The sequence below is a fragment of the Haliotis cracherodii genome, unplaced genomic scaffold (assembly GCF_022045235.1).
Source record: "Haliotis cracherodii isolate W230 unplaced genomic scaffold, xgHalCrac1.p SCAF_16, whole genome shotgun sequence".
Classification (NCBI taxonomy): domain Eukaryota; kingdom Metazoa; phylum Mollusca; class Gastropoda; order Lepetellida; family Haliotidae; genus Haliotis; species Haliotis cracherodii.
Window position 1 is genome coordinate 15,912,425 of NW_027266271.1, and position 58,565 is coordinate 15,970,989.

Here is a 58,565-nt window from a genome sequence, read left to right on the forward strand (position 1 = left end):
AGTTGTATCAAGTGTCAGTTTCTCTAATTCTCCCTCTCGCAACAGTCAGTTTCTCTCACTAACACCGACAATCAGTTTCACTGTTTCTCACTCACTCACTCACTAACTCTATCATAAGTTACAAAAGTCCAATTTCTATGTAAAGTCTCTTGCGTAATTACACCTAATATAACACTTTTTATAGTTGCAATGATGAGAACGAGGAAGCAACAATGTTGCCATGACGACGTTACATTACATGACGGGACTGGGATTGCATAAAAGTTTTATGATGTGACATGAGCTGTGATATAGTTCAATATTAAGAGTGTAAATCTATCTATGAGAATGGTTTTGAAAATAGATGTAGACTAAGATAAAATGTGCATAGTACAGGATTTAGATGTGAGCCCTCATCTCTCAATTATTTAACAAATATTAATATGGATATATTCATCCGATAAACCTAGAAAAGATCACTGCATTAGCATGGAATTTGCCATTGTACGATCTATAGCAATTTGTCAATGAATTAGTCAAAGAAGTGATTTGTCTTCGGTTAAGAAAGAAATTGCATTAATGAAACGTGTTAAATAGTGGATAGGCGTGTTGATATTCACGAACACTTGGTACCATGACTATTTGATAATGATTCATTACCACCTGCTTATAATATAGTTGGAATCGTAAAACGGGTCATTATGGAAATGTTTTTTTTGTCGCTTTTATTTACACACGAAAGCCTGCTTCCTCATATTTAGTGTTGACGTAAAGTGTACGTGTTTACTCTGAGGCCAGACGTCCTTGAAACGGGACCATCTCCCTGCTCGCACCGTTACGTCTCCAATGTGGACAGGGACCCTTCCTCTGTTTGGGCAGGACACATTTCTACGGCGCTGATCTAATCACAACCGTTACCTAATTTGATTGGTAATCAATGTGACGGTTTGTAATTAACATTTTGGGCGAAGTCTTTTCAAATTAAAGAAAACGTCTTAACAAGCGCTGCCGCTTTAATTGATCAATGAGGCTGGTACTGCCCTTTGTCAATGAGGAGTCCCTCAAAATCCACACTAGATTTCCTTCTATTGCGGATTTCACACTTTTTTGTAATGGCTTCTAAAGCATTTCTTGAATACGTCGTAATATAATAAACTCGCACTGGAAGAATGCTGCAACGTGTTGTTGACGTGAGTGCGTTTGTATCTCCCGTGTTGTCATCGAGCGTGGTCGTACAGGAAGACAGGAAGTGTGTGCAGGTTTATTGCGATATCCTGACTCAGTGACAATAGGATAACGATTTAACAGTTTGAACGTTAAAGTTCATACATGTAGAATATTACACACACAACTGGGGGATATAATGTTTTTGAGATTTTCAGCGAATTAAAAGGTAAACAATGGCAGGTTAAACCAATATCCTTCAATTTTCGTATTAATAATTCTCAGCCTTCATTTTCAAAAATAGTAATACTTCAGTAAATAAAAATAAATTCGTGAATTTCTTTAGGGAATTGATATAGATTAATTAACATAATATTATATTATTTTTCAAAAAGTGAAACCTCTCAAAATTGAGTATCAATTTATATTATTTGTTCTAAATAATTATGTTTCATATGTATGAATATTTAGAGTGGCGGTGGTGTAGGCTGGTGGGTAAAGCTGCAGCTCGTCACGCCGTCGGCCATGGTATGTTCCCCACATTATGTGAAGTCCATTTCTGGTGTTCACCGTGGTGTCATTCCTGGAGAAAAGTGCGTAAAACCTCACTCATTCACTGAAACATGGTTCTAAAAAAGTCGTATTTAACAAAAAAACTTTCTGTAAACACACATATTTAAGGAGGAGTATTTTCTATAGAAGGACGTTAAAGGCCCATAGTGCCGCGGCCTTCAACCACATGTACTTGTTTCATTGTCACCGTGAAAAAATGAAACCCCGAAAGGTTGAAAATAGCTCAGGCTTAGTCTACATGTACTACAAGTACCGTAACATCCAGTATTTTGATTCGGTCGAAATGAAAACGCTTTCTTACCATTATTAATTGTACTTTGCAGTGATATTGATGGAACAGTACTAAACTCGCGTAAAAAACACATGAAAACATATGTCCTGTCAAACGAAAGGCAATCTACCTGGAGAGAGAGAGAGAGAGAGAGAGAGAGAGAGAGAGAGAGAGAGAGAGAGAGAGAGAGAGAGAGAGAGAGAGAGAGAGAGAGAGAGAGAGAGAGAATGAATATGGGCGTAAAAAGAGAATAGTATTTATGTCTTTATTTTCAATTTCTCAATTAAAGCGACAAAACCATTTCCATATTCATAAGAAATCTATGCTAAATGCCGAGTCCATTGTACGATTCCGACCACTTCATCAGCATGTGTTTATGAATCAAATACTGATGAGACAAAGTGGTCACGAAATGTGAGTGTATCCTGCCAAGCATGTAGCACCTCGTCCAAAACACATGCAAAGGCAATATCGACATATATTTCTTAAGTTTGACATCAGTCACAAACACATGCAAAACACGCATTTGAGTTCCTGGATATTCATTAGACAAAATGATGCCCTTCATTAATAAATTAAATGTATTGTTTAGATATTAAAATCTGATTGTACCATAATACCACAATAATGCGTCATTTTCCAAAACTATAATCCAATTTTGTAAGAAGTAAATATAAGCAATTCACACATATAACTTGATTCTTATTGCAAATTAAATTCCTACCCTTAGTAAGTTTAAAAAGTTTGCCTAGAACTAAAATCTCATGTTCCCCAAACCCAAGCGACCCATGGCAAGAATTCATGGTAGCTAGATATGATGAGAATGCTGAACACGTCGCATGGTGCCATTTGGTAACGTTCTCTGAATGTCCGCGGCAATCTACATGCACATGTGTGATAATTCTAGCTTTTATTTAATGAATTCGTCGTTGTTCAAACGTCATAATGTTAGCGTCACAATAAAGAAAAATCTTTCGAACCTAAGATTTCTGCAAAACGCGAAATGTTTGATGGACATTTCCCAGACATCTAAAATATTGGTGTACTGTTTTGATATTTGCGCATTTCGAAATGATATAACGGATCCAGGTTCTCATCATTGCCAGTCGAGGCAAATTATTTAAATGCACCAGAACCGATGTCTGTAGTATCTTGCATCACATGCCGGATACCTTCAACACACGCTGCTCCAAGCAGCATGTCATTCCCAAAATGAGATCGTTCTCCAAATATACTAAGTTTGTTTGTTTGTTTATTGTTTAACATAGCACTCATCACTATTCCAGCTCTATGACGATAATACACTAAGTAAAAGTGTAACTTGTCTAATTGTCTGCGTATGCCCAGGTAGTTTTCCACATAAACACATACTTCATACCTGGCATCCTAACCGTCACCAGTGTTTGTCATCAGGCCTTGAACTTCAGTACATTGGAATAATTCCATTTGAAAAGATAACGTTTGGTTAATTGTGTAAAGCTACCCAGTGTTGACTCTGCAGTTCAAGAAAAGAAACGGAAAGGTTTTTACACAGAAATGACATCTATAGAATGTATTTAACTCTTATTATGTGTTGTCTTGTTGTTCGTACGAATCTAGGCATCTGAATAAGGGAACCTACTCGTCAAATGTCGCGACGTGAATATCTTACCGCTGAGTACGTCCACAACAAAGCAAATAGCTAAACATAAGTCACATACCCAGTAAACATTTCAACCGAATTAATTTACTGAAAAACTAATAGAAACTATTCAACAAATGAAACGAATATCGAAGAAAATATAAACAAATAAAAGCAAATTCATATTTATACTCCGACAATTAAAAAGTATATTGTTTTGAAATTCTTAAATTTGTATTGCATGAAATGTTTTTAATGTAATACTGATACAATAGGCTAACCTTATTATACTATCTTATTTACATTAGGGGCGGTCGGGTAGCCTAGTGGTTATAGCGTTCGCTCGTCACGCCGAAGACCCGGGTTCGATTCCCGACATTGGTACAATGTTTGAAGCCCATTTCTGGTGTCCCCCGCCGCGATATTGCTGGAATATTGCTAAAAGCGGCGTAAAACCATACACACTCACTCATTCAATATTGACATTACATATTTCAGCTTGGGTAATTCTGAAGAAATTTGCCATTCCATTTTCTGTTTGACACAGTTATTTCGTACCATATTTAAGTTATAGGCTACAATAAAAAACTTTTAAAAATTCGAGTAGATGTACATGTACTAACCGCCATTGCCTAAACTCACGGAAATCATGATTCACTGAATTTATTTAAACTATTATCAAGTCAAAATATTCCTCAATATGTACGTACTATCTTTTAAAGCCTTAAATCACGTTTACGCAAATGTATCGATGTTTCACACATGTTATAAAGTACAGGATATCTATGTAGATTTTGCCCATTTGTATATTGGCAGTATGAAAAACCTTGACTTCTAACACTAGCTGGTGCAAATACCAGTCTCAGGTGACAAACACACATACACAGGCATTCTGTGTAAACGCCACAAAATCCATGCCGAGCATTGTGTGCAAATGTTCGCGGCTACTTCTTCAAATGCAATGTCAGTTATGGAATGATAAGCCCCTGTTGACTTGTCCTGTTAATGCGGTCAGAACACTGACCAACACACGGCAAAGGACGGCTCTGGAACGTAGGGGACATGTGTTAGACGTAGCCTCATCACTATTGGATAGTGATTCATAAACACATGATTGTGATACGTGTCTGTTTTTCGAAAGGACATAACCATGTTGTTTTCATGATTTGTGACCAGTATTCTAGAGCAAGAAGAAACTCTTTTCCCAAGCATCTCGTTACCCCTCCCTCTATTGAGAATTTTATAAGACATATGTCAGCTGAAAACGAACAAATTATAAAAAGCTTAGGTAAATTTCTCTTTCAAGTCATGAACTTTCGAACGGAAACACAGAGGAGTTGAACTGTAAATCATTAATAAATCTAATAAATCATATAAAATATGAATGAAGACAATTGGAACCGGTGTAACAGGCTGACCCCCCCCCCCCCCCCCCCCCCCATTAAATAATGGTTTAAATGAGATTAAAATGAAAAAAAGGTGTGAGTCAAGTCGGTGAGAAGCCTATTAAATGTATATGATTGTGGTCTGTTTTGATGAAGGAATGATACCGCTAATTAATCTCTCTGTGAAATAATGATATTCTGAACAAATCAAATGCAGATCAACAACACCGGCTTCCTCTTCGTTTCTCTATCCTCCTTGTTCAAGGTGGTTGAAAAATGCAACTGTTGTGATAAAAAGTGTTTCCTTCAAACGACAACAATAAGATTAATAATAATGATAATAATTATATTAATTATACAGATTATAATGCAGCAAAGAGGGTATAGGTGATCCTGGCACCTTCGGGTCTGGTTAGGCTTATCATTAGCTCAGGGCCGTTGCCCCTTCTACACGCAGCCCAGACAGCTCAGTTATACTTAAAGGGCGTGGTTTGATTAGCGTGGAGGGGCTTCATGATAGAATTGTATTGTACACTTTTCAACCCATTTTTATTTGTCTGATGCTCCTCTTGTGAAGCATGTCAAGACTTAAAGGAAAACAAGGCATTCAACAGGTTTCTTAAACGAGCGAAGGAAGTTGGACATAATCTCAATGTCAATGTTGATTTTGTTGATTGTTCCATCCATGGTACGACCTAGAATAAGTAGAGGTCGTCATGGAAAATGATAAATATAGCATGCTTTAGAATAGGCCCGTACACAGCCTCAGACCTATCCAGGCCAACACCTGATATTGTCCTTTTCTTATAAATCCAATGAAATCATAGTACCAAGTTGTCCGTTTCCCAACTGTTCTCGGTGCCTTAGGTTTGGTACCTCCCGATCCGTTGACTGACATTAAGAGAGAGTGGCCGGGTTTGCCGCCAGGAATACAACCCTTCTGACAATCTGGGTAATGCAGAAAGCTGCAGTGTTGGGGAGTCTTCAAATTCTCACAAAAGTTCTGGGTGGGTTTGACAAGGCAGTGCTTCCTGGGTGACTGTACCAGGATCACCTAAACCCTCTTTGCTTCATTTCTATATAAATTTCTGTACATAATAATGATGATGATGATGATGATGATGATGATGGTGATGATGATGATGATCATCATCATCACACATTGTACCCATGTCGGGAATCGAACCCTGGTCTTCGGCGTGACGAGCGAACGTTTTAACCACTAGGCTACCCGACCGCCCCTACGATGATTATAATAGACCGTAACCTGTGTTACTGTCCTGGTGCAACCATACTCATTGTTATTGAAAGAGGACACATCAAAATACTTATTTAACACCTTGAAAATCAACATATGTTTTTCTATTCCCTTAAAATCACCAGTTCTAAGTCAAACGGTGTGAACGCTGCTTTGGAAGCTTGAGCCAAGTGTCAGGTGAGCCAATTGTCACGTAAACCAATCCCCGTGTCGAAACCACGGATCAATCATGAAATTAAACACAACAGTTTTGTTTTCCGTCTCACTGAGCATCAATATGAAATACCATATCTGCTAACACAACTCTCAATATCCAATATTCCAAACATTTACACGAAAGGCTATTTTTGTCGTGCAATGTAGATGAACGCGTGTAAACATTAGTTGTGTGAATGGAGTCAATTGAAGGGTTTATTCAACAATTATGCTGAGTTATTTCATAATATAACATTTGCGAAAGTTATATTTGTGAGAAATATTATTATTTGTTCAAACTATGTATTTAAGTTCACAAAGGCAACAGGACAGAGGATCTCTTTAAAACGAGCACTTTTTATGGGATGACAATCAGCAGATGGAATCAGGAGACGATACCTTCCGTGCTTTCACAAACAGTATTGCAACACTGATTCCGGTTCTGAAATTGATTAAGTATTCAGTCAAAACAGTTTACATAAATCTCTTTAATTGAAACAATTAGTTTGTAAGTTTCATACGTTCACTTTTTCGCGAACACCTGGTGTCATCACTATTTGATAGTGGTCCTTAAACACGTGGTTAGGATACAGTCGGAGTCTTACATTGGACTTTTGGTAAATATATCTTATGATAAACGGCGTGGGTTTTGTCGCTTTAATTTCTAATAAACAGGTACGTCTGATTTCTCCAGAATTCTGTTCGTATCAATATCTGAATTATTCTACTTTATCTGTACCTTTTATTTCATGCAATATTTAATTTGATTTGAGTTGGATAGTATTAATTTTTTTCAAACGCTCACGAAGATGTAGATGTAAACATAACAATCGTTATCCTCATTGACTGACAGTCACAAAAACTGGACATCACAAGGCAAAAAAGTAAATGATCCAAAACCAAATATTTCTTAAAGATCCGTAGAAATGGTCATATCGTCAACTATTCGAAAGCTGTGTTACCCAAGTCAAACCTTGCAACCAGGCGACAGCGCAACTATCACTGTACTTAGCATTGCGAAAATGTGACAGAGAACGATAGATCCATCAATAGTGCTTGAATAGTAAGCTCGACATGTGGAACGGTGCAAACACACTAAAACGTAGTATCAGTAGTAGTAGTAATGGTAGTAGTAGTAGTAGTAGTAGTAGCAGCAGCAGCAGTAGTAATGGTAGTAGTAGTAGCAGCAGCAGTAGTAGAAGTTCTTATAGTAGTAGTAGTAACAGCAGCAGTAGTAGAAGTAATGGTAGTAGTAGTAGCAGCAGCAGTCGTAGTAGTGGTGGTGGTGTTAGTAGCAGTAGTAGTACATGTATTAGTAGTGCTAGTAGTAGTGTAACTATGAGTTTGACTTAAGGTAGAGGTATCGGGCGGTCATAATATCTGGCAAAGTAGCGAGACCTTTACATTGCATTTCTCCATCTGGGGCATTACAAAAAAACCCCAAAACAACAACAAAAACAAGAGCAATGGTTTATTTTTAAAATAATGGTGTTGTTCTGGTAGCCACCAAACCAAGATGGTGCACTTGGACATACTGAGCAGCCATTTCCACCATCCAGTCCTCACTGTGTGTGCGTGTGCGTGTGCGTGTGCGTGTGCGTGTGCGTGTGCGTGTTTGTGTGTGTGTGTGTGTGTCAATCAGGAATATTAAAAATCTTTTTCCGTCTCTTTGCTACCAGTATATGTTATAATGAAATGAAAACGTCATTCTTATTTCCCCATTGATTTTGTCGTGTTTTCAAATAATGAAGAAATGTCGAAGATGAAATATTCATACGAATTTTTAATTTGACAGGATATATATGTTTGTTTAATAAATGACTAGACTATATGCATACACATCGAAGCAAAAACAGCATATAAAGGCCGTTCTTCTGCAAAACAAATATGTATTGTGGAATATTTAAAGTTTTTTTAAAAGCTCAAATTGCAAATTTACCTGATGACAATACAGAAGATAAAAAGTCAGATTTCACGGCCATGTTTGGGGAAGATATTTTGACTGGAGGTGTGTGTATTTTGTGTTTTGGGGCAGTTTGTTTTCACCTCTCATGATCCGAATGCCACGTAAACATACTTTTGTGTGCAAAACGTCGCCTTTGGTTTAGAAAGGTAAAAAAACGTATGTTTTATTTGTCTACAGCTGAACAAGCATATAAAATTAAATCATAAACAAACCTTGATAGATAATGGTGTGTTTTTATTTCGAAACTAATCCGGTGAAGGAAGACGCTTTATTTTCTAGGCAACCTTTAAACTATCCCGAAATGACCTGAAGAACCAAACTGTGTGTAAACCTTTCTCTTGAAGTCATCAACTTTATTATATTATAGTGAAGTACTTTTATATAAAAATTCATGATGAAATGTCAAATTGAATACAAAACGGCATGCCGTTCTTGCATCCTTTGGTTTGAAAGGATTCCATAGAGCTTTATATTGAGTCTCTTCCGACATCGCAGTAGCATACTAGACAATCAGCAAAATGTAGGACTGCAAGATCGCCAAGGTCAGCTACATAAAGAACATTCATTGTCAGTGTCACACTACCTCAGCAGAGGAAGGGCTAAAGGGCGAGGACCATGTACAAGAAGATTAACTCGCGTTAGTAGAAAATGCTTCTGGTTTACCGCTTCTTTGAGTAAATCTTCAGATTACTTCACGAGTACATGTGCACTCAGGAGTGACACAATTGCTTCATCAAATATTATCGGCATGAGCTCCAGAATTGAGACAAGATTTTGATAATGAATGAAATAATTGACGCACGAACCAGTTCTTGACGCACGAAACACACGCATGGCGACTTCTTAACCTACGAAACAATTCGAAACAAAGTTATTTGGTCCAAAATCGTGCCAAGAACTACTGGATTAAAACTGCTGTTGTATGAGGAGTGGTTGCGGATGTTTATGCATCTTGTAGTGAATTTATTCCATGCGATTATTATCGAGGACAGAGTTAATTTCTTATTGCCTTTTTCGCACAGATAATCGAGTCTGAGTAATCTCTGACATTATATTATAGTATCATCAGTGTAGGATGATATACTGATTTATTCTTGCTCAGTGGTTTTAACGTCCATGAGATATTATTGATTAATTGCACATGGAACGTTTGGAACTCGCTGTACTTTTCCTTCTGCAGCTTATGCTGTGAACGGGAATTTGTAACAATAAATCTGTAGTTGGCTAGACATGATCAAAGGAATATTTTAATCTGGACTACAATCTGTTTAATGATGAACATTCCCCAGTGGTGAGAGGTAGAATGTTCAAAAGGAAATATGATGTGAAGGAGAAACGTAAGTAACGAAAGTAACGAGTTTTAAACTGTTGGCTGATCGTAGCGATGTTCGTGGAATGCATTTGGCTCGGAAAGCAACACACATTTGAAATAAAGTGTATTGTAAAACTAAACTTTTAGATCAGAATATTCACTCATTTATTCAGTCAGAAAATGTAATTCTTTCTTCAAATGTCATATTATGAAGTCATTGATGATACATCAATTTTAACCATATGGTTCACAGTATTATGTAATTGCTTTTCCTATTTTGTCAATGAAAAATAAATATCTGTTACCATATTTGCAATCCTGGACCTTGAATAATATGGGCATTATGTTTTGCTATCAGGTTACAGATATAAACCCTGCATCAAATAAAATATTAACGGATGAGTGTATTCAGCATAAATTCTCAGACACTACATTTTCATTGTGCACGCATTCTATTAACCGCCAAGTCTGAGGACAAAATGCTTTCTTAAAGCAACCGTGAAGGAATTCTGTCAATATATTGTCCAAACGAAGTGGCACATTCAGAATGAATATCAATTTGATGAACCAACGCAAAGTCACCTTTTTTAACTATAACAGGGTCTTATTCACAAGGTTCATCATAACTATCCCCCAAATACATAGATGTACGTGCGAAATAAAAACTAAACAAACACAAACGGCAGGCTTAGTCTTGTGCAAGTCATAGAAATGAACGTTCTTTTTTTGCTTCTTAGATATGAGTAAAGAAGTGATGGTTGATTTCTGTTTATCATTTGAAATTGTCATCTTGGACTCAGTAGACAGGGCTTAGGTTATGCCATCTGAGTTTTGTCTGGCCCTAGAATTCACACCCATTATAAACGAACCTTGATAGATAATGGTGTATTTTTATTCCGGTAAAGGAAGACGCTTTAATTTATTTCTAGGCAACCTTTAATTATCCCTAAATGACATGAAGAAAAAAAATTGCGTAAACCTTTCTCTGGAAATCATAAACTTTATTTTATTAAAGTAAAGTACTTTATGATAAAATTTAGGTGTAGGTTAAGTTCAAATGTTAAAATGTCAAATTGAACACAAAATGGATTTCCCACTCGTTATCCTTAAACAAACATGATATATAAACAAAACGCAGTTAAATAATGTATTTGTGTGTGTGTCTATGACATCATGTTTAGTGAACAATACACAGACCTATTGCAATGTATATTCTATTAGGTAATAATATACTCGTCAGGAACATGTTAATCTAAATTGCGGAACAAGCTTAAGATTGTACATAAAACAGCTGAAATACACGTAGTTAATTGATTGACATAAACTACATTTTACGATATTAACTTCTTGTTCAACACCAAACGTTTTATCTCGCGGATAACAAAGAGAGACCATTTACTATGAATACGGAACCTGCATTTTGAAAACCGCGTTCAAACATATGGTAAAAGTTATCAGCTTACTATATTTGATATCATCAAACAAGTGAAAATATTTATGTATCACAGAAGAATTTGTTTAATTATGCATCTGTTCCGCCACGAAAAAAAATGTTTCTTGTCAACTAGAATTTAAGGTCATCCTTCTGGATGGCATACTTGGAATGTGAATTCTGTCCTCTGTTTTCTTTACAAATATGGTCCGGAATATTTATTTCATTGGTTCCTATTGTGTACTATATTGAGTGGCAGGTGCACATTGAAAACATTACACGATTTCACAAAAACTAAAACCTAAGACCAAACGTTAATGTTTTTAGAAGCTTTTGTTTGTATTACACGGCACATCCGTACGCATTTATTTTACCATTTTGAAATTAAACTCAGCTCAAGGTTACACTGATATCCATAAAGGGAATATTACATCTATACAAAAATATAACAGATCCAATTTTCTCATTTATACTACTGTGTGAATTCGAGAGACACATTATAAGTTGTATCATTTGGATATCTCGCATATGTCATATATATAAATACATGTAATTATTTCTCAGGGGGAACATGGTAAAGTGTTCATATGTAAAATATTAATCCAACCATAGATAAATATTGATATACAACACGATATATACACACACACACAAACACACACACACACACACACACACACACACACACACACACACACACACACACACACACACACACACACACACACACACACACACACACACACACAGAGTATATACTGTTTATTCAATATAAGATACAATTGTTAAATCAATATATTGCGATACGTACCCGACAAAAATCAATCATCACCGAAGTGCAATTCAGATTAAACATTATCTATTTATGGCAGAGGTTTGTACATTATTCTGGAATATTTACAGTTCCATGAGCATTGAGTACTATTGTATGGTTTCAATGCTTTTTTTCTAATTTCTCGTAAAACTGTGAAGTGACTCGCAACTTTAACGTTAAAGAAAGGTCACGTTGTAGACGATCTGGGTGACGTTTCTGACGTTCCGGAGACTGCTGGATATTTAACTTGTAGTTGAGCAGACACCTCCAAGCAGGGCTTAGACAATAAGGTGTTGTTCTCGTAGTGCGATAATGACCAGAAGAGCTATTTCACCTTGACACTTACAACTGTGCACGTGCTGTTGAACGCCAGATTTAACGCCAGAGGCGTTTGAATAGCGGATGCTACATTGACGAACAAGTAGAAACATTCTTGTTGTAAGTTGAATGTTTCATCCGAGGTGTCCTTACACTGCTGTATTTAGATGACGCATTTGAATCATTCTGAAGGTAAAAATAAATGTATTTTAAGAAAACTGCTTGTTATCTCAAAAATCCTGGCAATAATGATGCTCTATTTTGATTCGCTTACAATCCTGAAATTGTTACGTGGAACACACATGGACAGGATATTTTGGGGTTATTGTTTTTCATAACAGAGCAGGTAAGTCAACATGTTTCTTGACATGTTAGTCATGGATAACGGGCACCTGTCATAACGAACACCGGGTGTCATCTCTGTGTATTTATCGACCATGGGATCCAGATACTTTGAAAGACATTCATATAAATATACACCATCTTCATTTTAGTCAACTCATTTCAACAAACATTTGGTATGTCATAAAATCTCCCGGGTGATAGATATCGGCATTACCCCTTAATTGTTTAGAGGGGCGGTAGGGTAGCCTAGTGGTTAAAGCGTTGGCTTGTCACGCCAAAGACCCGGGTTCGATTCCCGACATGGGTACAATGTGTGAAGCCCATTTATGATGTCCATTGCTAAAAGCGGCGTAAAACCATACTCACTCACTCACTCATTGTTTAGAGTTACATGATTCAAATAAGAGTTAGTAAGTGAGTGACTAACTCCCCTCAGAACAGTACTTCACCAAAATTACTATGTGCCACTTTGATGTTCGAGGAAAGACTGGAAAGATGCAGGCCTTGATATATACAACTTTGATGAGATATGGTGCTGATGAACATAATCGGGGCAAATCCGGGATTCATAGCTTTCTGGCACTACTGGGACAGCGAAGTGCGACTTCTTTGACGACAGATCTATCCATGCATCCATCTCAAATAAGGAAAGGTGAGAATATAAAAATATAGATACGAACTTGTGTGGTAACAATTACAGATAACAGTTGCCATGTTGAATTCGGTAAATTCAAAACGTCAACGCCAGGGAATATCAGTCCCAATTATCTGTCGAACCAGATTCCATAGGGTGTAAAAGTCACCCTATAGTGTTGAGAATTTTATGAATTGATCAATACAAAGCAGTGATGACACCAGGCGTTCAAGGGTTAATTATACAGATGTTTTTTCATTACAAAAGTAGGTGTTTGTAAAGTAAACCATATATACATAGCTATTCGTCCACTTTCACGCTATCATGTGTAGCTATTACGTTTTGTATACTATTGAGTTCATGTGCCTTTAACAACGCCACTATTGAACCTTTTCTTTGCTGCCACAAAATTCAATGATAACAGTATAAACGTTCTTTGCATGAGATATAAAACAACTATCAACAACGTGAAGAAACCATAAAAATCGTTTATGCTTACCTTATTTATATGCATATATACACTCGAATGGTGCTGTTGCACCAGGAATACACAGAGAGACACTATTAAATCTCGAATTTGTCCAAGGAATTGACGTTAAAGAAATATATTTATTCCTTAGCATCATGCTTTGCTTGTATAAATATAGAAACATGCCTCTGTGTACTAGGTTGGGTTAGAATAGAATAGAATGTTTGGACACCTATGCATGTGTGTTTGTTTACGGAAATTCAATCAGAAACAAATATCTAACGCCTGAAGTGGTGATCACTCCCACCTGCTTAATTTGTGAGTCAGATACCAAAAAATCCCCCACCCCCCGGCCAAAAAATAAATAAGAGCTAAATTTAAACGAAGGTAACGATTATGTCGTAAAAATACGTACATAAAGTATGACTACCGCAGAAACAGCAAAAGGAATTTCAATACGCATTTAAATATAACCTTGCCCTTACAGAACTAAATCAATTGTCATTAATCATTATTTACAAAAATACAAAGTGTTTGTACTAATCCCCATGGTGATCGTTCAGAATCTCATTCTCGCTTCATGGAGGCCGCTTTTATGTACATTCGCTATAGAATCATAACTGGTCAGTAAATATAAAAAACAATGGGTCAGTCTTTCAGAACATGCCTCATCTTGAAGGTCACACTGGAGGTCATTGAGAGAGACCGTGAACTTTCTGTTCACCTTTGTCGTCAGATTCACAATGAGCTGTCGACAAATGGCGATACAGGGATTAATGTATAAATAGAACATTACATGCGGGTTGAAAACATTATGGAATATTAGAATGCGATACTTTGATATGGGAATACATGTACATAGTAAGACTTTGGTGTAGGATTCACATTGGTAGTCTTTGAAGTGTGGTAGTAACATGGCCTTTTGTTACTAACTTTGAATGCTGTCTGAGTTGGTTCATAAGGATTATTAGCCGAATGTGTTTTCGTATCGTAAATTATTCGTGGTTATTCGATGGTGATGGATTTAATACGGGTATCATAGTTGTGTTTTTGACCTTAAACTGGCAGTATTTTGGTGACTGTTTTCAGCCTAGTAACGTTTTGATTACGTTTGTATTTTCAAGTGTATACTTTCTTTTGCACTGCAGTTTGTATAATAAAATTGAACTATGCGAGTTATGGACCTTAAACTTGCAGTGTTTTTAGCCTAGTGACGTTTTATTAACATTTGTAATTTTGGGGGTCCAATCTAATTTTCAAGTGCATACTTTCTTTAGCCCGGCAGTTCATATCATCAAAGTATTCTATTTTAGTTAATAATCTGAGTATATCATGTAATAATTTAAACATTTATCATCTGGGATAATATTCGAGTGTTTCATCTACAAAAAGCAAATCCAAATAAGAAATATGTGTATACCTTTTACTTATAATAACAATATTTGCTATCCCTTAAGATCGATGTATATATATTGTATACATTTAAAGAATTAACTTCAGTGAAGGGAACGCGATTTTTTTAATTTTGGTTTTAAAAATCAAAATTGAAATGGCTTTGGGGAGAAAAAACACCAACATGCAACAACTATTTATTTAAATTTCTGTCACAGTTTTCCTAAATTTGAAAACGTCTTAACCCCCAAATCCAAAAGCTTTAATCTTCATCTCTCTGTGTTACTAACATTGTTGTTTCACTGTTGCTCTGAACATTACGTGAGGCACGTCTACATTCTTAATATTCTTTATTATAGCTGGGATCATTGCGATCTTATCGTTGCCAAAGCTGCTGCATATTCATACCTTTCTGGGCGTGGGTTATCAGAGGAACGTTGCTTTAGCGAGAAATGCACGGTGATCTTTCCAAGAATGCAGTGTATCTTGTAATCCATCACGTAATCAGTGGCTTGACCTGCCTTGGGTAAATACGATGCTTGTAGGTACCGAAATAATAGATTTCCTTCTCACTGTTACGGGTGTGTTTTTGAGCGTACAGAAGAAGCCACTTCCTGAAACTGTCAATACGAGTGCTCCATGGCCCTGTTTAAACACTATGAGGGATAATTAACATTGATGAATAAGCGGTGAAAGAAAGCGGATTAAACATAAGATGAATTTGACGTAGTTGAAGAAAACAACATTTTTGATTGGGCTTTCGAGAAGCAAATAACAGAATCAAGGCATTATGTTTTTTTTGGGTTTATTTACTTCGGTGGGGGGTTAGTTTGTACAGATGAACCGTCAATACGTGACGTATTCAAACATTTACCAATTAAGATGCAATCACAACTATTTTATTGCTCAATGTCACCGTATTCTTGAGATATTTGCAGCCTTTCGGTAATACAGCACGCCAGGTTGCCTCACTGTGAATCCGTATGACCAAAACAGCAAGTTCATCCTAAACATGGTGCCGAATACCATCTAATACCAGTTAATCTTCAGTCCCATAAATGGACTGTCGTCCTTCGCATAGTCAATTGTCAATAATGATTATTCAAAATAAATTATGATTTCATGATATTCTTAACAGCAGCAATTTCTGACAGGAACACACTCTGATGATAAGTGTCAGATATGAATACAATGTTCAATCATTAAAAATTTAAAAACACACTTAGCAAGGATAAATTATAAGATTTTTAAATCTAAAAAAAGTCTTTGATTGTGTTGATAGATTGGAGTAATTGTATTTATTGCTTAAATATGGCATTGATGGGAAGCTTAATCGTTTATTACTCAATATTTACCAAAAAAATGTAAAAGCATCTGTACGAGTTAACAGGTATTTAACATATTTACAACAGAAATAGGCGTTAGACAAGGCTGGATATTGTCACATGTTCTGTTCCTACTCTACTGTATACTGAAGAATTAGTTCAAGAGGAATCTTTAATGACGACATGCTTCATGATCTATCAACACTGTTGTTTGCCTACGATGTCGCGATGATTTCTGACTCTGTCATCTTATATTATTACAGAAGAAATTAATGTCCAATGTGATTATTGCTCCAAATGGGGTTAAAAAACGGCGGAAATATATCAAGAACTGCAAAATGGACCATTGATTCCAGCGGCATAGAGATAATTTCATGCTACAAATATTTAAGTATTCTTTTCATGAAGAAATAATTTTCACACGGGCATGTGAGACACTAGCTATGCGGAGGAAGCCTTGCGGCTTATAAAGCAATCTATCAGAAACCGTGAAGACTTGCAACTTGATTCAGCATTTGAATTATTTGATGGGAAAATCCAGCCAATCCTATCATATGGTCTGGGATATGATTTTCATTATTCTCTAGAAAAAGTTCATACTACATTTATGCAAAATATTAGTTATAAGTCTTCGAACAAAGTTATATTAGCACAATGTGGTCGTTTCACTCCACGGATTCATGCCTTTTCTAGAGTTGTAACTTACTTGATAAGAGATATCACATAACCTTCTACAAGATATAAGAAACGATGTTAGAAATGAGATAATGTTGGAAATATTAATTGGGTTTTATTTGTGTGAACTACCTTATTTCAGTCAGGTTTTGGACATGTCTGCCAGGATTCCTTGAAAGAATGATCTACTCTGGTGTCTCTTTAAACAGAGATGTAAAGAACTATGCCACTAAGTATGGAACAACAATATTAGAGTCTTTGCCGTACATTAACAAAATTTCGATGACTTTGCATATCAGAGCTGCCAGATTTTCCCAAACAGCTGAAACAGAACATACTACATACTACATACTGCAACAAATGCTTACAGAAGACAAATATCACGTTTAATGATATTCACGAAATACAGCAATATAAGAACGAAATATTTACCCCAGTACTTTGTAATGAGGACCTCATATAAAAATAATTCTAAACCAAACAAAGACTGATGATGATAATCTTCTCTTTAGGCTTTCTCTGTCATTGTATCATATATTTCGCAAAAGAACAGTCTTTTGGGAACTAATGTTTTGTTTTTGTTACTTGTCCAGCATATATAAAGGTGCGCTTATTGTAACATTTACGCCTTATTTTGAACTTGATGTACTAATTATATTTTGGCCACATGTACGAATAAACTCTCTTTCTCTCTTTTTCCCTCCTCCTCCTCTCTATCTCTCTCTCTTTCTCTCACTCTCTCTTCCCCCCTCCCCTCCCTCTCTCTTTTTCGAACATAACATATATATTTCAATACGCATTATTGTTATTTCTCATATGATGAACCTAAATGGAATATTTATTGGGACCACAGGGCTAACATGCTTGACATCCGTTCAATAGAGATGCTAAATTGTGTAACCTTTCTTGTATAAAAAAATCACATTTGCAATAATCGAAAAACATTAGGCGAGTCCAAAACATGTTTTAAGTTGCTTTGACCAAAAGACTGCTTTGTTATTTACAGAATCTGTTTGTTATCCATGTTGATCACTTCCCCTTGCCATATCATGGTAATCAGTTAAACAGTTTAAAAAGGTTTTGCTCTGGCTTAGCCGAACTATTTCCACAATTTACAACTTTCACTGTCCTTTTCTCGAGAAGGGTGTGTTCACTTTCTCCTTCGTTTGATGTCAAGTAGCTTGGTATTTAAAGCAGGTGCTGTTATGTCATGGTCGGCCGGCGTATTCAGGTCATATCCGGATTTTTCTAGTATCTGCCATAATCTGCCTTGTCTGAACCATTCTTGCATCTGTGATCTTTGATACAGAAAATAGGCTTATGGCGCCGATCTACCTTCATCAAATGGTTGACACAATGATGTCAAAACAAACGAACAAACAACATGTTCTCATGCCCTTATTTCGAATACAATCATGGATGTAGCAAATGCATGTTATGACAAGACGGGACAGCTAACGCTTGATATTGGTATGCATGAGCGTCAACCATTTTAGCTGAATATGATCATATAAACTTATCCATTTCTTCAAATAATATTTTAAATAGACAATGAAGGTATACATATTTAAACTGTGCGCATAAGTCTGGCATGAAATAGTTTTGCAAACATGTCGATTTATTCACCTACAGGCATATACAATTTTGTTTTTCTATTATATTTTTCATGTAAATAAGGAGATATCGGAATTTGAAAGTCGTTCAGATTGTCGATTGTCAAGTGTCTCTTAAAACTGGATGACGGGATGACATACTGTATATAAAAAACAGTCATGAAAACACGTCTGGAAAAAGATTCATCTTCAGGATAACAGATTATTTTGATGAATAGTCAACATCTAGCCGGAGCAGACATGGTGTAATCTCGGTGTAGTGCCATATTCAACAAATGAATTTTTGGAATAACAAATTTCTGGAAATAATTAAGCCATGAACCATTATTTTGAAAGGTCCCCTTGACATCACTTATAATTGTCGTTTACTTATATTTGGTTGCTGAAAGACATACTGTTCCGGTGCTGTGTACCGTTTGGAGTGTAAATAATACAGTAAAAGCAACAAACCCTATCCATATTCATAAGAAATCTGTCAAAAACAGAGTCGATTGTACGATTCCGACTATATCATTAGCATGTGTTTATGAATCACTATCAAATGGTGATGTTACCAGGATCTCGCCACAAGGTCAGCGTATCCATCCCCACCGGTGGCACTAGAAACAAACACACGTATAGGCAAGTCAACTGTTCACCTGAAAAACACGAGAACATATGGGATAAGTCAAAATAGGGAATACTAATCTAACAGAGGTTTAACAGAGTTGCAGAAACTGTTCTTTCCAGAGAGTTTAACGTTTATCTAGTTCCATTTTGAATCTGGAATGAGGACTTTAGGGATTCTTCAAGAATACTTGAACAAGAATATCACTTTCATGTAAATCGGGCAAGTGAGTTGAGTTTACCACCGTTTTGCAAGTATTTCGGTAATATTACGGAGATTCGGCTTGATGTGGAAGGTAAACCTGAGTTGATACAGGTCTTGGGAGTTTATCATTAAGTGAAACCCACGAGCAAGGTATTGTGCTTACAACCCAAGAAACATTACCAGACGGAATCTTGGATTCAAACCCAAGATCATAGGTTTCTGGCACATCTAATGGGCGCATCTCTGCACAGCGAATTGCGGCGCCAACGACAATTGGGCCACACACACGGCCTGTTGAGCATCGAGCATATAACACCCCTTTGTTACTGGCAACATACTTATTGTAGTGTCCATTCAGTTCTAAAATAACAAATTGTAGATAGATAGATAGATAGATAGATAGATAGATAGATAGACTGAGAACGGTAGATGCAGAATGAAGTTTCTTGACAAAGATCGATGAATACGTTTATAAAAATGTCATTTCTAAATCATTGAATATGTCAAACGTTGACATTTCCTTCAAGAATATATTACACCACAATACCCAAATTCTTATGCAAAGACCGAAGAGTCAGTGGATACGATTTAAGGTAATGTGCGGACAATACGTGACGTCATCAAAATGGGTAACTGCACACCAGCTGTTGTGACCTGCTTTAGCATTCCCTTTAACAAGCAAGGAAGGAAGAGGTTTTGTCTGTGTTTGCCATCACTGGGCGGTTGTGGACCCCCGTATCAAGTTTATTGCTAAATGTCGTGATTTTGTGTGATGGATCAATGAGCAAAGAGGGACGGATACACACTGTTGCAATAACACACATCACTCGGGACTGGGCACAGCTGATATCAGAGTGTCACCGTGCTCCAATACATTGATAGAATTTTTTTCTAGGATTGGCTTGAGATTTTGACACCCCGCTAATATCCCATGTTGCGGCGTGAAAAACGTTTTGACGGGAGAAAAAAGGCTATGACACAACACCGTTAGATGAGTGGATGTTTTGATTGTGGACATTGAGCATTCTCCATAAAACAGTTTGGTTTGTTAGACTCTTATCACATTAACTGAGTTTGACTTTAGCGATAGCTAAATCCTTTTTCAGAGGGAAATGATATGAGAAGCAAGTTTGAACAAAAAACTCATGAGGGTGTCCTCTTTGGAGTGACGTTACCTGTTACGTCCACAGGGGTCAGTGATAGCAGAGGGAATGGTTGTATAGGGAGAAAGCATACACTCGATGATATGCCATGTCTGTTTTGTAGCTCATGGAGGCTTAAAGTATCTGAACATCAACTGACCATCGTATTTGTTGTTTTCCTTGAATTGTGGTTACTCTTTTCATGACTATTTGCTACAAGAAGACTTTTGTATATATATTATATTGTACGTAAAACAAAATTAATTATGGTTTCAAAAGGGTGTTCTTTCGTTGATGCAATAAGTAATAATTATCCTGAAACAAACACGCGCACACACGCACGCACACACACGCACACACACACCATTCTTTATTTAAGTTGCAAGATATAACGACATATTAACATGTTAACGACAAAGATGACAATGATATTACAATTTTTTGGCGATAGTGTATTTCAGACTCAGCCTGATCATGTTTTCTTTGAGTGAATAATCAATTGAAAGTACATTTCCTTTAGTTATTTACCCTGTGGTGGAATGTAGAAGACTAAACAACGTATTTATATTTATCGGGCAAATTATTTGGACAGTTCAGCTTAACATACTTCACAACCAAATCTACTCATAGTCCCTCTTCTTCCTCCAAGTTGCCAACCACAGTCCACAACATTGCGGTTCTAAGAAAACTGGTCAATACCTAACACGTTCATAACAAACGTAGCCCAGCCTGTTAATTACTCCGGGCTTTTTACAGTGTTATAAATTTTAACAAAATATTCACGAAACGCTAACACAAGCACGCCTACAAAGCCAATTGCTCTGATTACTCCGAAAATACAGTAGCGTTGTGTCTGTAATCATTGTCTTTCAAGGAGGGGTCTTCCACTCTGGCCCGGCAAGTGACCGCTAACACGGAAGTGGGCCTCTTGTGGTCATCTTTGGACAAGTCGAGAGGGTCAACATGGCGTATTTGAGCGGGGAGTCGTGGTCAGTGAAACCACGTTTGACTGCTTTGACTAGCAGCTACACGACACTGACCAAATACTGAATCCGACGTGAATGTGTGACGTTCATACCTATATATTAGTTTGCCCTAGTAAGCTCAATCAACCCTTTGGAAATCGGTCTTTGTTTTCGGTGATGTAGAGTTGGACTGGAATGAAGACGAGCTTCTTCGAAGATATGATTGTATACCAATGTAAGAGAAAGGGGTATTTTGAACCAGGAAGAATAGAATGGATAGCATAAACTGGCCTTGCAATATTTGTTTGCTTTGGACTATTCTTGGTTGTATCCGGTCTCTTTCCCAACTTAAGTTGACAAGGTGTACCATTTTATAGGATATAGAGTCTGTCGGGTACCATTGATTTTACAACGAGTTGTAACTCTCTGAAGATAAATGGTATATGCCGGGCTTGTGTGCATTAATCTCTTTCTTAACAAACCTCATGAATTGCACTATTTAGTATCGAATCGCATATTTTGCATGATGCATATTTTGTGGTACAGTGATACATAAGACAGCGATCACGAGCGACGTCATCCGTCTTATTGCCAATGCCTAGTGTGACATTCCACTAAAAAGGTTTCGACCATATATGTGGCTTATCAGGGCGACACTAATAATGAAACCTAGAAAAGATTCAAGAGCATTTACTGAACACATGCCTTAGGGTTTCGACATAGACGTAGTTGAATTCAACTGAAGCACGAAACTTATCAATAAATTACAATCAGGAAAGTAGTCCGTCATAATCTGACCTTAGGTCATCACCATGGAGCAGCCTATCACAGACCTTGAATTCGATCTCACACATATGTTGATATCAGGTTTTTATAAAATGGGTTTCTCGAGTGTGTAAGAAGATGAATATACCAAGGGCCCTTATATATATATATATATATTGATGTAAGAACAATATACATCCAATTACTGGGAGTATTGTATAACACTGGACAACAATGGACAAAACACGTAGGCTTGTAACAAAGATATATGAATAAGGCAATGACTTGCATATGGTAGTGAGGTGAAATGGGGTTAAACGTCGAGTCCAAGATTATTGCACTTGTATAGCGACGTGCATGCACATGTGTGTGTTGTTGCTCGTACTAGTCCGGACTAATGCCGATTTTATAGTGCTAGCCCACTGAGATACCATGCCGCAGTTTAACATGAATACCCCACTCAGACACAGTTTACTCCGAGCCGACCAGTCCTTGCTTTAGCCCCTAAATGCCGAGTGCCAGAAAGGATGACAACAGCAGCAGCAGCAGCAGCAGCAGCAGCAACAACAACAACAACCATCTTTTAACGTCTTTTAACGTCTTTTGGTATAACGCGACCGGGGATCCTTCCGCTCTCCGGGCGGACGCTCTATCACTAGAGCACTGAGTCGGTCACTTGCATATGGACGATAACGTATGACATTCATTCTTTCGAGTTATACCTACGTTTTAATGCATCTACACACACCCTGATTGAAACGTTTTTATCACTTGATTTTAATTATTGAATTATTTTACCGTGCTCCGAATGTCATATACCACTTTGCCTCAAAATGGGAACGTTCACAGTTGAAACATTAATATTTTATTTTGCAGTGTTAAAAATTAACTCCAATTTTATCCCAGACACTTCTTTCATTATAAACCCAGTCACATTGACGTTTGTATACTTGGAAGCATAAATGTGAATGTGTCTCTAAATAAATATTAGTATAATTTCAAATGCCCCTAATTAAAAACTAAGATGAACGTATTATTTGAACAAAAAAAAAATAAATGCAAAATTGTGATAGTTACATCTTAGTTCAGAATGGTACATGCAAAACCAATATGTAATTTTTCAATTGTATATCACACTTTGTATGATGACAAAATCGATTCCTATTTCGAGTAGCACTACAATATGGATGTACTATTGATGCTAAAACCACACACACTCCACCACATGCTAACCGAGGAAAGTTACAAGGGTTACATGTTACATCATACGATGCCCGTGTATTTCCACTGTCAATAATTCTTCAATTTAAACACTTAGAATTTAGCGATATTTCGGAACAATTGTACTTTTATATGTTTACTGTCTCAATATATTTTTTGCACCTTCGCAAATGCTTTCTAAGGAGATAAATATGTCTCCTGGAAGACAAAAGTTTATGATAATAGGTTTAACTTAGGTTGTCCTTTAACATGTTTACTGTCTCAAACCATGTGTCTTGTAGACAATATTTCATAAGTGAAATTACAAGAAAATCAATTTGAATCAATGTGCAATATTTCCAATTTCCTATTGCTTTCGTTAGGCTGTAATAAGTAAACGTCTCACAGTTATTTAAGTGTCAACATACATTTTATAACTCATGGACATATTTGTTGTTTTGTACAAACAGGAAGGTGTTACATGTGTCAGTTTGTTGAAAGGTACCTTCCGGTAATGATCAAAAGTTCAAAGACCAACATAGGTTGGCCGGTGCTGACGCACTTGAATTTTAATCTGGTCGTGATCCACTTCAAACACAAATCTTTTATCTGTTCATATCTTGAAATGTAGAAACTACTCATTTCATAAATCATATCGCAAATAGATACACAAGGCGAACGCAAGAGTTTGGGACAAATCTTCAGAAATCGGCAGCAGGTCAGGGCGACTTCCGGATGCAAACATTTGAGCTTCCGCATATGTGCTGGTGACCGCAAGTGAGGGATTACTTTGGTTGACAAACGCTTAGAGTCGTAAGCGTTAACGTCGCGACATTTGTACTACATGACAGAATAAGAAGATATTTGGGCATATTAAACGAACCATATGTGATATTTTCTGATAATTGACGACTGAAATTACAATTTTTGGTAATGCTTATTCAAGGGGTTGAATATGTCTCGTGTATAGGACAAAAGTATATGATAATATGTAGACCTGTAGAAAAACTGTGAAACAACCAGGGCTGATCTAAGAGGCACTTCGTGATTTAAGAAACATTGATGGAACGTTGTAGGACAACAATTGTTTTGGAAGTGAATCCTGAGAAAAATCTATTGCCATAGATTTTTTACAGAAAAAATCGTTATGAGGAAATCCAAATATATGTGTGGGCCGTTCCCTTTAAAATTTTACAGTCGCAGGAACTCCTTTTCATATACGGAAGACAAAAAAGTAACAACACTTCACAAAATTCGTCAGATAATTTTTTTCTTCTTTTATGATGCACCTGAAGCTTTCTTCCATGGATTAAACAAAATGCGCGTTTAAACAGATTTCTTCAGTGCATTACACGTTGTCTGATAGGAAGACGGTATTTAACAGTTTGCTGATTATTTAATGGCAATATTGTATGCGCCCGTTATTGTTTCAGTATAATGCAGGTTTGTTCCCCCTGAAACAAGCAGGAAGCTGAAGACACATGGAAAATTGACAAAAGGTCTCAATCTTACCCTTTGGAAAGAAACCGAAGTATTTAGATAATTTCAGGTTGAGAGAGATCAGATTAAGGTGCTCTGGAGCACTTATAAGGGAGAATAAAAAAACAACAACGAAAGAATATTTTCTTTTCAAAACAAAATGAATTGTGATTTATGTGCAGGTTGATGTGTTGGTTGTAGAATGCATTCAACAGCAGCAACAGGTACAATTTAAGATGCAACAGATTTAAGTCTTGCCGCAATGCCATGAGACATGGAGGAAGTATTAAATATTATATCAGTGGTATAGAATATGGAGGAACGTATATAATACAAAACGCTTAAGCCAGAGAATAATCAGTCTCGATTGTCTACCAAAACAAAATCCAGTGGGCGTACAAAGAATAATAATGATAAAAACTATATACATGGATCACTGAAAATCAGAATAAGAATAAATACAGATTATATACATTACTGAATCGACTGAGGAGTGCAGTTTGCTTCGAGAACAAAATAATTTGTTCATGCTTCACTTTATTCACACTATATATATATGCCCCAGGTTCTATAAAGAATAAGTTTGTTGATGTGTAAGCTCTGAGAAGAGCTCTTCACATATGTGGAATATACATAATATTATGTTATTTCATTGACATTTCCTGATATCCACAACGTTTAAGAACGTGTTTACCCTTTTCGCGAACACCCTCTCAGGTGTCGTCACCGATTTTCAGTAATCCATGCATATACTTTTCAACGCTATTTCTCCTTATACGCACAATGGAATGTTTCGTTGAACAATCGGTTATTCCCTGACGTTGGCGTTTAATATTTAATTGGAACTAAGAAATGTGTATCACGATGTCTTGCGAGAATCACGTATCCCTATGAACACAAGAATGTATGTATACAACAGCGCCAAACCCTTTCTATAATGATATTAATTGGTATCATTCCATGTCTTACAACTTGCGTGGTGCAAAGGAGATAAGACACTTAATGGTTACTCGTGCCATGTCTGGGGTACCTTCACTTCCACTTGTCCTTTGGGGCTATCAATATACCTAGTCACTTGAGGAATGCTTACATGGATTTGCATAGGGGTTGTGGCAGGAAGAGGTCAGTCTGTTCGCATGGCCTCTGGAGACACGAACCAAACAAGCCACAGCTCAACTAATAAAGTTTTTATGTACACCATTTGAAAAGAGGATTCGCCTGGTACACAGAGAGGAAGGACATTTTAAAAAAAAAGTGGCTTTGGGATACCTCAGGTAGCAAAAGCACTTTTTGTGATGCCCATGACCGTTTTCCCAAACAATTAGCAAATATGTTTTAGAAATAAATTGGCGACGTTATCTTAAGAAGCGTGCTGGGTGTCTGTATAACAGACATGTTTTTCATGGTAGGCTTCACATCATGTGTGAACCTAGCCGTACTTCCTGGTCGTTTTTTCTTCAACAGATGTTGTAATAATTTAGACAAATGTCTACATCACAGATATCAGAATCAACATTAATAAATGGTCCCAACAGTAAAATACACACGCTATGGAAATAGGTGTTTCTCCTACGTAGCAGTAGTTGAATGTAACAAGATACCGCAAAATGTATCTTCTTTATTCAAAATTTTAAACTCTTCTCAAAAGCTATCTCTTCCGCAAGGGCTATTTAGCATCTGTCTAGATTGTGTCAGAAAGGAATACCCGGAAGATGCTTCTTATCGGTATTACATAAACCAACTATCTGTGTAAATTAAAAAAACAATACCAACTCCACTTTACCCTTTTTAACACTTAGTTTTTAGCATGTTATAGATCATTGAGATAAGCGCTTGACAAATGGATTATTATTATGATTATTATCACATACCATAAAAAACAAATGAGGGCTAAAAGGTATATAATTAATAGAAATATAAAACTCTCAGGAACCACTATCACTGAAGAAAGTGAGAAATTGTAGCTAATAAGATAAAGGTTGTATGTAACGTATATACATTTTAAAATTCTTTACTCATATTGTTTTATATTAATGTCAAGGTGACCCTTAAAACGGTCACGTAAAATATAACACGTCAACACCAGAAACATATTTCCAACCATTCTTTTGTATCTTTACCTGATTCGAAATTTTAATTTCTACATTAAGATGAAAATCGTTAACAACGACGTTAATACGGATGTTTGAGTCTTTTCTAAATACTATTTGACAGAACATCTTTTGGGGCGTTAACGGAAGCAAGCTGGGATCTCTTACCAAATTACCCAGAATTCTGCTTAATCGGCGACTCTTTGGTATGCTTGCGTAACACATAGCACAAACGGTTGCTGTTCCCTGTTTCAAATCTTGCATCAGACAAAACATGCGGATCTGGGAAAAGGAATTTCTGTTTTGCAATGATTACCGAAGCAAATCAATTGCGTTAACGTGCTTTCCTGGTACGGGTGAGAGGTTTACAATCCATTTCGGTCAGTGCAGGACGGTTTATCCAACAGTACATATCAACTTGGTATGTCATGAGCAAACAGGATGCAAAATTGCAGCGAAACAGACTGGATGCCTGATATAAGCTATTCATCGTACTTATGTTGATGATTCTACATGTATAGGGCTTTCGATCAATTTTCAAAGGAATATCCCTTCGTATATATTTATTCTTTTTGAAAACACAAGCATTCATGTACACCCCCTTTTGCGTTCTCTTAAGGAAGGAAGTTTACAGTTTGACAGTGTGATACTTCCTTTCATATATGTTTGAAATGGCAGAGAATCAAGAATACCTACAGTACTGTTGTCACGAGCATTAAAGCGAAACACGGTCAGTGCGCGAGGCCTTGTGTTCTTATTGTGGTCTGCTAATGCTTGTTTTGGTTTGTGGTCAGTCGTTGTGACCCACATTTATGATCCTTTATTGGGATGTTGATCCTTTGATCTGTAGAATTTGGAATGAGCACTTCCATTTGTCATATTGTCGAGTCGTTATTTATTGTTTGTACGCTCTTCTTTATTGTAGTAACTGAGTGAGTGAGTGAGTGAGTATGGTTTTACATCGCTTTTAGCAATATTCCAGCAATATCACGTCGGGGGACACAAGAAATGGGCTTCACACATTGTACCCAATGTCGGGAATCGAACCCGGGTCTTTAGCGTGATGAGCTAACGCTTTAACCACCAGGCTACCAGACCGCCCCTTGTAGTAACTGATGTTATTGAATCAATTTTAGTCCTGTTTGATGATGGTATTCTTAATAATCATAATGTATCCGACTATAATGTATAAGGAGAAATCTTTGAAATATACGATTCGCTTATTTCCACATAGTTTGAAACATGACGAGATATTATGAACGAAGATGATTATATCCGGGACCTTAATAGTGATGAGAACACCGTTGCCTCAGTGATATGCATACTCTTTATCATTAAAAAAACATTGCAGACAGAACGGAAGCGAACAATCTCTGAACACCTACAAGCTTGAATAGTTGTAGTATTACAATAAAAACACCGGATGTTTGCGAATAACACTTTTTTATTTTTGATATGATATATTTCCCGTATATTATGATATACAATGAAAACCGATTATTGTACGCTTCCGGTTTAACGAATTATTGTTGTTTAGTAGAAATGTCCTTTTAGTTCCTGAGAGTAACCTTCGGCAAGTTCGATTATCAGTTTCAATGTTGTATGGTACAAAATGACGATAATTGATTGTAAATGTTAGGTGTTTTAGGCAAGTGTGTCACAAGCTATCTATAAAAGATACGACGTATTTTACGGGACCAGATTTTCTTGTGAGTTGGTTTGAACGTTGGGTATATTATGAAACGACGTTTTCATCCGGGAGTTTCAGGACCAGTGTGGTTCGGAGTATGTAGAAACGGCACAGAAGACAACATTTTATATACAGGTTAACGGAATTTATCAATGACATAGTTCACCAAAATGAACAAACAGCGACATCATCGAATGTTGCCCGTCGCCGAGCACATCCAGATGCGCTGCATGCACTTTTACAATTTGACGTGGACTTTTTATATTTGTTCGTGTGATGCAACTGTCATTTTCGTGGGTACATTGTCAGTCTGTCAACCAACATGGAAATACACACAGCGTTTCTTTTGAGAAGTACTTTAGAGGATTACAACACATAAAAAACAACAGAATGTTTAAAAAATGATTTTTAGGAGGGCAACTTTGAAACGCGCCAACATGTTTTCATCCTGGTTCGGTTTCTAAGGAGGAAGTGACTATCAACATTACAACTTGAATAATTTAACAAGAAATACTTGCCAAAATAAATATGATGCGAGAAATAGCAATTACATTCATTTCGAAACAAGACAATAATTACTCTTCAATTAATGTATATGTAATGGTTAGGAAGACATTAACATTACTTCCAAAGTTGAGCCTCTATTTTGTGTATCATTTGAAGATATCAAAATGGAAATTTAAAATGATAATTCTTTACAATACTAAAATTTATCATGTCTAAACAAGAAGCAACTGTAGCCAACAAACAGTGGCAAGAGCCGTGTTAGAAAAGTAAACGTCGAAATTCGTAAGAATTACTAACGAAAATATAGTATAAGGACTTCCCAATCCTCCATCAATCAACGAAAATACAGAATTTACAAACTCTGTGACATCGACACTTAAATGTATATCGGCATCTTTCCTCGAATTCAACAAATAGCTGATGGTTGTGACACAATACCTGTTTGACTGTTGTCCAGTGCACCAAAAAACCACCGGCTCCATTGATTTGAACCTGATCTGACCACAGACGTGTTCCAGCGGCTTACAGCAAGTCTCAATAATAAACAAGATAAACCCATAAGCCAACTGTGTTTACCCAGATGATTGGCGAGAGGGAGTGGTTCAACAATCATGGTCCGCAAATTTACTTTATTCATGTCGTGGTTGTCATAAATTTGCATGCATTTCCCTGACCAACGTCTGGACCGAGTTTCAGGCAATATGAGGTTTCAACTGAGGATTAAAAAAGCCTTGTCTGCGATTTGGGATAAATCTGAACAAAGCAACAGAATCAAAGGATCGGTGCGGTGCAACATCGCTTTATGAGACCCACTTCCTTCATGAAATATGACGAATATGCTTTGCTGTAAAGAGCGTGCGTGTGTTCTGGTAGTTGGATGAGGGATTTGCGACAGAAATCTGATCTCTTAGTTTTGGATATATATATGAAAAAAATAGTTGGCTCCTTATCATGTAAATGGGAAGGGACGGATTTCGGGATTTAAAACGATTTCTTTAAAAATGACAATCAAGAGATTTTGGCAGCGCCCATGTCTTCAGAAAGGGGCAACACATTCCAGAATCAGAACATCTACAATTTGTCAACTTGAAAAATACATAAATTTAAAATGCAAGAAACAAAAGTTCAAAGTTGAGGTGTATAAATTACTCATCAAGTATGACGAATATATATATAACAACAACAACCCTAATACAGTAATATTGTCCTGCTTATTAGTCAGATGATTAGAAAGTGCCACCAAAAATAATTTCCGGGTTAACTGAAATTGCCAGGCAGTGACGTCATCAAACAGGCTTCACATATATTCACACACATCTATCAACTGTGACAATTACAAATTGTCAGCTCCAAATTGACATGGACTGTCAGCTCCACACATACATCAAATCGACCGAATCTGTTGAATTCAACAGTTGTATGCCGCCTTGTAGAAACGTGTATTGGCTTTGGCTAATTGTGCAACTGTTTATTGTTGGTCGCCTTCTTATGTTGACAAGTCTTTTGCTTTCTGATGTCTTGTTCTACTTGAAGAGTCCAAAGGACGCTCCGTTGTGATTACTATTCCCTTACATTTTCAAGGTCGCCTCTAAGGTACAAATTGTTCATCTCTGTGTGTCACACTTATGAAAATAGGAACTGAATTTCCAAAAATGTTCCAGTTGTCGTAAACATTTGCAAATATTCCCGGCACGGCTGATGATTTTCTTCCAAATTGCGTTTACATATTGATATTTGTGACCCTGAGTTATGCGTACATACCATACCGGTCCCTACACCACATTATATTCATTGTCCCTGTCATTGTCAAACAATTAAAACTAACAGAAAAATAACAAGCGTCAGACTGGGATCCAGTTATTCGGTTGAAATCTTTTACTTGATAAATGTTATGAGTGTAAATAAGAGAAACTATTCTGGACATAAATTCATACCTTTTAGAAACAATGTGATGCACAGATTGTGTTATTCATCTGTGATTGGCTTATTGACTTTTTTGACGCATTTTACGATTATTTTAGTGTAATTACGTTCTTGCAAAACAAGCAGATGAAGAAGTTTAAACGATAAACGATTGTTAGATTATTTCGAAAACATGGTTTTATTCAAATGGTTTTACGTGTACTTTATATTACTAATAGGGATACAGATACAATAAAACAAAATAACACAATGTTTTAAGCCTACATCTTAAGTCTACATCTTAATATGCATGAAACTGGGGCCTACTCTGTTTTATACATGAAGATTTGTTCTAAGACATTAAGGGAATGCAAGTATACCGGTTTGACTATTTGAAATCTTTTATTTTACAAAAGGACAGTCCAATCCCGGTGTCATTTTGTGTTGAGAAACGTCAGGTGACGACTTAATGAAACCAAATTAGAAATGCACCACAGAGATTTGTACATTTTTCCGTTGACTGATCAAGGGACGCATGAATAGAAAATGATGCATGTATCTTCTCTGAAGGCGGTAATCTGTAATTGTTATGATATAATATAAATTCATAATGATTGTTTAATAAATAACAGCACATCCAAACACTGCATTTGTCAAATGGAAGTTAAGGAATATGATAATATGAATAATGCATTTATTGATTCTAATTCATAATAGTTGTCACTACTTTCAACCTGCAAACCTATGCAGCTTCATTGAAATTGAAAAAAGTGTTCATTTGTCAGAAATCATTATCATGTCCTGATAGCAATTATCATACATTACACCCAAATATTGTGATAAATGGTTTCACTAGAAGGTTAAGACATAAACAGTTATATGTATACCAACACAAGGAAGTAAAACAGTCTTCCTCTCTAATCATACTATCGTCATCGTGAAATATGTAATCAGGAAATTCTGAAATCACTGCAAGACCCGCCTGTTGATTAATTAAACAAAAAACATTGACATGCAGCGCCTAAACTTCCAGGGATACTTCAAAAGAATTCAAATCGTCGAAAATGCATCCTATGTCTACAAATATTAGATAAAAAAGCATAAAGTTCACTTTTTTCTTATTACATAAATTTACAAAGATTGTATGGTGTTGAACTATATCATGAAATCAAGGTCGTGCTCTGGCTGAACGATGGAAGCCGTAGGACATGCCTAGTGCTGGCTGGAAACAAAGCACGGCTCACAGGGCCCTGTTTACATAGACCTGTTTAGTCAGATGAAGAAACAAATAAAGCCTCAAACACTGGCTTCTAACGGACAGGGAACCGTCGTTTTTTTATAGGGATAGTGTAATTACCAGCGAGAAGCAGGTATAAAAGGGGCACGGCTTCAGTGGAAGTTACATTTCAGAGTGAGATCTTGGGATAGAGACATTAAGAGCTCTGCGAACTCACTTGACTCGAGGCTTTGGAAATATGGTATACCCTGCCGCTACTAGAAAGGTAGGAAACGTTTTATATGGACTTGGTCTACAAGACATTTCAGGTTTATTGTTCTTGGAACGTGGACTTCAGTTGTTTCAAAATAATTTTAGTTCTTTATTCTGTTGAGATTTTGATAAAATGTTAAACCCTAGTAAGGGAAATGAATGTTGTTATGAAATAATACAACATATTAATGTCATATCTAGTTTTGCTTATTTCACAGTATCGTTCATATTCTAGTCTGCTCTTTGCAGATTAAGACTGTAATTTAATCTGATCACATATTTTGCACAACTCTAAGAGTTTGAATGAGGCTGCCTGTCTAGTGTTAACTAGTGTAAAGGATTATAAACTGCATTCTATTTTATATATGATCCTACTTGTCTTTCATAAGTATTTCTTAGCTTTGGAATGAGTCTGCCTGCCTAGTGTTAACTAGCTTTGAGAGTTAAATACTGCACGCTTCCATATTTCATTATCCTGTTTGTTTTTCATAATTATTATGACTCCGACGGTTGCATCCATATTTAGAATTTCTGGTAATAACGGGCTCATGATTCAATTATAGATGATTGTTTATGGTACTTATATGATATATATTGACTTATATGATATATACTTCTGCAGGGATCCATATTGCATATATGGTTTGATATATACGCATATCAATACTGACTTTCGCACTTTAATGACATTAAGATCTGAAAATTAAGAAATTGCTATATCCAACATTGACGTATGGAATCCTTCACATGTTCCTATGCATAATTAGATGCTATTGTACTTTGATGCTATTGTATGCAACCAGGGAAGCATAAAATTTCATCGTATGATGATATTTAATAGTCTTGGAAATTACACCTCTGGATCGTTAAATGCAAAGTAACGCAGTGTCCGAAAAGTATTTTTATGAATAGTTGGGTCAAAATCTAGGACGTGGACCGAAGTACAGTTTGAGGCTGAATAGAAACCCATTAACTTAGATTTAGGTACTGTTTATATTCATTAAAGGACAAAATATTTCTATAACTCATCACTGATTCAGTTACAAATGTACAGACTTAGAGTTCGAGATTACAGTTGGAAGATTTTAAGAAATACGAGAGGTACACTATTTTAGAAATAGTTGATTTACGTTCGAAGCAGTTTCATGACAGGAAAAGGCCACATGAATAAGCATATTGGCCTCTTTGAAATGTCAGGACGCATTTGAAAACTATATGTTAAACGGTTACTTTCAATTACATGAAGAACGAAATGCATATGGGATAGCATATAGACGTCGATCAATCTAGGGCTGTGGACTATCACAGTTGTTTCAGTTTCAGTTAGCAGGCTGGACGGCATGATATCTTAACGTAGATTGAGCATGCAGTCAGTGAGTCAGAGCTGCCGTTTACCTCATTCTGCCATAAGAAACTGTTGCATGGATCTGCTTGTCTTACTCACTCAAAAGTTTAAAGTATTTATCAAAGAAATTTGTTTTTACTAACATTTCACGTGAGGACATATCAAGCATTGGCCAAATAACCTCAGTACCACAAGCGCTATTGTTTTGTCAATGTATAGTTGACTGGAACACAGATTAGAGAACAACAATATCGAAAAAATGCAACAGGGAATAGTTTGTAAAATTCAATTGTTTTTTGTGTGTATAAGCTGATTGAAACACAGCTAATATCTGCATATTTCCATATGTATATTTTCAAATAAAAGACACGAACAAGCAGTAATATTCTTATATAACTGACGTTTTGTCTGGCTCGGTACTTTCTAAATTCCTTGATATATACTTAGATCAGGTTTCATGTTAGTGCACCTCAGTTGATTTTCTCCTTTTATTGTATGAGAAGAACACTATTCGAGTTAATCACTGACCATTTTTAACATTTCTTAACATTCAGATGAAATGAGCAAATACTCTGAACTGCGAAAGACGGGGTTAAGTCATTCAACATAGCACGATAAACTTTAAACTGTGGACTTGTGTGTATGTGAAAGTGGGACTGCGTATTTGAACCTTAAACATATATTTATCTTTAAATTCTGTAACAAGCGGTCAAAGAATGCAAGCTATTCTGAAGTTAAAAACCTATACTCTTAGACAGACTCATTTATTGTCGAGAAGTCGTCTTTTGGTCGGTCTTGGGAAAGATGGTAATCCTTCTAGACTAGAAAACCGATGTGATCCTCTGGTTTCAAAAAAGCCACTGAGCGATGAGTGTAAGCCTGGAACGTACAGGTTAACATACGTTACGGAACTTTTATCCATCCTGGCTTTCGAACTACACCTAGGGCAGGAGAAACCCAGAAGTAAATATGTTCGCTTGTAAACTTGTTTACTAATTAATTAAAACCTGATAGCACAACAAGGCCGTAGGCGGGGGCCTATATTTCAACATCCAATGTGGCTGACATCGCATGGCGTGTCAATAACGCGTCAAACAAGTTGTGTTTGACCAACATATTTGACAGCTGAAGCAGGAAAGTATTGCCCAGTTTCGTTCCGAAGGCAGCTGCAGCCAATACGAGGCTTGCAAAAAAACAAACGTTTGTTTAGCTAGGCAAACCTGTACTTCCTTGATGGTTAAAACGTTTTCAGTTCATTTCATCTTACACTGTCTTGCTTTGAAGATGTTGCTGGCTACGCTGCTGATGGTGCTGTTGGCACATCATGTCACCTCTAAACCCCTTGATGTGTCAGCGAGAATTACCACGCTGCTCAACGAGAACATTTCCAATTCCTTACAAGGTAAGACACACTAACTGGTTATATCATTCAGCCTTACTTTTATGATCATGACTTAGAAGTATTGAGATGTTTGTAATTAACTTAGAATAATTTTTATGCATTTAACTCTACCCGAATTAGGAATATGGTGATCTTTTTCTGTAATGGTGATTGACCATATTGGTTTTGGTATAAATTCGTCCTCCAATAATTATAATGTTGCTGTAGTGTTATGTTTATATGGTGATAGCAATGCGTATCCCAGGCATGACAGAAAACCTGTGATCGTAGGTTCAGATCCCATATTCGCTATGATTAAATTTCGTGTGATAAACAGCTCAGGCCTGCAACACTTCTGGGCTTTCTCCAACATGCAACTGAAAGCAGTGACATAACTGTTAAATCAATCTCACCCCCTCTTTCACTTTGAGCATTGAAATCGAACCCACGACGAAGAGTAAACTTCTTTCAGTTAGCAAAGGAAAACAATTTTAAACACTCTTCATTCAATGATTTTCCATTCTTGATGTTCTTAAACGCTTCTTATTTATTGAAACCTCTTCCGGGGAAGAATGCATCCCCTGTATATCATGCTCGTACGCGTGGCAAGCGTCGACTAATGGATAGCGGGTGGTTACAATGCATGGTCTGGCTGAGTGTGCACTACGTGTTTCGAGCGCATGGATTGTCATCTGGCCTGCCTGGCCAAGACTAAAATATTTACAAGATGCCGTATTATAGCTCGAATATTGCTGACTGTGGTGTAAAACAACATATACTCACTATTCCACGACCTTCAACTCTCTTTATTTAGTGATGTTAAATTCTCTATTCCTCTCCTAATCTAATTATCTCTATAACTGTTGGTTCATATGATTCTACAGAAAAAGCAGAGGCTATCGACACTATCCTGAAACTCCTTGCTGAAATTGACCTTCCCGCTATCTGTGAAGCCGTTATGGGAGAGAGAAATGGCGACGTTACCCAGATGGACAACATCATTGCCCAAGCCGCCAAGGAACAAGGCTTCCCTCACATGATGACCACTAAACTACAAAACGCTGATGCCATCCCATTCCCTGGTAATTATAGGAGATTATTCCACCGATAGATAAGATAGTTACTATTATGATTAAAACAATTTCTCTCTCTTCGTATGCCAAGTATATATTCTCTTTCCAATTTGAGCTTAACTTGAAATGTCTTCAATCTTCTGTTGTAAGTTGAAAGTAATATCTTTGTGTTTGTGTCACTGGACATGTTCCTCTGGAGAACATCAAATGTGCTCATAGGGTCGCTCTTAGAGAACTATTAATAGGTCGAAAGTCAACCAAAGCAAAAAATCGAATTATCGTAATTATGTGTTGCAGTTAATTTCCCCATGAAGTCCGAGGACATCCTCCCCGCTGACTTTCCTCTCAAGTCAAAAGATATTCTCAAGCCTGTGAAAGAACAAGCAGCTACAAGCGCCTTCACTGAACCCACCTCAACAGAATCCCCATCCATATCGAGTGACCCATCAACCCATGTGATAATCCAGAGTGTTCAGTCCCTGAAGCCTAACGTCTCTCTCTCTGCTGAAGCTAGACGGATGAACAGCCAGGAGATTAAAAGAGTCGAAAGACCAGAACTTGTTGGATTCAAACTTGCCCCATCTGAGCATTACAGGAAGGAACTGAAAGGCGAAACTGAAAAAACTGAAGGAAAAGTCTCAGGTACGATGGAAACTGTTCAGTCAATTGTTGAAGGGTCAACATACATGACTATGGCAGATGAGGCTGTCACTACTGAACCCACTCCAGATGACGTAGATATGAACACTACTGATGCCACTGAAATGAATACCACAACAGCCACATGGGCGCCATCCACATCTACTCCTACATCTACAGAGGCATCAACCCCTGCTGCAACTTCAATCAAATCTGATGTTTCAACTTCATCCGTCTTTTCAACGTTTTCTACTGCTGAAATAGAAACCACCACATCCAACGAGATTATTGAAGATGTAGTGAATGATACCATTTCCAATATATCCTCGGTAGAGACAGCAGCTGCATCACGGAACGTTTCTCTACCAGAATCCAGTGCTGAGGAGGTCACCAATGAAACCCAAGTCATGAATGCTACAGCCACAAGTGAATTCAACATCACTAATGAACTCGAAACAACCTCAGATAACATCACTGCATACCAGCCATTAAATGCCACAGCTGCTGACGAGATACTGTCAGATAATTCTTCTTCATCTTTAAATGAATCTGCTTCCTCATATGAACAGACAACCGAGAAAAGCCCCAATACCACCATCGCTGTCAATACAACTGAAGAAAAAGCAGAGGAACAGCAGACGACAACAGCAGTGACAACAGAGACAACATCAAACATGACTGAAAGCAACGAAACCAATGCCACTACGACAACAACAACAACTGAGGCTACAACTATCGTCACTAATGTTACTTATGACGCTCGTAATACAACCGATGCTTTCACAGTATTGGAAACTTCAGAAAATATCACAGAGACTGATTCCGATGCCCAGGCGATTCCAGCTGAACTGCCAAATACAGAACCAACCAGTACCCTTGACTATTTCTGGACTCCGGGAAAGACCATCCCGATGACTGACAGCCTGTATGAATATGATGACTCAACTGATGACGCCTCGTCTTTCCACGTGAGCACATCCTCAGATTATGTTCAAGAAGAAGCTGCTGACAACACCAACACGACAGTGAACAAGACGTTCGACATTACAATGGAAACAACACCCGAGGTCTCCACTGAAGCCTACCCAGCAACACCTTCAGAATACGACTACGTTTACAACCTTGAAGATCTGACCGGCACCAACAAACACGATTCTGCCTATAATAGATACGAAGACGCAGATCAGTACGGTGCATATGATGCCAACAACGTCGATTATGCTACCGGGGAAATGACAGATTATGGAATGGATTCTCTGAAGACAAACCCAAGATTCCTTGCCGGGGATCATTTCAACGACGCAAGTAAACACCAGGGGCATAACATGCTCGCCAGTGCTGACAGCCCAGCCAATACCGCCGCTACACAAGACTTTATGTTGTCGGCACAGCCAGGATATTACAATTCACTTGCTGACCAGACATCATGGTCAGACAACAAGTTTCAACACAACTCTGTAGATGCTAAAGACTTTGACAAGAGTTTCACTGCTGCTGATAGGAAAACAGTTGCTGTCCCAAGCCTTACCGACGGTCCAAATAGTCTGGCTGCATCCGTCGGTGTCAGACAAAAGACTGTTTGGTCCGAGCCGACTCTACCACAGATATTCTACCAATCAAATGGTAAGCTGCGATCATTTCGCTCTGTATCAGCTTGCTGTGGCGTTGCTGTAAATAATTTCTTAAAAAGCATTAATAATCAAGGACAAGTGTGAAAACTACTCGAGGGTGAGATGTAATTATAACTCGATGACGTAATGTAATTATATAGATATTTTTTAGCTATTAGTACATAATTAATTATGAATAAAAATGAATCAGGAATATTGTTGTCAATGATGCAGCACGTAATCTACTAGGCTTGATGCTTGACGAAAACTACGGAAACACATCAATGCTTTTGTTATGCTTAATGCCTGTTTTATTTTCATGTAGACATGTATGGAGGTAAGTGAGTTATGTGCATTTTAACCTGATGTAGTTGTTGTCAGTCGTCACATATAATTCAAACTGTAAATGCAGCTGAACAAAAGTTTTGATTCTGATTTTTAAACGTTTTGTTAAGTGAACATGAATTTAAACTTAAATCACAACAATGTTCTGTCCTTATCCATTATGCAATTGAAAGATAATATTAAATGCAATATTTTAAAAACTAGTTATCGAGCGTTCGTTAACATGCGGTCCAGAAATGACGTCGTTATTTAATATTTTCTTACAGGATACGCATGCCCCGGATTGTTTGGCTACTATGCAGATGCTGATGACTGTCAAGCGTTCTTCATCTGCAGTTGGGGAGTACCCTACAGGTTCCTCTGTCCGAAAGCCACTCTGTGGAACTCTATTGAGAGTGTCTGTGATTGGAGCAATAACGTCAATTGCAGCAGAAAGAAATAAGCAGTGAAACAGAAATTGTTATTAACCGAGAACTTCTATTCTTAACAAAGTATTATATCGAAAAGACGATGTCTCAGGACGAAGAGTAGTCTCCCCTTCGTGACTTCCCTGCACACCGGGAACATTCAAGTCGATGAAGCTTTCGTGCCACGTCTATCTGAACAGAGAAATTTGTGGGAGTGATTAATGTCACATGAGAATGCAGTGTTTATACACTCTGATCTGATATAGCGATGGTTACATAAGGAGATAATAATTCTTAATAGTACTACAGTAACCTAAAGCACTTTCCCTTAAAAGGTGTTTCGTACGTTTCGATATGAGTTTGTAAGATATTTTCTCCCGACCTATGTTATTTATACACTTCCAAAAAAGTAATAAGGGTTATTTATGCAATAGAGACAAACTCGTTGGTTCAGTACAAGAAAGTACATGTTTTAGTTTAAATATAGCAGGGTGATTCGAAGATTTCTCTCTGAAATGGGGGCGATGGGGTAACCTTGTGGTTAAAGCGTTCGCTCGTGACGCCGAAGACCCGGGTTCGACAACAATGTGTGAAGCCCATTTCTGGCGTTCCCCCCACCGTGATATTGCTGGAATATTGCTAAAAGCGGCGTAAAAATTCTCTCACTCACTCTCTGAAATAACCATTGAAGAATCTTTGCCGTCTCATAGTTCATTCTGAAATAGTTCAATATCTATGTCGGCGTTGTTTTATGTTTGTATGTTATTATATGTTCATTGAATTTGAAATATTTATGTACAGAGAGAGAATATTATGAAAGTGTACATAGCCCTCGTTTTATACATTTATAAATATTTTTATACCGATTTGAATACTGTAACATTTGCTTTGTATATGTGCAAATTTTGCTCAAATAAATGTAAATGTGATTTAAATATTTCTTGTTACGTTTGACTTCACCTTATTAAAATAAGCATTTCAGTTTTGACAAATTCTTGGCATCACATGACGTCATGTATAATACAGTGATGTCACTTTTAAATACAGCGTCAGCAAACAATAGATGATGGCATCTTCTCTGCAAAGCAAATACTCCATCGCATGTAAATGAAATTTAGTATTTCCAATCATGTGTCCTCCATGACGTCAAACAATTTAACATTTATCCGGTAAGAACGTAGTCCTTCTTATGGAACATTCGCAGTTTGATGAGTACATTCCTGAAATGGTCACCTGTACATATATCTATTACAATGGACATCTTATGTAGTAAATAACGTCAACGCCAGAGAATAATCAGTCACGATAATCTGCTGAAACTGATTCCATTTGGCGTAATAGGCAAAATAGAGGTGAAAAGTATATTAATGGATCACCCAAAATCAGTGATGACTCCTGGTGTTCGCGAAAGAGGGAAAAACGTCCCTGCTCTACCGGCACACCACATTATATTCATAAAAGTGTAAGTTTTTTTCATAACGTTGCCCAGCAGTACTCCTGCCACACAACGACAGCCTGTAAATAATCGAGTCTTGACAACCCAGTGACACGATAGCGCATTTATTGAGATCTTGCCAAACATATTCTACGAAACCTACACATACATTGCATCCTTCAAACACATATACACGTCCAAGCTAAACTACGGGAACGATTTTTGTTTTGTGCTAATTATTCCTAAATATACTATTCTGTAGTTTTACAACACGTTCACCACATATCCACGAATACAACACGCATTGGTAGATTGATTTGTACTTGTAACAGGCAATATCCCTCCAAATCATTTAACAACAATAAACAAAGAGCTGTCGGTGTAAATCGTTTTCACGATTTGGTTTTGGAAATTGAGTTATTGTTTTGCGTCACCACTAGGACCTCAGCAGGCTAGGCACCTCGTCCTTAGTGTGATAGTTCATCATGTAATAAGAAGGATGCTCAGAATAAGCACGTGTAACAGTGTCAATCAATTTGGAAACACGCTGTATTCACTGGCTTGCGTGAACTTGAGATGAACTTACATGGAATAACGGATCATATAAAAAGAAAATCGTCGATCCCTTATTGAGTGTCGGTGGTATATATGAAACTTCATGAACATAATTACAAATGAAACTATCTTAATATTGAACAGCAGTCTTCTTGTGCTGACATGAAGTATGATGATCTACTCCCAAATACACGTGAGCAAATTCGAGCTTTCGTGAACACTTTGTTTATTCGTTGACACAGAATATCTTATTTAATATAGTATTTAATGTGTCGTATTTCTGGGGTTCTTCATATTTGTAAGCTATTCTGTATACATTCTAAGGCTAGGAGACTTAAAAAGATCAATTGGAAGACCTTCTTCTCCAATATGACATGATAATATTTGTCAGTCAATGAAATGTCACTGAAGTCCCCCGAATGACACAGATGACACAAGGGCCATTGATGTCGTGAATCACACATTATATAAATGTTGACTCGGGCTTTGCTCGATGAAATAAACATCATTTTTGTCAAAGTGCATGAACTATCATATTGACGTTAACAACTCAGGAAAACTTGTTTTAAAATTTGTTTTTAACTAACCCACCTAATATATACTTATGGCTCCTTTAGGATCTGTTGGTGACCAAACAAACAACTGGAGACCTTCACCTGAAGTTTCCCATGTCTAATTGACCAGTAAATTTCACCAACTTTTGATGTTTTCTCTGTAACCATATCACCACTTAAAATCATAAATAGGTGCAGGACAAGCAACAAGACACCATCGTTATCAAATTTTACAAAGGAAGTAATGTACAATTGCAGTTAATGTTCCACGTGTAACACATGTGAGATCCAGCACATCGAATGTATGAAGAGAGCCGTTAAAAACACAGTGAGCACTTTTTTAACTTATTGTCATAAACCAGAATTCTAAAATTAAAATGAAAACAAAGAAATTTATGCTGTTCAATATATATTATAGTTGATGATTGGGAGTTATAATCATTATAATTCTGTATTCGCGAGTATTCACAAACACAGGCTTGCAATTAATCAAATAAAAAAACAATTGCACAGGTGATACTTTAAGTAATAGTTTTTAACGATTCATTGCGGCTTTAAAGGAATTCTATTCTACACTTTTAATTTTCCCGAACTCTAATTAAAATATAGCTTTTAATACATACGCCCCAAAGAGTGCAACAGACACACAAATAATGAAAAACATGCTTGATTAAAAGAGCCGGTTAGCCCAAAATATCACCATCTTAATGCATGTTCTGCAATCAAAGGGTCTCATTTAGAGAAGGAAATCAATGTTAAACAAACGAAAAGTTAAGATTAAGTGTTTATATTTTGTCGAAATAGCCTGTTATTCAACCTGCTGTTGACAAAAGGTGTACCCCGATACTGCTTTGAATACAGGTGTCGCCAGAGGAATATTGACTCCTTGAACGGTTCTTTCATCCAAATGCCTGTCATTGCTTCGTGTGCACGTTGCGGCGTTGCAATCCACTGTTGTCGAAACGACGACAGATGCAAATATTGTGGAGAATCACCCGACGCAGTTTACAGTTAATGCGCTGTCATACTTCTGAAACCTTTCTCAAATGTTAAATATTATGTTTAGCTATTTTTGTTATTTTCGCTTTAGCACGTTTGCGACATGAAAAAAATAATATGAAAAGAATTTGAATGTTTTCGTGATAGATTCGGGGGTCTCCAGGCACAGGGCGAGGCTCTGTTGTAATACATAAACATTATAACAAGCTGTATGTATGTATGTGTGTTTGAGGGAGTGAGTGAGTGTTTGAGTGAGTGAGTGAGTGAGTGTGTGTGTGTGTGTGTGTGTGTGTGTGTGTGTGTGTGTGTGTGTGGCAAGTGAATCTATGACTATTGACAGAGTCAAGAAAAAACATATAAATACTTGTAATATTAACCGTCCTATCTTGATTGTCAACTGCATGTTTCATTCAGTGTGATATATCAAAGCATCGATTTGGGATGAGTATAAAAATATGTGATATCCAACCTCAAAACAGTTCAAAGAAAAGTATTAGTGTTTGAATCAGGAAGATAATGCGTATTTGACCCGGCACCTACCTGCAGATGGCTCAGTATTATACAGACACACATGAACAATTCCTTCATTCAATTGCTTTAATTTTGTACACATAAATTCCCACTGTTAATTCTTTCTCATTGACACAACATAGAACATTGCTTTAAATTATCGATTGCCAGGTCGAATGTCCATTGCTAATCACCTAGCAGCGCCATGTTGGGGTACCGCAGAGACAAATATATTTATATTGTATTACTGTAACAATATGGGAAGTTGACATCTGTACCAAGGCGTGTTCAATCAAGGAAATTGAAAAAACCCACCACCAACATTGTACTTTTTGGGGTAAATTTCAGTTGTCATGAGTGTCAATTTCTGTTTATAGGAAGACCAGACTTATAATTCAATGTCATAAACATATCATATATGGAATTATGTTCTGTATATGGACATTGACACCTAAGTGGTAACAACAGTATTAACTACAGTATAAGGACCTCATATATGTCAAGGATACAGTGAAGCCCTGTTAATTCGTACGCTACTGTTCCAAGTCAAATCTCACAGATTAATAAGTTTCCTGATAACCGCATCATTGCGATTTAACAAAAATTGTCCTTAAATTACATATAGACATTCATAACGGTGAACGGCGTTACCAGATCAATGGGGTCTGGGACAAAGAGGTTCACTGCATCTGCTCTGAGGTCCCGTTACTCAAAACAATCAGGAGTCGGTGTCAGGAGTGCACAAATCTGACTCACAGTCTCAAACCATATCATTTTACCTTTTGCCCAGCCCTTACTGTAATCTTATAGCCCTGAATGAAGCAAGTTTAGATTTACAAAAGATTCTGAACTCCCATCTCGGTGGGGTTCCTTTTCAATAAAAAAAGCAACTCTGATGCCCTCGGCAGTGAACTGGACCATCAAGAAAACCCTCACTTCCCTCAATAGCTACCCGGCCCACCTAGTCTCCAAAACCACCCGCAAGTCCCTCAAGAACACCGAACCTAGATCCAAACCTGCCCCATCGAATCACTATATCCATGTCCTTGCCACTCATCAAATGTTCACTTGAACAAACACTGGGACACATTATTGTAAAAATGTTGTGTGAAGCTTTATAAACTAGTGTCCAAAAGAAACGATACCACTTGTTTGCAACGACATAAAAGAAAAACTAAACAATGCAGAAGTTTAGGATTGGTGTTATGCTTTTGAGAATTCCTTTCACAACATCTGTACAAAAATTTCATTTCAATAAAATCTGTACAACCAATATGACAAGCCTTTAAAGATGGGTGGGGTCGAAAAATGAACATTTCGTTAGAGCACTGATCACAGAAACAACGGGAAATGTCACACCACACGTCTCAAAGTCAAGTCAGTAGCGGGTATGTCCACCGTGAGCATCAATACAAGCCAGAACACGCCTACGGACTGATGACGTCAAACGTCTGATGACGTTGGGAGTGATGCGTTGCCATTCCTCGAGGAGACATCGTTCCAAGTCCTGGACGTTGACTGGAGGCACACGGCGACGTCGGATTTGCCGATCGAGGTGGTCCCATAAGTGCTCGATGGGATTCATGTCCGGTGAACATGCGGGCCATGGCAAAACCTGTACGTTGGCGTTGGCAAGGAAGTTCTGTGTCAATCTTGCTGTGTGTGGCCTTGCATTGTCATGTTGGAAAAGGAGTCCACGAGGCTGTTGCTGAATAAAGGGCACCACAACAGGCCGTAAGATGTCATCAAGATAACGCTGTGCATTCAGGTTTCCACGAATTACGACAAGCATCGTTTTGACGTCACCACATATGCCACCCCAAACCATTAACCCTCCACCTCCAAACGGCCGGACCTGTTGGATACAGTTAGGCGCCAAACGTTCGCCAAATCGTCGGTATAAAAGCTGCCGTCCATCGTTTCTGAAGATGAGGAATCTGCTCTCATCGGAGAACATAATTATAACACGTGCCCAGTCCCGCCGTTGCCAACGTCGAACTCGCCTGGCCCTGATCAGTCTGTTGTTCCGGTGTCGAGGCGTCAGGAGCGGTCCGCGGTAGGGATGACGTGGCCGGATACCATACTGCCGTAGTCTCCTGTAGACGGTCTGTCGACTGATCCTGTGTCTCAGTGCTGTAGCCTCCGTGGACGTCGCTGTTACGGTGCGGTTCCTCAGGTGTAATACCCGGATGTAACGATCTTCACGGGGCGTGGTTACACGTGGTCTTCCACTCCTGGGCCTATCTGACGTCTGACCTGTCTGACGTAACCGCTGCATCAACCTGGTGATAGTGATGCGTGCGCAGCCCAACCTTCTGGCGACGTCGACGTGTGACGCTCCTTGTTGGACCATTCCAACGGCTCTCTCTCTCTCGATGGCAGTCAAACGTGGCATAACTTGTGTTCTTTTTGTTGCTGTGATATCAACGTGTCTGATCAGCCGTTTTATACAGTTTTTATGCACGTGCAGAACACATGCTAGAGAGGGAAATGTCACTTTCACGAAATTTACGTTTTTTCCCGGAAGTGATCACGTGTTCCCGGTATTTTCTATCGACTATGCTGTGTTTGGGATGTGCAATACGAATTGGCATGTTTTCATACTAGACAATTCACTTAGTAAAAAACAATTTTGAAAATAAGTTGGTATCGTTTCTTTTGGACACTAGTTTACATGTTTATTCGTGATTGTAGACTAATGGGTAAATCATTAGCACAGTACAGTGAATCTGGAAAACTCCAGACAGTTACTATATCAGAGAAATTCTTGTCAAGCACATATACAAATAATGAGTGAATAAGTGAGTATGGTTCTACCCTGCTTTTAGCAATATTCCAGCAATATCACAGCGGCGGACACCAGAAATGGGCTCCACACATACTACCTATAAGGGTAACCGAACCCGGTCCTCTGCGTGACAATCGAACGCTTTAACCACGAAGCTACCTCACCGCCAGCATTGCGAATAACATAAGTGCGTACATTTGATTCTGTTATTTGGGAAATGTGTTACTGGTATTATCAGGGCGGTTTCTATTCTTGGAACGTCAACGGGGTTCAGTGTATGTGATTTTGTTACGACACCATACGCTCAATCTATTTTACTGGCAAAAGCAATATGGACTGTGATTTTTAAGCGATAGGTATGCTAACAATACAAAAGGAAGACAATCTTAATCGTGTTAATACAGACATGTAAAACATTGGAAAATAGTTAAATGGGGATTTTACGGATTTTCAAATAAAGTATCAGAAGTACCGCAATGACGATTTGGCTGTTGCCCTGAAGGCATTTTATGGCCGTTCACTGTCTCCAGGACGAACATCATCATCCGACTTGAACAGCCAACATCTGACAGAAGCACCAGTAAAATCCCTTACACCCTTTGGTTTAATTTCTGATTCTTCAGAGCATCAGAGAATATGAATGACATCGGTAAGTACACAAGCCACATCCGAATTGCATGATGTCCATGTATATTAGGATCAATGTCGGGTAATAGAACTTGCCCTTGTACGACAAATACAAAAATGGTATGCTGGTAGAAAATGTGTCGTGAAATAGTCTACACCCCTTGGGGGCGCTTGCACTAAGCAGGGTCTGGTGGCCTTCATTTTGTTGCCAGATTCCATATTTTACACACAGATTTAGGGGACGCTTTAGAGACGTTATATTGCAAAAACCCTCATCAGGATTTGGTGAACTTGAGTTGTACTGTGTACGCATGTACATGTCAAGTGAGAAATTCGGTTTAAAATGTACCTCGATACCCTATGTTTATCGCTAAATGGAACTAAACGTGGGTCATAACGGGCACTGGGTAACGATAGCTACTATCAAGGCACATACAGTTTGTATGTAAAGAAATGCGATAAAACCCCTTCCATATGACACCAGGTGTTCGCGAAAAGGTGACCTTAGGACCTCTTGCCCAAAGGTGGCACCTTTACAAACACATGCAAGGCATGTCAAGTGTTCACCTGAAACAAAACCACGGGAACATATGGTACACGTCAAATGAAGGAATAGCATCAGGTATAATGGTTGCGGCTGATGCGTCAGATTTTGAAATGTCCTCCACACGTGTACGATAAAACTTTCTGAAAGCTTTACTAACATTTGATTCATTTGCTCACTCACAACATTGTGTGACCTCACAACAATAGGAATAGGACAAATATTTAAAGCAGCTTCAAATCGATCGATCGTACTTTAAGAAATAGTACGAATGAACGCATTCTATTGTGTTGTGAGAAGCAATTAGTATGTTTTGCTCGCTATCTGTATCAACTGGATATCGGCATCGGCATTTGATCTCAATATGATCACGACAATAGGAAGCATCCGACACTAACATGAAGACTAATATCAATGGTTGTAATTCCGACTTATCAATGGTTGGACAACTGCATGTTCAGGTTTAGGTGAGTTCAGGGTTTGTAGTTGGTATAATGTTTTTATCTACACTAAAACATTACACATCACGGCTACCTAGTGACTGGCAGATACCGAATTTGTCCTGAGGTACATTTTCTTCTTCTTTTGAAATATTCTTTTAAACACGCATATTGATATGATGGCTAAACCATTCAACATAAAACATGGAAAGGAATGACATGAATCTGGCTGAAATATGTTGTAATAAACATAAAAAAATGTATGAACATGACTGAAATATGCTGCATTAAACATGGACAATATTGTATAAATTCCATCAAGACGTGCTTCATTACACATTAACATGGTATGAATTTGACTAAAACATGCTGCACTAAAAGTGAAAAATGAAACATGGGGCGTTAAACATGAAACATGGTATGAATTTGACCGAAATATGATGCGTTAAACATGAAACATGGTATGAAATTGACTAAAACATGCTTCGTTGAACATGAAACATGGTATGAATTTGACTGACATATGCTGCATTACACATGAAAAAGGTATGAATTTGACTAACATATGCTGCACTAAACGTGAAAATGGTGTGAATTTTATTACACTGGCAGTGTCATACTTTTGATTGTGTGTATGCCTTCATTTTAGCATAAAACCTGTATTTCCACGTCATTAAATGTTTCATCGATTACTTCAAAAGCAACTATCGCAATATATCAAACTACATGTTTATCGGGTTTATCAGAAAATGTGGCCATTGCGGTGCACAGAACCACCCAATGCACATACACTAACGATTCAGGATAAGTCAAACATTTCGCACTACACGCCACTTCCTCCCTGACACATTTATTGCAAGAAGGTAAACGTCACGAACATTATAGAACGCATAAAGTATCTACACCCCTTGCCAATAGGTACACCCTTCATAGCTTTTCCCTATAAATATCATCATGTTCAAATAATTTCAAACACGTACCACACGCTATAAAACAGTTTGTCCAGGTCGAGCACTACTGACCCATGCTTTAATCAATATATGTGCCCAGCGTATCCCCAGAAGGATTATAGCCTCCATTCGAGGTATGCGGAGACATCCAACAGAGGAAGTGAAGACGATACACCCAATCAATACATTCGTACAAGCATTCCTCATATACTGCAAAGACAAAATGGACAGTATGTTACCTTTCTTTCTTTTGTTTAAAATTTTATGATTACATAAGATATTTTATTTGAATATTGTATTTAGATTTGTAAAATCGTGTTTTATTGTCATATTTCATTCTTTCCTTCTTTATGCATTCATTAAATTGTCACAACAGCTTTGCATTTTACACTCAAAGGAATCTGTTTCGGCAGATAATCCAGTCTGATTATTCTCTCGCGTTGACATTTCATATTTACGCTCTTACAAAACATTCTTGTTTGAATTTTAATATTTATTGAATGTTTTCTTTTTTCGGTGGATTATGTGGTTTCACAGAGTAATTAAGACAAATCCGTTTACTTCCTACATGTTTTTGATTACACAATTTAAGCAGTGTTTTCATAAACAGTTGTTATTAAATTGTAAATTTGCTTAGCGGATTAGGGCTTATCGACGAAGTTCTGTAAGCTGTTAATCCGACATGAAAGTAGAAGGTGGTTATAAATTCCTTGTTAAATATTTGTAGACGTTTAGAAAAGCGGAACTGTCTATGAACAATATGCGGAACTTGTTTTAGTTTTTATGCTGAACTTAATATGTTTTTTCGCATGACAAACACACTTGTAACTTGTGAAGGCCGTTGTTTGTCAGTTCCCATTTGTTAAATGAAAACACCAAGAATGTATCAAAGGAACAACGTTAGGACTGTTGGACATATCGTCGCTTTTTCATGTGTATGTGATCAACTGCTGCTAATAACTAACATGTGTGAGCGAGTTATATCAGCATGAGTTTGTCACTGGGGTATTAGGCTGCTTGGCTTGAAGTTTACATAATAAAATAGTAAATGCACTTGGGCATGCTCATTATTTAGAATCTGGCACCATATAAATGCAATAACACCATCACCATAAGTTTTTTTGCACTACTACTACTACTACTACTACTACTACTACTACTACTACTACTACTACTACTGGCGTTGACGTTATACATGTCCATGCAGAAGACGTGGCAAATGTCATATGTCACACGCTTCAAACATGTTAATGCTCCGCATCATATTCCTTATACATTATGCCAATTACATAATAGGAAAGTGAACCCGTGCACATATGCAAGTACATCTTATGTTAAATATTATGTAGCATTAACGTTAGTAAGTGGGGGCGGTGGGGTAGCCTAGTGGTTAAAGCGTTCTCGCGTCACGCCGAAGACCCGGGCTCGATTCCCGACACGGGTACAATGTGTGAAGACCATTTCTACTACTACTACTACTACTACTACTACTACTACTACTACTACTACCCTAAAGTACAAGTTGAAGTGTGTCTAGTGGATACCCCGATGGCCATATTTAAAGCCGGTTCAGATTTCTATCGCTGTGTTATCTACTAAACACGATGTAAAACCACATTCAGTGACCCACTCAACAGGAGACCCGTAAAGATCCGGGTTAGAATAGCAACCCATGTTTGCCCTAAAAGGCGACCATGCTTGCCGTAAGAAGCGACTAAGGGGATCGGGTGGTCGGGCTCGCTGATTCACGTCCTCATATCCCAATTGCGTGGATCGATGCTCATGATACCAATCACTAGATTGTCTTGTCCAGAGTCGATTATTTACAGACCGCATTTGGAATATTGCTGGGGGGAGGGGGGGGGGGGGGGGGATAAACAAACAAACAAACAAACAAACAAGCACTCAACAAGATGTCTTTCTTACGGATAGTTAAAAGTCCGATAGCAAACACAAAGTATCAACCTTTTATCATAATAATGACAGATATATGTGACGATTATCATGTTATGTGATCCGTGAAGATGCCGGGAAGAATAAGTCTACAGCAACCCATACTTGCCGTAAAAGGTGACTATGCTTGTCGTAAAAGGCGACTAACAGGACCGGGTGGTCAGGCTCGCTGACTTGATTGATACATGTCATCGATCCCAATTGCGTGGATCGATTCTCATGATATCAATCACTGGATTGTCTGGTCCAGACTCGATTATTTTACAGACCGCCGTCATGTAGCTGGAATATTGCTGAGTGTGGCGTTAAACAACTATCAATCAATCAATCATGTCATGTTTGTACTTGAATATGGGAAGCGATTGCTAACAATATCTGTTCTGTGATATATTCCGTCGGGAAATATCTTTTCCTGGTCTCTATCTACTTCTTGGTCCAAATTTCTGGACACAAGGTAGACATTATACACGTACGTGAATCTTAATTTTGAACATTTTCCTTAAATTATCTGTTCAGAATTACAGTCACTGGGTGCAATGATTTGCACATAACGCTTTTCTTACAATCATGTCTGATATATTTATAAAAGAGAACATAGCTTTACAACATATCACAGATTTTTCCATCAATGCTGCATGTTGAAGGGATGACAAGTTAAGATGTATATGTTCACTGAGGTTAGTAAGTGAAATTCGAGTGTTTTTAATCCAGGTATGTTTTGAAGTCGTGTCAGAACATGTTTAAAATCCCAGGCCTCCACTGATGCTGCTGAAAGAAATGCAATCAGTCGATATATCTGTACTCATGTACATTTCGGATTCCCTGTGAAAATAAACACCTCGTCATCACCATCAGTGTTCGTAAATAAGTAGTGACCGCACAATGTACAGTCATTGTGATGGTAAACAAAGCCGTGACACATATCCTTACCACTCACGTCACGCTGATAAAAGCATCGTCCCTCTATAGTCTACACACATTCCGAGCTTGTTTGATCTAAGGATCCAAGTGAGAGGGGAGGTTTACCATTAATCCCCCGCGTCACCAGCTCATACAGCGGTGTCAGCGATTTAGCCGGGTAATCCAAATTCAAATATTAAGCTTAGTGGTGAGGGAGAGAGGTGGAACGCGGCACCTATGGTATGAATGGTTAAGTCAGGGTAGTTAACTGGAATTGGCCTTTCTAGGAAGGTCATGGGGGCATGGGTTTGGGTAACTTCTCTGAGTTTATTATTACCAATATGTAGTTATGGATTATAGCATCAGCGTGAAGGAATACAGGGATGAAAGGCGTAAAACGTAGATAATACGTTGTTGTTTTGAGTATGTTGTTGAAGGTAAATTGTTTGGGTTTCTTGTAGAAAGCAATGACTTTAAAGGTTATGGGGCGTAAAAATAATGTTTTCGAGGTCATTATATCTTCACCTTCTTTCAACTATTTAAATAAAAGATGTATTTACACTGAGGCATTCTAAGGTAAAGTTACTCATAAGACTATTTACTTATGGTTCTTTGGAATATTATAACCATTTCCAGGACGCTTGTGGTAATGATAATAATAATAGGCTACTTATCAAGAGCTCAAAATCCAAGACTCCAAACAACAGAAGGTACTCAAAACATTCTTAGAAGAAAGTAAAGAATCCACAAGGACGAAATTTGAAAAATATTTATTTGTGACCTTGAGATATGACACTTGTTTGGCTTTTGTGTGTCAGGCTTTTAAGAAGTGTTATGAAAAGTGTATGCAAAAGCGACAAAACCCTTCCCATAATCATAAGAAATTGCATCGGACATCATTTTGTTCACTTGTTCGTCAAATTTGAAAATATACTTCACATGCCTAGTACCATAAAACGTTGTTAAAGCTTTACTGAGGCCCGAAATGTTATAACCCTGATCAAACAACCTTTGTGCAACAGTCGTTTAGAAATGTTTACACGACTGACAAATGATGGCGTCGTGACATGATTATGTTCAGAAGTAAACATGAAGGTGAAAAGCCTACTATGAGCAAATCCCTGACCATGAGCAAGTCCATGTTTACCAACCTCATAATATATTTAAGACATTCAACATTGGTCAGAGTCTTGCTGACATGCACATGTACATTTAAAAGTGTGTACACATTTTTACCTTATCTCTACAATTGAGATGTTTAAGTCCAAAACACGTAAACATGGAAAAGAACATATTATTTCATTTCCTATTCACTTATGAATACTTTCACAATTATTTCCAAAATGTTTTTAACTTCTCTGAACTATGCAGATCTTGTGTGGAAACATTCTTTTTATACATTTACTTATTAGTTATACATAATATTTATTATAACTCACTTCGCGTAACATCTTTTTACCAGAAAATCATACAATTTCGGTATGAGTGATTCATTTGAAAAATGTAGTCGTCAAAAGTCAGATGAAACGGAATACTAACACTTAATTACACACACCATGACAAACGGTGGGAAACAACGGTGAAGTTTAAACTTTATGAGGAAAATGAAAGACGGCATCAACACAAAACGTCCTGAGATATCTCTAATATGTCCTATTCCCACCTTTTCGCTTGCATTCCTTCTAAAGTTAACATCCCAACTAACAATTATCACGACACCTCCCCCACCATTTTCTAAAAGGTGGTAATACCTGATAAAAAAACATGTCCAGGAAATACCCTCCTGTTTTGCACACAGTCACAAATCAGCCATTCGCAGAGAAAGGGAGAGTTATTTTCCGGAAACAGCGGCTGTCGCCCCGTCTGCGTCAATGTTCACACCTGAAGTGATGATACAATGAGGAAAACTGTTAAACTGCTGGCCAAGATTAATTGATTACATTTCTTTTGCTGACAAAGGCTTTTTTTTAGCAAACATGCGTTTGTGTCCTTTGTTGAGAAGGCATAAAACGTTGCAGTCATAACCCCAGTTCTCGCTTAAGAGTATTTACAGTGTACTGTTTACGTCGTGTTTGTATGTTTGTTGTAATTAAATCTGACTTTGGTAAAAAATACCGCTGCGTTTTTCATTTTATTGGCTGTTGGCTGTTTTTTTATTGTTCATGATCGGAAATGAATCTGTAATCAACGGAATTGAGACACGAAGTGTAGGCATTTGTTTGTTGCTTCGGCGCTGTTCAAGATTAATATCACTTCAAACGTTTTCATAAAACACACGAAAAAGTGTATCTACTTGAAATAATGAGTGTCTTGAAATAAATCAGCAACAACAAATAATTATAGTCTTAATTCAAACATTCAACTTTTTTGTCAGGAAAACAATAAAATTAATAACCTTATATAGAAACGATTGTATTTATATCAGCAATGAGTCTTGAAGTAAAACCGATCCTTGTCTTTCTTCTCATGCCTAACCTAGAGCTAATGCACTACAATGAGAACAATGAAGTTGGCTCAAAGCAGTAAGCTTTCATAGGTATATTTGAAGCCATATATTGAACAAATTGATTGTCTTTGCAAATCAATATGCTCAGACGGGAATGCTCATGTGAAATAAATATCATAATGACATTATCCTCGATGAGACAAATATGACGTCAATGGGAAAGCTGGGGTTCTAATTAATTAAATAAAGCGACAAAACCCTTTCCATATCCAATAGAAATCTCTGCATAAAGCAGAATCCAATTGCATCGGACATCATTTTTGTCACTGATGCGTCAAATTTGGAAATGTCCTCCACATGTCTACCACAAGTCTTTTTGAAAGCTTTACAGTGGCCTTGAATATTGTAACCTTGATCAAACAACTTCTGAGCAAGAGTCGCATGACGCTCTTTGAAATCTTGGTAAAAAGAGCATGCTTGATTGTATCTCAAAAGTTGTGAAATGTAAACACCAAAGACTGGAACTGCTGGAATATTGCTCGACATGAAGGGAAAGTTCACCCTCGATGTCAATCAAAGAAACAGTTCGTTGGTGTTACGACTGTGGTTATGAAAAAGAATATTTAAGTATGTATTTTTGGACGAAGTTGCAACATATGTCCCATGTTACCTTTACTTCATTTCAGAAATGTTTATATGACGAGGGAAATGGTTTTGTCTCTTTTACTTATTATCATGTAGGTAAGGTATCGATTCAGCTAATGGTAAGGAATCGGTTCCTTATGCCCACCGTTGCGAGGTGTCTCACTGTAAATTTGCCCCTAACATGGTAATATATTTAGGTTATCTATGTAAGTGTATATGACAATGACATCCATGATCGATGAACAAAGTATTCTCTGTGTACCGGGATTCATGTGTGTGTGTGTGTGTGTGTGTGTGTGTGTGTGTGTGTGTGTGTGTGTGTGTGTGTGTGTATACATGACACCCGTGTATCGGTGAACAAAGTAATGTGTACCGTGATTCATGCGTGTGACTATACAAGACACCCCTGTTTTGGGAAACAAGTAATCTCTGTGTACCGTGATTTATGCGTGTGTGTATACATGGCACTGTTGCTGGGAAACTGTTGGAGCTATTGCTGTACATCGTCTAAAAACGAATTATCAAGTAAAACGATTTACGTCATATATACATTGCTCTCTCTGAAACTTCAGGAGCCAAAGACCATTTTCGATAAACGATATTGTATCAGTTTGCCAATTTGATATACAACATTTGATATATTCTGTGAACTGACTCTCTGATAATGAGGTCAAAAACCTACCCACACCTTAATTAGCATTCTACTGTCCTTCGGCGAAGGTCCGAGAGCTATCCTCCTATTTTATACACAAGTTTCCATTAACCAGCACAAATTGAAGACAATTGGAAACATTTGCTTACGGATGATTCATTGTAGAACACTGTTGTTTGTTGTTGCTCATCACGCCTCCACTGATGACAGAACAATGAAACATGTTTAAATTGATGCCTAGGTAATTGATTCACATTTGAGGAGGGTCGCAACTATTTACAGCATCCACGCGTCTTTGTATCAGGAGAATAAACCCTGATTGTAGTATTCTTTTAATTCCACTCGATTCAGCTGAAGCATTGTTAACAGTGGTGGTGTGTATATAACAGGTCGAAGAACTTGGATGTTTCAAGGCAGGGATTGACTTAGAGACGAATTATTTATACACATATTTTAAATTGTCTTTACTTCTCCTTTTAGAACGTATGTGTGCATGAAGAGTGTTTTCATAAAGAGGTATTTGGGGTAAAAAATAGAATGGATTGGTTTAACATAAAAATAACAGTGATGTTTTTATTTCGTGAATCACACGAGCCATTTCTTTGTTTGTGAACTATTTCTTTTCATCACAGGCTCATTTTCACGTGTCTAGGTATCTTGGCTGGCAATGATCATTAAAAAAAATATCATTGCCAGCCAAGATACCTAGACAGGTGAAAATTATCAGTTGATGACACATTCGCAAGTAAACTGTCAACTGCTGCAAAAACTAATAAAATATTTTGTTTGTCAAACGGAATTCCAAATATTTCTCTTTGCATCAAAATATGCATATTTGAATACTTTTGTTTGGTGGTATGTTTTCATAAATTACAATTTTGATGCACATTTGAAAATATGGGACAATGCTTGGTACAGAAATACAAAATATTTTCACCAAAATAATTGATGTTGTTGAATGTCTTCATTTAACAAAGTCGAAGATATTTCTCAAATATGAGCACATATTTGTTCGTTCTTAATCACTGCCTGTTGTCTCTAAATATATCTCGAGTTATGAACTCAATTCATGTTAAAGTTCTTAATCGTAGAATAAAAATAACTATCACGCCTTTGCCTTTGTTCTTTGTGTTGTAAGTTTGTCTTTAGTGAGTCCGCTTGCAAAACGCCAGTTCCAACGATCAAAACGCAGGGAAGCAAACGGGGGAGTTGTTCGCTGTAGGTTTGTATGTTAACATAAAAAAACGACTTCATACCGAACGTTTAAACCCAGGAAAAAACTAGTAACTTACTCGGAGCCCTTTGTCGCTGCTGGTTGTCAAACAAATGATGATCACCACAGGTTATTTAACAAACATTATGTAAAACTACACAATCTGTCACGACGGACGTTGATGCATTCAATATTTAAAAAGAGGGATGGTCTATTGTGGTTGTCTGTAATCTAATGGTGTTTCTGTAATCTAAAAGTTAAAGATCGTGGATCGTCCTTTGATCCACCATGCGGAATCAACCCTTGAAGAATAACCCAGCTTTAAACCAGCATGCTGTTACATTGCTTTCTTGTCTTGAAACAAACAGAGATTGAGATGAAAAAGAACCTATCGAAATGACACAGTCAAGAACAGACCAAACTGAACCGAATGAATGTATAGATACTTGTATAACTATTACAATTTACCCCTAATTGCTTACCATTGTAAGGCTAAAGTAGGTTTTTTAAATTTCATATTGAATGGTATAATAATGAACGCGTGTTGAAATCACTTTCACCTTTGAGGTAAATAATGGATTCATAGTCAATAATAGTCACCATTTCTATATTCATGCCAAAAACAGTGTCGATTGTACGATTCAGATTATATCATAAGCATGAGTTTTGGAATCACTATCAAATAGTGAGGACACCAGGTGTTCGCGAAAAGGTGAAGATAAAGGTTCTTTCTTATGCTGTGTCATCATTTTATCACACAGAGTGCATTACACCCAAACGTGCACTCAAACAGTATACTTTACAGGAAGGTGTAGTGCATGTACAGTGGGGTATTTGGGTGGGCATTCAGTATTATAAACGAAAATGATGTAGAGATATCAATGTACATGCACTGTTGCACTAACAAATGATCACCTTTACATGTGATACATCGAAACTTCGTGGCTGATATAGTTACGTAGTAATCAACGAGAACACACACTTAGGCCCTGATACTAGTTACATTCAACATTCACACATGTAAGACGTGTTAAAAGGGTACAATAAATAACGCCATTTCTTATTTCTCTGTTTCGGCCGATGATCAAAACTAATTATTCTCTCGCGTTGACATTTTGAATTTACTTTTACTTGGCCGATGTTTCATAAACACTATTGCTGATGCAAATGGTTTGGACTGCAGCTCTCGTTTACTCCTTCGGGGCGCCATGGCTTGTACTTATATCCAGCATGGTGACAATTTGTAATTTCGGAAATTAATAACTATTCAAGTGTACAATATGCGAAATCTTGTGAATTGATACTGATTTCTAAACGACTTTATTTACAAAAATAGACAAAATATAATGTGTTGAAATTATCATTGCTCTATATACTGATCACAAGGTTGTTTCGATTGTTTGACAGGAGTTTTGCTCGGCGGGGTGTTTAAGCAACAAACAAACAAACAAACAAACAAACAAACAAACAAACACAAAATAGTGGTGATAATTATATGAATGGATAACTGAAAAGGATGATCAGTGATGACACTAGCTGTCCGTGAAAAGGTTAGGCATGTTCTGCCCCAGCGGTAGCAACAGCCGCTCACGCGATTTACATACAACAGGAAGTGTCTGTCTGTTCAGTTTGACCGTCCTTAGGAGATATTCACATTTGCATTATGTATCCTCCGTGTATACGTAGTTATAAGCTGATTGGGATTTGTCTCCAACAGTTGATCAGGTGTCGAGAAGTTATGCAAATGTTCCAGGCAAAATACGACGGGTCATT

At 37.4% G+C, this 58,565-nt stretch overlaps 1 protein-coding gene across 1 annotated transcript; it reads left to right on the top strand.

Moving 5' to 3' along the window:
* Positions 1-32,760: 32,760 nt before the first annotated feature.
* Positions 32,761-39,742, top strand: LOC139463412 (serine-rich adhesin for platelets-like). Its single transcript, XM_071244670.1, has 5 exons — positions 32,761-32,794; positions 35,411-35,528; positions 36,392-36,589; positions 36,878-38,842; positions 39,441-39,742. Exons 1-5 carry the CDS (start codon positions 32,768-32,770, stop codon positions 39,614-39,616), a joined length of 2,484 nt encoding a protein of 827 aa, XP_071100771.1. The 5' UTR covers positions 32,761-32,767; the 3' UTR covers positions 39,617-39,742.
* The last annotated feature ends 18,823 nt before the right edge of the window (positions 39,743-58,565 follow it).

Bases quoted from the DNA above. Each gene is read 5' to 3' on its own strand.
- LOC139463412 (XM_071244670.1), top strand. From the start codon at position 32,768: ATGGTATACCCTGCCGCTACTAGAAAG. The intron at 32,795-35,410 runs GTAGGAAACGTT...CTTGCTTTGAAG, and splicing joins ACCCTGCCGCTACTAGAAAG to ATGTTGCTGGCTACGCTGCT. The intron at 35,529-36,391 runs GTAAGACACACT...ATGATTCTACAG, and splicing joins CATTTCCAATTCCTTACAAG to AAAAAGCAGAGGCTATCGAC.